The sequence below is a fragment of the Procambarus clarkii genome, chromosome 41 (assembly GCF_040958095.1).
Source record: "Procambarus clarkii isolate CNS0578487 chromosome 41, FALCON_Pclarkii_2.0, whole genome shotgun sequence".
NCBI lineage: Eukaryota > Metazoa > Arthropoda > Malacostraca > Decapoda > Cambaridae > Procambarus > Procambarus clarkii.
In genome coordinates, this window is record NC_091190.1 from 21,765,567 (window position 1) to 21,837,655 (window position 72,089).

The following is a 72,089-nucleotide window of genomic DNA, read 5'->3' on the forward strand; positions in this document are numbered from 1 at the left end:
CACACACACTCACTGTTGAGTGCAGAGGAATGCATTCATGTTGGGCACAATGCTGTTGTTATGAGAGGATAACCTAGAGACTGGCGGGGTCTGAGAGTTAAGAGACAACGCCACAACTTCCTGCCACTCCCTCTCCACCCCTTTCACCCCCCCTGCTACTCCCCCTCCACCCCCCTGCTACTCCCTTCAACTACATCCCTCTGCCAATTCTTGTAAAAAATTATTGTCATCTCTTCTACCTCCAATTTCCTTTGAACTTGTTGGCCATATCCCACCTCACCCTCCCAACTCTACCCCACCTAAACCTTCTCTCTTTCCCCTCACCCCCCTTACCCTACCTCCCTCGCCCACACCCCCCTCCTGCCACCCCCACCACAACCTACACTCTCTCGTCACCCGGGAAGTCTCACCTTTCCTACATTAGTGGGGACTAAGAAGGTCCTGTAGAATGCCTTTTCCCTTTTTTCTCTAATTTCAACCCCAGTGGTGTGTATTCATCTAGTTGTGTTTGCGGGGATTGAGCTTTGCTCTTTCGGCCCGCCTCTCAACTGTCAATCAACTCTTTACTAACTACTTTTTTTTCCACACCACACACACACACCCCAGGAAGCAGCCCGTGACAGCTGACTAACTCTCAGGTACCTATTTACTGCTAGGTAACAGGGGCATTCAGGGTGAAAGAAACTTTGCCCATTTGTTTCTGCCTCGTGCGGGAATCGAACCCGCGCCACAGAATTACGAGTCCTGCGCGTAATTCTGTGGCGCGGGTTCGATTCCTGCACGAGGCAGAATCAAATGGGCAAAGTTTCTCCTTGTGTGTACTCGCCTAGTTGTGCTTGCGGGGATTGAGCTTCGCCTCTTTGGTCACGCCTCTCAACTGGTGTACAGGTTCCTGAGCTCTGTCATATCTACATTTTAAGCTGTGTATAGAGTCAGCCTCCCACATCACTTCCTAATGTATTATATTTATTAACTAATGTCGCTGAAAAAGTTTTTTCTACTGTCTCTATGGCTCATTTGGGTATTCAGTTTTATCTGTGTCCCCCTTGTGCGAGTAACATCCGTTTTAAATAATCCGTCCTTATCTATTCAATACTTAGTTCATCTGAAAATTTTGTATGTGGTGATCATGTCTCCCCGAGCTCTTCTGTCATTCAGCGACCTGAGGTACAATTCATGTAGCCTTTCCTCATAACTCATGGGACTAGCCTAGTGGCATACCTTTGAACTTTCTCCAGCCTCGTCTTGTGCTTGAAAAGGCATGAACCCCATGCTGGAGCTGCATACTACAAGACTGATTTTACATATGAGGTATACAATGTTCTGAATGGTTCCTCACACAAATTTAGAAAGGCAGTTATGATGTTAGTCAGCCTTGCATACGCCGTTGATGATAATCTTTTGGTGTGGGCTGTAGGAGACAGGTTTGGCATAATATCAACTCCTAGATCTTTCTCTCTCTCCGTATCGTGGGGGACATCATTTCCCATTCGGTAGCCAGTGTCTGGCCTCTCTGTTCCCTCCGCCTAGTTTCATTACTTTACATTTACTTGGGTTGGGTTACATTACTTGTGTTGGTGTGTGTGTGTACTCATATAGTTGTGCTTGTGGGGGCTGAACTTTGGCTCTTTGGTTCCGCCTCACAACTGCTAGTCAACTGGTGTACAGATTCCTGAGCCTACTGGGCTCTATGAGCCTACATTTGAAACTGTGTATGGAGTCTGCCTCCACCACATCACTGCCTAATGCATTCCATCTGTTAACTCTGACATTGAAAAAGTTATTTCTAACGTCCCTGTGGTTCACTTGGGTACTAAGTTTCCATCTGTGTCCCCTTGTTCTCGTACCACCTGTGCTAAACAACTGATATTCATCTACCCTGTTAATTCCTCTGATAATTGTATAGTTAATGATCATGTCTATTTTAACTGTTCTGTCTTCCAGTGTTGTGAGGTTTCGTTCCAATAATCTTTCCTTGTAGCTCATTCCTCTCACCTCTGAGACTAGCTTGGTGGCATACCTCTGAATGCCTTCTGCTCCCTACGCCTATCTTCATCACTTTGCACTTGCTCGAGTTAAACTCTAGTAGCCATTTGTTGGACCATTCCTTCCGTCTGTCCAGGTGTCCAGGTGCACTTGCTCGAGTTAAACTCTAGTAGCCATTTGTTGGACCATTCCTTCCGTCTGTCCAGGTCATCCTGTAGCCTCTTGCTGTCCTCTGTTTTAATCCTTCTCATAATTTTAGCATCATCAGCAAACATTGAGAGAAATGAGTCTATACCTTCTGGAAGACCATTCACGTATATCAGAAACAAGATGGGACCGAGTACAGAATCCTGTGAGACACCGCTAGTGACATCACGCCAGTCTGAGATCTCACCCCTCACAGTAACTCTCTGCTTCCTGTTATTTATGTACTCTCTTATCCATTGGAGCACCTACCGCTTACTGCAGCTTGTTTCACCAACTTGTGCAACAGTCTCTAATGGGGAACTGTGTCAACAGCTTTCTGACAGTCCAAAAAATGCAGTCTCCTCATCCGTCTCTTTCATGTTTAATGCTTGTTGCTTTGTCATAGAATTTTATTAAACCTGTGAGACACGACTCGCCCTCCCTGAACCCATGCTTGTGGTGTTACAAAGTTCCTTCTCTCCAAATGTGCTACCAGCCTTTTTCTCCCAATCTTCTCCATCACTTTAGATTGTATACAAGTTAAGGACACCGGCCTGTAGTGTAGGGCCTCCTGCCTATCTTCGCTTTTGTATATTGGGACTACGTTGGCTGTCTTCCAACTCTCTGGTAGGTCTCCTGTTTCCAGTTATTTGTTACTGACCGAAGATAGTGGCAAGCAAAGGGCTTCTGCCCTCTCTTTCAGCATCCACGATGAGATTTTAGCATCCATCAGGTCCAACAGCCTTATAGTCAAGTCTAGATCGAGCAGATACCTCCGAACCTCATCTCTGGTCATTTCAATATCTTCCAAGTCTGCTTGTGTGTGTGTGTGTGTGTGTGTGTGTGTGTGTGTGTGTGTATGTGTTTTTGTGTGTGTGTGTGTGTGTGTGTGTGTGTGTGTGTGTGTGTGTGTGTGTGTGTGTGTGTGTGTGTGTGTGTGTGTGTGTGGGCGCGCATGTGCATGTCCTACGGTGTGATTACTGCCTCGTGCTTTTTGGCTTGTGCAAACAGTAGTATCCAGCAAGCTCTTGAGAGTTGTCTGTGTGTGTGTGTGTATGTGTGTTCCTTTTGTTGACACGTCTCATGTCATGATGAGTCTTTGTTTACTCTCTTCTTTCCTCGTTTATCTCCTTCCTCTATCCCTTACTTCTCCCCCACCCCCACATATTCTTCCTCTCTCTCTCTCTCTCTCTCTCTTTGAATAGTAATGGATAACATATGCGCGCTTTAGCAAGCAAAGGAAATCATAGTCAGAATTATATCATTGCAAAGGATGCTGTGTTATTGATAGCACTCTTCAAAGCATTCGTGATCTATCATCTGTAAGACTCATCCTGCTTTGCTATCATATTTCCCTTGACGGCTGAGAGAGTTAGGTCCGTGTCGAACAGTATGTGCGGATACTGACTTAGACGCAGTAAAGCATCTAAATTACTGGAAGCGTCTCAAAAACACTGGTTGTTAAGGGGGGGGGGGTCCCCCAATACGGGTATACAAGAAGTCGTTTCTGTAACCCCCAACACGGGTATACAAGGAGTCGTTCCAGTACCCCCCCAACACGGGTATACAAGGAGTCGTTCCTGTAACCCCCCCCCCAACACGGGTATACAAGGAGTCGTTCCAGTACCCCCCAACACGGGTATACAAGGAGTCGTTCCTGTAACCCCCCCCCCCCAACACGGGTATACAAGGAGTCGTTCCTGTAACCCCCCCCCCAACACGGGTATACAAGGAGTCGTTCCAGTACCCCCCAACACGGGTATACAAGGAGTCGTTCCTGTAACCCCCCCCCCAACACGGGTATACAAGGAGTCGTTCCTGTAACCCCCCCCCCAACACGGGTATACAAGGAGTCGTTCCTATAACCCCCCCCCCCAACACGGGTATACAAGGAGTCGTTCCTGTAACCCCCAACACGGGTATACAAGGAGTCGTTCTAGTAACCCCCCCCCCAACACGGTTGTACAAGGAGTTGTTCCTGTAACCCCCCCCCCCCCCCCCAACACGGGTATACAAGGAGTCGTTCCTGTAAACCCCCCCCCCCCAACGCGGGTATACAAGGAGTCGTTCCAGTAACCCCCAACACGGGTATACAAGGAGTCGTTCCTGTAACCCCCCCCCCCAACACGGGTATACACGGAGTCGTTCCTGTAACCCCCCCCCCCAACACGGATATACAAGGAGTCGTTCCTGTAACCCCCCCCCAACACGGGTATACAAGGAGTCGTTCCAGTAACCCCCCCCCCTAACACGGGTATACAAGGAGTCGTTCCTGTAACCCCCCCCCCCCAACACGGGTATACAAGGAGTCGTTCTAGTCTCACCAGTTTAAACCCCAAGCCTATTCAAGTGTAGTCGTGGCAGCTGACAATAAGAGACATGATAAGCTGACCCACACATGTGATGTGAAGTGAGGACTATTCGGTGCGCCCTGGACCCTTATAACACTGTGTCACGGCTTGATATAAGGGTTCAGGACGGACCCAAACCTGATCACTTTCACTTATTTTTATGTGTGTGCGTCAAGTTATTTGTTCCTGCTACGTTATTGTGGCTTGTTATTCTTTTTAAACACCCAGTGTCAGGATTCTTGTAGCATGTATGTGTGCAGCTATGAAACGGTAACAGCTTTCATCGGTCATGGCTGCTTAGTTTGTGTTAAAGAGTTTCGAGCTTCGAAATTTCATAACTCCAGGTAATTATTGCAATAATTTTGTTGCATTCCGGAGCTAATTAACTTTTTAATATATGCAGACTAAACTTCCATGATCGAGGAAAGAAGTACATGTTTCGTAAGTGGACGCGTAAATGCTTGATGAATTCTGGTCCTAGCAGATTTCCTGGTTCATAAAGTTAAAGGCATACAGAAGTTCAGATGAAAAGTTTCCAAACCTTTCCCAGTAACTTCTCGTATAATCTTATACTTTAGACTTATCTAGAAGTTTTTATGTCTGACGGTCAGACACTGGCACAGTGATTTACAATGGATCAGCCGGGTTGTAATGGATATGTGGGCATGCAGGCCGCTGCAAACAACAGCCTTGCATAGCAAGCTGTTACCAGGCGAACCTTGACTCTCGGCCGATCTTAGGGATTCTCAAAACTACTCCAGGTAATCTACAGGTAGCGCGTGTTTTGCTAATATCTACCGTGGCTGTGCATGGCAGATATGAGACACGGGTGGTGTGTTTGGATTCTTCCCTCAGGGCGATTCTCGTTTGGTTCTTGGCTTCTAGAGGACCCTGGGCTGTACAGCCCTGTTTTTGAAGTGGGGGAGGAGGGAGGGAAAGGTTATGGGCGCCCTTACTGCCCAGGCTGTAAGAACATGACCCCTACAGCATATGTAGTGGGATTGTGTACTGTCAAGGCCGCCACCTGGTAGTGGTAGAGAAAATGGGTATACAAGTGACCATGTGGCAAGGGTGAAGTCGTGTCAACTCGAGACCTCTAAGGACCATAGGAAGTGATGTAACGGCTTTGTCCTCTCTTTTGTTGACTCCATCGCAGGGGTATTCACAATTAAATGAAACATCTAGGTCCACGCCAAGACGTTATCCCACGGCGAGACATCATCCCACGCCAAGATGCCATCCCAGGCAGAAACACCATCCCATGCACGTAGAGACTCCATCCATCCAACGCCAAGATGCCATCCCACGCAGAGACGTCATCCCACACCGAGAGCTGACACCACTCCTTAAGGCACCTTCACTCATACAAACATCACCCTTTGAGTCCTGACGCAAAATTTCTAGACATGCCATTCCAGCAGTGGACGAGTGAGGACACACCGACTCGTCAATGGCCAATTAGAAGACACAAAGAGTCCGGCTGTTAATAGCCTCCCAGCTCTTCCCACTTCCCCTTGTGGCGGTTCTTAAGAATGTCGTCTCTAATGCACAGTCTGCTTCATAAAACCATATGACAAGCAGAGGAAAGCATGCTCACCCTCCGTAAGTTAAACTCGCCTAGTTGTGCTCATCCAGATGTGCTTTCAAGGTCTAGCATAAGCTCCTAGCAAGACTTGATTATTTTGTAGTTAATTGCAGTGGCTCAGTTTCGTTTTAGTTATCATATATTTAAAATTGTGTGTTCAGTAAACTTTAACCACTTCTTCGTTTAACCAGTTTCACTCATTTACAATTTTAACCGAAGAAACCATTTTTTAATCTCTTCAATCCATCAGTCTTTTTCATTTTGATTTGTGTCTTTCGTTCTGATATTCCTATCTATGACCATTGCTAATTTGCTCTCGTCGATCCGCCTTTGAATCTTATTGTTATCCTGTCACTCCTATTCTTCCCTTCATCCATTGAGTCGAGGTCCGGTCCCCTCAGTCTTTCTTCGTAGCTAAGACCTCTCCAGTTCACCTTTGGATCTTTCCTGCCCCGAAGGCTTTTAAGAACAAGACTATGCTAGTCTGTGTGTCGATGAGGCCCCAAGAGATCCCACACAAACACCCGCCAGCGCCACCGCTTAGTCTATTCTCCGACCTTTGAGAGCCTCACGCAAACACTTGGTGAATGCGAAGGTTTACCCTGACATCCTTGCCCTTAGAATTTACCCGTAGAGACGCCTGAAGTGTCTTCTGAGACGTCAGAGTTCCAAAAGTCCAAGAAAGCTCTTGAAAACACAACAGAGAACACTCAAGTTACCTCTAAACCCCAGCTTACTCTGCGAGACGCGAAGAGAGACTGGCTCTTAACCCCCTTTGTGCTCTAGAGAGCATTAGATACCTTCAATACTCGCACACACCCCCAGAGACCACTTGCCGCCTCCCACATCTCCACAGCCTTAAGAGTTGGCCCCCTCCTTTCCGTGTCCAGATGGGCGTAAACACGGCTGAAGGCATGGTGTTTTTTCTCACGGTTTATGCCGAGATTTTGTCCCCTAGAGGCCAGGGCTGTGTGTTGTTTTAAGGGGTGCATATAAATCTTAGGACTCGATAACGGAAGGCTGAGGAGAGTATAAGTCAAGGGGGGCAGCGGTGTTAGGAAGGAAAGGAGGGCCTTGGAGAGGGAAGTGCAGGGAAACATTGAGGAAGGAGAAAGGGGTCCTGGGAGAGAGAGTAGAGGACGTGAATACTGAGGAATGGAAGCGGAAAGGGGTGGAATATTAGAATATGATGATTCTGTGTATTGAGGAAGAGAGGAAGGAATGGAAAATTCACAGGATAGGTACAGTGGAAAAGGAAGATAGTTGATAAGGAGAAAGGGTAAGGCTGTAAAAGCTTAATGTTGAGATCGCTATTACATTTTCTCAATTAATTTCTTTATTATGCATCCCATACCCATCCCGTGGGCGGTGGTGGAAAGGGTTACAGAGGCGCACAAACAGATGAGATAATATTAAAGTACACCAGAAAGAGGACGGTGGAAGAGGAGGAGGAGGAGGAGAAGAAGAAGGAAGAGGAAAGGGGGAAAGAGATGGCAGGTGGCAAGTATAAAGGTCTGATATATATATATATATATATATATATATATATATATATATATATATATATATATATATATATATATATATATATATATATATATATAATCACACATACACACACATTTCAAGTTCCTGTTAGAGATACAGCTTATAGAAGGAACCTAAAACAATAGTGAATACTAAAGATTGGGGAGAATTGGATATGAAAGTTAGGACAAATGGAATAAAGGAAGGAGAGAGAGAGAGAGAGAGAGAGAGGGGGGGGGGAGGAAGAGCTCTCCTTCCCAGCAACCTCTCAATTCCTCTCCACTCCCCCCCCTCCTCTCCCTCCCGCTACCTCTATAAACACGGCCACTAATTCACAGCCTCCTGTTTACAGAGTGGCTCAGCACTTTTGAGCGGGTGTGGGTGTTCCCTGGCGCGGGGTGGGGAAAAAAAAAAAAGAGTTTTTTCTCTGGTGCGGCCAAGAAGAAAGGGGTGTTTTCTAGGGGGGTCGAGGACCGGGTCCTTTGTATGGAGTGGTATTTAGCGAGAATGGAAGGAATGGTTGGATAATCTTTGGTGCTGGGATCAAAGAGTCCGGGATATATATATATATATATATATATATATATATATATATATATATATATATATATATATATATATATATATATATATATGTCGTACCTAGTAGCCAGAACGCACTTCTCAGCCTACTATGCAAGGCCCGATTTGCCTAATAAGCCAAGTTTTCCTGAATTAATATATTTTCTCTAATTTTTTTCTTATGAAATGATAAAGCTGCCCATTTCATTATGTATGAGGTCAATTTTTTTTTATTGGAGTTAAAATTAACGTAATTATATGACCGAACCTAACCAACCCTACCTAACCTAACCTATCTTTATAGGTTAGGTTAGGTTAGGTAGCCGAAAAAGTTAGGTTAGGTTAGGTAGGTTAGGTAGTCGAAAAACAATTAATTCATGAAAACTTGGCTTATTAGGCAAATCGGGCCTTGCATAGTAGGCTGAGAAGTGCGTTCTGGCTACTAGGTACGACATATATATATATATATATATATATATATATATATATATATATATATATATATATATATATATATATATATATATATATATATATATATATGAGACACTCGGCGCCTGGGGTAAAAGTGCTACCAGTTTTCTACCAGTTTTTTGAAGGAACTGGGTTCTAGGCTCATTGAAACAACAAGGGACCCAAAAGCTGCAAGCTTTCTTTTCCAGCACCTCAGCGTGGCGATACAGAGGGGAAATGCGCACTGCATCCAGGGTTCCTGCCCGCCATCTGAGGAGCTGGAGGAACTCGACAACCTATGATAACCATCTTTGTAACCTATATGTAACTCCTTTTTTGTAACAAAGTTCAAATAAAGCAAATATATATTTGTACATAGAAAAGAATGGGGGTGGTAGGAGAAGATAATATTAGTGTTCAGTGAGAAACCACAAGGTCTCCTCTGAATACTTTTTATTTTCTTCTCCGAGGCTATGGGTCCCCACATTGGCACCAGAGGTGGTACCCTCACAAACTTTATATATATATATATATATATATATATATATATATATATATATATATATATATATATATATGATACCACCTCTGGTACAATTGTAGGGACCCACAGCCTCGAAGAAGGGAACACAGAGCATTCAGAGAAAAACTTGCCATTTAACTCTGAATACGTATGAGTGTTCACTTGTATCACCCCCTTTTTTTATGTTGTACACTTTATTATACAAGATTATACAGTTACATATCTGATTGTTTAAAAAAATGAACATTAAGAGGACATAAGGGGAAGTTTGTTTCCTAGAGGCTGTAGATTTCTTCGAACTCCTCCGACGCCGGGCAGGAACCAAGGACGCAGCGGGCATTCCCCCTCTGGATCGCGACACTGAGGCGCTGAAAGAGAAAACTTGCCGCTCTAAGGTCTCTTGTAGTGTCAATGAGCCTGAAATCAAGATCCTTAAGAAACCTTCTTGCACTCTCTCCCATTGGGTCTCATCGCCTATTGGAACGAAGTTGTACCGATGATCTAATTCCCTGTACTTGGTCGACTAGTATCTTACTGTGTGTGTCGCCGCGGCTCCTGCTGTGCCGGCAGAGAGGTTGATGTATGTGGTTGCCAGGGTGGATACGCAAGTATAGTCCCATGCCAACTGTCTGCCACCCTTTCACGGACGCAGTGTGATTCCGTCTAGTCGGCCGGCAACGCTAACAGATATATAGCTATATATATATATGTCATCATATATATTTTATTCGCCCTTTCATTGGCTTTTCTTAATGTCACCGTCTCATTGTTCTCTTCCACTTTTCCTTATCAATTATACCATTCCCATAGATAATTTTTTTTGGCAATCATTTTCATGCGTCTGGCCCCTATCATATTCCTTCTTTATTCCTACCATGCCTAGCATTCTTATTACTTCCTTCTTCCACTTCTCTGTATATCTCCTCCCCTCCTCTTCCACCGCTGCCTCCAATCCTGGTGTGACTCTTCCACTTATTGCTCCAGTTCCATTGTTATACACAAATACCACAAGGGGGAGGGCGGAGGAAATGGGAAGGAGAGAAAAATATGGAAAGGGGAGTGAGAAAAAGGAAAGGAGTGGGGATTGTTTGTGTGTGGCTGAAGGTGGAAGGATGGAAAGGGGGTGGCAGAGAGGGGTGTGGGAGGGAAGTGGACAAAAGCTAGCCCAACAGGACTCCTAAGGAAAGTTCTATTGGACTTAAGTTGTGTTTTGGTGTATGTCTGTTTACCCCAGTGGTGTGTGTGTGTGTGTGTGTGTGTGCGCTTGCTTGCTTGCTTGCTTGCTTGCTTGCTTGCTAGATCGAGCTCTTGGACCCCGCCTTTCCAAACCGCCGGTTGTCCAATGTAATGAGTTAGTGACCGGCCACAATTATATACCCCCCACAGGCATGACACAGTCCTCTACCTGCACATGGAGGTGGCTTCAACTAATACCTGTATGATCTGGTGCGTCCCTGTGATAATCACAGCCACGTTGAGTGATAAGTTGGGATTAGCTAATCGATTCATTCAAGTTTACCCAGTTTTCCTTGTGGAAAACATTGGTTTAGTATAGTGTTAAGTTCGTACCAATTTGGAAACGTTTTAAGAGAGTGTAAACACACTCTCTGAACAAAGATTTGTTCAGTATAAACGTTTCTGTCCATCCTGGACGACTTGAAAAGGGCTCAAAAGGGAGACTGAAACGTTGTCACTTTTCATTCATATGTGTGGGTTGGTTTAGTTAGTTCAACAGCCACGTTATTGTGAGTTTATTTTCTGACGTGATTTAAGTCTTCAGCGAACAGATAAATTTGCCTCTGTATTTGAATTCTTGAAAGGAGTCTGGTAGCCAGTATTGTGTGCAGTAAGGTGTTGCAAGCGGGCAAAGATTTGCTGCATGTTACTCCGTTTGTCAGTAGGTAGGATGTGAATCAGTAAAGTGAATCAGTAGGCAAGGAGTAAATGAGTATGTCGGTTGAGTCAATGCACTCCGTTAGTCCATTCTATGACACTTGCTAGAGATGCAGCGTTTATTTGGTTCCTAGTTAACTTGCTTGCTTGCTTCTTTCCATACTTCCATATTGGCTTGATTTCTCCTCTCTCTTTCTGTTTTCCTTATCTTCCTACCCCCCGTTCTTCCTTAAATTACTACGACTTTGCTTATTTCCTGGCACCCTTTCCGTGGACTGATTACTTTTCCTGTTGCTTAGATCCTTAGTATTAATTACAAAAACAATAATAACGTCACAGGGGCGACAATTACATTACCAATGTAATTGTGATGCTGAGAAAATAACTTTGGAGATACACAAATAAATAAGGGAATAACGTAATCTCTGTAACTGTTGGCTGTTTACAAAAAGTGGAGGTGATAAACGAGCCGTGGTCGTCTCAGGTGAGACGAAATCAACGTCGGCACCAAAATTAATCACTTAAGAAAATGGGACTTTAAATTTGACGAATGGTGCCCCGGAGGGTGGTTTTAAAGGTGTGTGGGGTGTGTGTGTGTGTGTGTGTGTGTGTGTAGGTGGGTGTGGGTGTGTGTGGGGGGGTGTCGGGTGTGTGTGTGTGTGTGGGTGTGTGTGTGTGTGTGTATGTGTGTGTGTGTGGGGAGGTGCGTGTGGGTGGGTTGGTGTGTGTGTGTGTGTGTGTGTACTTAGTTGTGCTTGCGGGGGTTGAGCTCTGGCTCTTTGATCCCGCCTCTCAACTGTCAGTCAACTAAAGGACAAACAACACACAATCAACTCTGTGTGTGTGTGTGTTTACTATCTGTGCCTGCAGGATTGAGCTGTTAGCTCTTGGGCCCCGGCTTTCTAACAGTTGGTTGCCTAATGTAACGACTCATGACCTGTATGTCAACATGCTTATATTATATACCTTCATTGTCCCGTATATGCCTTCACAACCCTACATATATATGCCCGTGTACTAGTATATGCACTCGCATAAACGTACATAACAGACATAAACTCACAAGAAATTACATATTCGTACACAAAAAGCAACGTACATAACAGACATAAACACACAGGAAATTACATATTCGTACACAAAAGCAAATACGCACAAGCACGTACGCAAGAGAGCCAAAAGTGTAACCCTTCGACCTTGTGAGGCGGAAGCCAGCAGGCCTTGGCGTCCGCTGCCAAGATGTATTTTAGCGTACCTCCCGTTCGTACGCACCTTACGCTTAAAAAAGGGGGTTGGGGTTCGAGCGTTAGTTTATCTTCCATTCGTACATAAGTCACGCTTGAGAGGTGTATCGGTGTATGTTGCGTGCTGTCCCGGCACTCTCTGGCCTTCTCTTTCCCCGTCTAAGATCACATCTCCTTGCATTTGCTTGTATTAAGGTCGAAGAGCCATTTTACAGACCATCTCCAGAACTTGGTCAGGTCTATTTGAAACATTTTGGGTAGAATCTTCGTCTGTTCTGCCTCTTTGTGCAACGCTAACGATGCAGTATTTCGCCAAAGTGTATATGGTGGATACTGCATCATGTGTTACTGCAGGCGTGATGCAGCTGGCGTGGGGCGAGGCGTGGGCCGAGGCGTGGGGCGAGGCGTGGGGCGAGGCGTGGGCCGAGGCGTGGGCCGAGGCGTGGGCCGAGGCGTGGGGCGAGGCGTGGGCTGAGGCGTGGGCCGAGGCGTGGGCCGAGGCGTGGGCCGAGGCGTGGGCCGAGGCGTGGGCCGAGGCGTGGGCCGAGGCGTGGGGCGAGGCGTGGGGCGAGGCGTGGGCTGAGGCGTGGGGCGAGGCGTGGGCCGAGGCGTGGGCCGAGGCGTGGGCCGAGGCGTGGGCCGAGGCGTGGGGCGAGGCGTGGGCTGAGGCGTGGGGCGAGGCGTGGGCCGAGGCGCAGGGCGAGGCGCGGAATAAAAACACGCTTCTTCACACAACTGGCACATCAGGGGGCTGGTCTTGATGGGCTTAATGAATGGGAATTGTACAGGAGGGGGGAGGGGGGAGGAGGGTCCAAATGAGAAAGCGAGACAGACAGCCACACACACACGAAGACACAGACACAGACAGAGACAGACACACAGCCAGCCAGACACACATGAAGACACAGACAGAGAGAGACACAGCCAGCCACACACACACACACGAAGACACAGACAGAGACAGACACACAGCCAGCCAGACACATCCAGACAGTCAGGCTAGAGAGCACACTCTTCATCCAGGCAATAACCTGGACTTCGAAGTACGTATTATCTTTTGACCTGAAAGCTGCCCTCCCCTTCACTCTCAGGGTGTCGTCGCCTCTAAACTCCACAGCTCAGCGTCCCATACACCTTCCCAGTGATCTGGACTCACTGGAGATAACCCACCTGACCTATCACTTTCCTCCGCCACCACCGATATCTATGTCCGCTTAACGTGACTTTCACCTCTAAAAGATGTGCCACTGATAGCCTTCGACGAGCCATAGCCCTAACCTACCCTGGAACTGAAGCCTCCTTTTTTGTTTTTTGTTTTCATATAATACACTACTACGTCTAATTTTGTTGTAGGGATAAGAAGCTTATAATTCCTTCTACAGTCAGTCATTAATACAGCCGTGTGTTGGAAATTCTTACCCGACTTAGCTCGTTCCTGAGCTGAGCGGACTGATCTACAAGGAACGGTGCACAGCACAGGAGAAAGTTGAAGGTAACTCGTTACACACCTTCAAAAGCTAAAGATGCTTTTTTGTTTCTTAATATTCTCCTTCCTTCCTTCCTTGCTTCCTTGCTTCCTTGCTTCCTTGCTTCCTTCCTTCCTTCCTTCCTTCCTTCCTTCCTTCCTTCCTTCCTTCCTTCCCTCCCTCCCTCCCTCCCTCCCTCCCTCCCTCCCTCCCTAGTCTTGGACACCTGCAGGACTCAACGTGAAAGTGTACGAGTTTCCGTCACTTGTGGCATGAATATGTGAGGACCACAAGTTGTGGAGCTTTAGAGAGAGAGAGAGAGAGAGAGAGAGAGGTCGACCACGCCTCGTACATCATCCCATTCCTCCGCCTCCTCTCCCTTGGCTCCCTCTTTTCCTCTGTCTTCGCCTCTCCCTTTTAATGCTACTGTGTCTGCCTCCCGTCTTTTCCTCTCCATCGTCTTTCCCATTTCTCTGTTATTCCCTGTTCGGTCGTAATCGCCTTTTCCCTAATCTGTCGGACTCTCCAGCGGCCCCCTACTGCGTCTATACCTCTCGGGAGGAGAATAAATGCGTGCACACATGCCAGGTAAGTTACGGGGCTCACCATAGCCCGTGATACTTGGAGCTTGTTGAGTAGCTGCGTGCACAATTAATGTTATTTGTAGCTGCTTTAGAGCGGTAGCCAACCACCGCTCCCCAATAGACGGCGTGCCTGTAGTTAGATTTAGATTTAGATTTTTTTTATTCAGGTAAAGGTACATACATTGAGTTACAGGCATAATGCTAGATTTAAAGATAGAGATAGTACATACAATACCTAAAGCCACTAGTACGCATAGCGTTTCAGGCAAATCTCTTCGGGCAAGCACGTTTTAAAGTATCTCTCTCTCTCTCTCTCTCTCTCTCTCTCTCTCTCTCTCTCTCTCTCTCTCTCTCTCTCTCTCTCTCTCTCGGATTTATAATAACACAAGCTCCGAGAAAATACATTTTAAGGCGGTTGATCTAGTATTCCCTTCTGTATCCGAGAGAGGGGAAAGGGCGGGTGAGGGGGAGTGAGAGGAGAGAGTCGGGAGAGGGGGGGGGGGAAGTACCAAGGGAAGATGATTTAGCTTCATCCCGACGCAAGAATCGAACCAACAATTTTCCGGATGACTTGTGGGAAAAGTTTCTCAACCTTGGAAGCGAAACTGAATAACATTTTCCCAGCTAAGTGATGGCCGATTTTAAAAATGAATTGCAAGGGAATATACATTTGACGGCGTGGGTGATATAGGCGTTGGGGTGGGAAGGAAGAGGGTGGAGGACCCCCCCCCCTCTCCTCCACCCCCCTTTCTGTTGATATGGGGGGGGGGAAGTGATTAGGGTTTAGTTTGTAGTACGGTAGTTTCAGTGGACAGCTGAACATCGGTCAGTCACTTGACCGACTGATTTTCAGCTGAACTAGGCAAGAAAGGACGGAGTTATGGTTGACACCATAACTCTATTGTCACTGAAGAAATCCACAAGGGGCCGTGATGAGGGTTCGAACCCATGTGGATTTGTTCATTTGATATATCAAGCTGTTGTGATTTCTGTGTGTGTATCAATTGTCACTATCTCCTAGTCCGACTTGGTCAGTCCAACCTGAGTAAGCTCCGAGCTCCGATGACATTAAAGACAGGCAAGTATGGGTTGTTCAAAGTGAGGAATAGAAGAACGAGGGATCTTTGATGGAGTATAGAGACAAATCAGTCGCAGAAAACTTTGTAAGAACTTCTTCAGTGTAAAGGTTATCAAGAATAAATTGAATATGTTGGAAGAAAAATGTACTGCGATACGCAGTTTGTTATGTAAAGATAAAGGAAAATGAGGTAAGTGATTGTGAATTACTAATGATTTGGAAAACGAGAAAATTCTTGAAAGTAGGTAATTACATCTGTGTGTGTGTGTGTGTGTGTGTGTGTGTGTGTGTGTGTGTGTATGTGTGTGTGTGTGTGTGTGTGTGTGTGTGTGTGTGTGTGTGTGTGTGTGTGTGTGTGTACTCACCTATTTGTGCTTGCGGGGGGGTTGAGCTTTGGCTCTTTGGTCCTGCCTCTCAACTGTCAATCAACTGGTGTACAGATTCCTGAGCCTACCGGGCTCTATCATGTGTGTATGTGTGTGTGTGCGCGCGCGCATACGGGCGTAGACTAATATTTAATCGTCGGAATGTTTTAGAAATTATAATTTTTTTTTATTATTATTCTTGCTTTTTGGTAAACATATTCCCCATTAATCAGACGGTGGAGGCCGGAGGTCCTCGGTTGATGGGTTTACCGTCATCCATTATGGTTAGGTTACTCACCTACTCATGTTATGCTCATGTCTCCCGCCACTCATCACCCGCCACTCATCACCCGCCACTCATCACCCGCCATTCATCACCCGCCACTCATCACATACGCAGTAGTTACCACGACGTGTTTTAATTGGCTGGAGTGACTTTGCCGTTAAAGAAACTACATGGCCCTTAACCATATAGCTGCACCTGCTATATGATTTGAATATAAGGTTTGAATCTCGGTAAATACCATATATAGTTGTCAAAGTACTGCAGGAATACATACATAGTGTGTGTATACTTGATTTCGGTGTATATACTCTTGAAAGTGTACTAAAGTATACTTAGTGGTTGCTCAATAAAGCATTAACATGGCGTTAATAGCCCTCCAGGGGGGTTGATAGGCCTTAAAAGCCCAACATCAAACCAGACATTAGTAACAGCCAGGACGATCCCAGTTACCTCGTAACTAGACACAATAGATATTTCCGTCGTCAGTGTTTTATTTTTGAGGCCACACTAAGAAGGTCGCAGAGTCTGCGTCCCGAAGTGAGTGAATTAACTGGCTTGAGTGGGATTTGTGTGTGTGTGTGTGTGTGTGTGTGTGTGTGTGTGTGTGTGTGTGTGTGTGTGTGTGTGTGTGTGTGTATACTCACCTATTTGTGCTTGCGGGGTTGAGCTTTGGCTCTTTGGTCCCGCTTCTCATCCGTCAATCAACAGGTGTACAGATTCCTGAGCCTACTGGGCTCTATCATATCTACATTTGAAACTGTGTATGGAGTCAGCCTCCACCACATCACTGCCTAATGCATTCTATCCGTTAACTACTCTGACAAGAAGTGTGTATGTGTGTGTGTGTGTGTGTGTGTGGGCTAGGCGTCCGCTGACGGTGATGACAGCAGTCCACTTCGATGTCCCTCTTTCAACGCCAGAATCATTGCTTGGATCGCTGTGAGTGCCATTGGATATACATGTAACCTTGCTAGAACTGGGCGCATCGGATCCCTCGATCGTCGTCGCCCTAAATCACCAACAACCACCACCTTGCTGGAAGTCCATGTATACCTTCCAATATACATATAATAACCTAACACAACCCTCCCCCCCCCCCCCCCCCCGGTTGTTAGACCAGCGGGCTCTGTACACGACTCATCAGAGCAAGAACCTCGTCCCCTCCCGCAACCTGCATGTCTGAGACTTGGCATTCAGACTGTCAAGTCTTCCTGAATGGGATATTTATAACTGGCCTCCAAGGGGGGGCCGTGGGGAGGGCGTGGCTGGGCGTGGGGGGGGGGGCGGATGAAGGAATGGGAGAGGGTGTGAGGGTGTAGTAAGGGAGGCGAGGAATGAACGGAGTGAGGGAGCGAATAGACCTCGGTGTGGATTCGTGGAAAAGAAAATGGGGCGTTGATGGGGAGAGAAGACTTGCCGTACTGTGGTCAAGTAAAGGAAGGAAGGAGAGAGAGAGAGAGAGAGACAGAGAGTAGTAAATGGTAGTAAAGATTATTTTAATGATGATATAAAGAAGGCCAACAGCATTAAGTGCTGAAAACGGCTATTTATACCCCTTACGTGTAGAGGGAGAATGTTGATAAGTCTTGGGCTCTTGATAGAATTCTTTCAGCGTCCCTATTGCACCTCTGATTTGTTTTGAGATGGCATGATCAACCTTTAGACTAAAACATCTCCCGCAAGCAGCAATTTAAGCAAGTCCCAGCTGTGTCTGGGTACAAGTGACAGGATGAACAACCCAGCGGGTTTTCTTCCTATTGGGGAGTGTTGTACGTGCTGCTATGGCGGTGTGTCCACTCACAGGACGACTGGCTCTGCCCAGTGAACTCGCCCCTCAGGGCAAAATAAATTTTTGGGGAGGTTATAGAGTAAGGGAAAAGGGAGGTGTAAGAGACATGCTTTCATCGCCTGAAAAAGAGGAATCACATTGCAGATGTTCGGCTGACCTGAAGCACCGTACAACTAGATCAGTTCACACACTATCTGGCTTGAAATCTTCCCTCTCACGTGGGCCACCCGACCCCACAGTGCATATATATAACAAATCCCTAACCCTGTCCATGGTTAGCATTGTAAATATGTGGCCACGCCTTTGGTACAAGAAAAAATATGCCGTACTGTTGTTCAATTTCTAAGAGTTTTCTTCTTTCATGATCATTCAATAGATGGCATTACTAGTTTTGGTTCAGGGCTGAAAGTTGTGTGGACTTAATGGTGTTTGTTTTAAGTATAGTGGTATATGGGTCGAGGTTTGTTTGGAATGTAACCAGAATTCACGTTAAGAGTAGCCTACATGCGCCAAGGTTTCTGTCGAGGGCATTAGATAGTGGTATGTGTTGGCGTACACACCCGGGTTTGAATGCGGGTGTATGGCCAAGGATCGAGTGGGCCTACACGTTTCCTATATAATATTAACATCTTTATTGACAAAATTAATTACAATTTTGCCTAATCTGAGGATTTTGATAGTCTTATTAAAGTGAGGATAATGCTGTTATTCACTGTCATACACAAGACAATAGGTCTAAACTGTAGGCTGAAGTACATATATATCATGGTTACAATCAATGTTTTAATGTATGGATATGTGAAAATAACTTTCTACTGTGCACTGCCACACAAGGGCAGGGATGGGTTCATAAGTGACACGTTTCCGAGTTGGTGCGGGGGTGTAGGAGGCGAGATTAGTGTCGATTAGTGAGATTAGTGATGAATGTTGCCGAGGCATGCGATGCGCTCCTCTAAACTCTGCGAGTAGTGGCCTTGACAAGGAAAGTTGTGAGGGGAAGTTGAAAGTGAATAGGGGATGGAATACTTGAGGATAGAAAAAGAAGTATCAAGCCAGGCCTCGGACCGGGCTTGGGGCGAGTAGAAGAACTCCCAAAACCCCCCATCAAGCAGGTAAGTTGCACGGTACATTCACTTCTTACAAAAATCAAGAATCTTACAAGAATCTTGCCAAAATGCTGTGACGCATTCTGGCAACATTCTTTCCATAAATCACGGAACATACATGTCATTCAGCAAAATAATTTGCAACCAATGAGCCCGAGCCGCAGTGCCACTTGCGACACTTGATACCCTTATGACATGACAGTGTGGCAGGTGTCACGCATGACAGGGTGACAGGTGTCACGCATGGCAGGGTGACAGCTGTCACGCATGGCAGGGTGACAGGTGTCACGCATGGAAGGGTGACAGGTGTCACGCATGGAAGGGTGACAGGTGTCACGCATGGCAGGGTGACAGGTGTCACGCATGGCAGGGTGACAGGTATCACGCATGGCAGGGTGACAGGTGTCACGCATTGAAGGGTGACAGGTGTCACGCATGGCAGGGTGACAGGTGTCACGCATGGAAGGGTGACAGGTGTCACGCATGCCAGGGTGACAGGTGTTACGTATACACCGTGAAGCATGCGTCATGGGGCAATATCCACACACTACCAGAGATAAACTGGATTTGTCGTGCACAAACAGGGGACGCGGACTCCACATGAATAGGGTATTTATGTATATCATAAACACTTACACGCAAACAGGCACACTGTTACACACTTGGATTTACATACACATTCATGCATACATATATGACTGTATATATACATAGTATGCATACACATTCCATGTACGTGTATTAGTGTAAAATCACATGCCATTCAGTTTAGAATGGCATCTAAATAACACCATATAGGGAATATACACCTTGAGTCTAATGTTGATACATACAAAAGAATATCGAATCCCTTTCCTGAAGTCCACATCAACCGGATATCATCAGCTGCACATGCAACCCTGGTCAACATTAGGACTGCCTTCAGAAATATGAACAACGTCATTTATCACACTAATTCTGGCGCATGCAAGACCAGTGTAGAGGCCATACTTTATCACAGTAAATGTGGGGGTAATATCTTACAGGTATGCCAGACTAGTCTCAGAACCAAGAGAGATTCCGGGAAGCATGATCACGACATACAAAATACTCAAGGAAATTGACAGTCTAGATAATGATTTACTAAATATATATCAGTGGGACAGGAACAAGAGGACGGAGGTAGAAACTTAAGTTCCCAAATCAGTCACAGGGATATTAGAACACAATAATACAGGAACATGTAGAAAGCCTATCGGCTTATGGGAGGCAGTTCTTATATATTATATATTCAGTAACTCGCTTGTTCATGTCCAAGCTATGCATTCAACTTTTGATTGAGTTTGCTGGCAGAATTATTATCTGGTAATTTTCCCCACAGATCTACATTGCTATTCTCTAACCATTATTTAATTATTTCTATCGTAAATCTAATTTTTGTTAAATTTAAATCCATAGTTTTCTTTTCTAAATTTGGTTGTTACTCAAACCAATTTATAAACGTCATACTAAGGCCTTTCATTAATTTGTAAACTTTACAAATTTCTTTGGTAATGTAAATTGTTTTCTTATTCTCTCTCTTCATAAGGGCGGTCACAATTGCCACGGATACATCTCTGTATACTCTCAAAAAAAGTTTACATTTATTCTTCAGTACTGTGCTCAAAACTGTAGTATCCGCGTGATATCTCTCACGTTAACAGCAAAAAGCTGATCTAAACTAAACATTAGAGATTTGATTACTCTTTGAAAATACTCTTTACTGGGTCTGGGCAGGTTCTTGGAAAATACCCTGGCAGGAATAATGATTATTTCCTCTGCCTTGGAGGCCTAAGCAGTCAGAAAATAACATTTTCCCGGAGTAGGCGACATATCGGTCCGTCTTAGATCACTTTAGATGTGTGAGTTGGGCGTCAGCTCCTCAGCCACGTGATGGTGACACATCGTCCGCATAATATAGTTCTGCTACATAGTTTGACCAGACCACACACTAGAAGGTGAAGGGACGACGACGTTTCGGTCCGTCCTGGACCATTCTCAAGTCGATTCTCAAGTCCCCTCCTCTGCTACATAGTGATTCACACCTGCCAACTCCTCTTCAAGGCAGAAAGGTCACATATGACAGGGATTCATCACTTGGTTCTCATTGTTGCAACCCTACTTTTTTTCCAGCAACCATTGCACTGGGGTAGATAATAATAGGTTAGTTCCTATTACCAATCAGAATGGTGTCCATTCTGTGGAGTACTTTGTCAGTCATTATTCACAGTGAAGGACAGCAGCATTTTATTGGTATCATTCCTCATTACAAACTCTCCCCTCTGTCTATGTACCTAAGCTGGGAGTTGACAGAAATAAAAGGAGTTTACAATCAAAAGGAGTTTACTTTTAGTGTCGGTTGTTCGTCCTTGGTCCGTGTTGGTCCTTCCTTGGTCTTTGTTTATTATACACTAATCGCATGGCTTCCCTTCGTCTTTATATCCTTATATATGTCTCACTTAAATTTGCACTTATTCACACCTTGAAACAACACCATCTGCCTACTCTGACTTGCACCTAACAGAATTAACTCACCACCCAATTCTTCTAGTAAGAAAAAAGTAAAGTAAATTATTTTTTGATGTACCTCCATCATCTTTTTAGTAAAGATGATGGAGGTACAGGAGAAGGAAAAGTTGTTGCCCAAACGCTTTCATCTTCCCTTCCCTGCCTCCTCCATAATTCCCCAACACTCCCACCGCACGCTCGCGTCCCCAAAATCACATATGTGATTTTCCTCACATATGTGAGGAAATATGAAACAATTTTCACAGGAATGAGGAAAATCTCCATTGTGACCTGTTTAGCTTGTCGCAGGATAATTGCTGGTATTGCTGTAACAACATCAAAGAGGCAGAGGAGAGCTTTGAAAGGCCTCGAGCCTCGTATTTATCACAATGCCTATACGCAAAAAAAGGTCTTTTGTATCTGTTCTTATTTTTAACTTCATTTTTATTCACTGTTAAAGGCTTTTAGGTTCATGGTGAGAATCTGTGTTTCTCTCTCGTGGCTCCTGGTTATAGAACTTAAGTTCTTTTTATGTACGATTAAAAATGGTTAAATGTGAATTTATTTGGTTAAAGGTGTGTGTGTGTGTGTGTGTGTGTGTGTGTGTGTGTGTGTGTGTGTGTGTGTATGTGTGTGTGTGTGTGTGTGTGTGTGTGTGTACTCAACTAATTGTACTTGCAGGAGTTGAGCTTCGGCTCTTTGGTCTCGCCTCTCAACTGTCAATCAACTGGTGTACAGATTCTTGAGCCTACTGGGCTCTATCAAATCTGTATTTGAAACTGTGTATGGAGTCAGCCTTCACCACATCACTGCCTAAAGCATTCCATTTGTTAACTACTCTGACATTAAAAAAATTCTTTCTAATGTCTCTGTGGTTCATTTGGCTACTAAGTTTCCATTTGTGTACCCTTGTTCATGTTCCACCCGTGTTAAAGAGTTTGTCTGTCTTTGTCCACCCTGTCAATTCCCCTGAGAATTTTGTAGCTTGTTATCATGTCTCCCCTTACTCTTCTGTTTTCCAAGTACGTGAGGCTTAGCTCCCTTAGCCTTTCCTCGTAGCTCATACCTCTCAATTATGGGACTAGTCTGGTGGCATACCTCTGAATCTTCTCTACTTTGTCTTGTGTTTAACTAGGTATAGACTCTAGACTAGAGCTGTATATTTCACGATTGGTCTGACGTAAGTGTCATACAAGGTCCTGAAGGTCCTGAACGATTCCTTACTCAAGTTTCTGAAGGCAGTTCTTATGTTGGCCAAATCTAACATATCCCGCTGATGATATCCTTTTGGTGTAGGCTTCTGGTGTGATATCAATCCCCAGATCTTTCTCTCTATTTGATTCTTGAAGGATTTCACCTCCCAGATGGTACCTTGTGTTCAGCCTTCTGTGTACTCACCTATTTGTACTCACCTATTTGTGCTCGCGGGGGTTGAGCTTTTGACTCTGGTCCCGCCTCTCAACTGTCAATCAACTGGTGTACAGATTCCTACGCCTACTGGGCTCAGGAATGTGTGTGTGTACTCACCTAATTGTGCTTGCGGGGGTTGAGCTCTGGCTCTTTGGTCCCGCCTCTCAACCGTCAATCAACTGGTGTACAGATTCCTGAGCCTATTGGGCTCTATCATATCTACATTTGAAACTGTGTATGGAGTCAGCCTCCACCACATCACTTCCTAATGCATTCCATTTACTAATTACTCTGACACTGAAAAAGTTCTTTCTAACGTCTCTGTGGCTCATTTGGGTACTCAGCTTCCACCTGTGTCCCCTTGTTCGCGTCCCACCAGTGTTGAATAGTTCATCCTTGTTTACCCGGTCGATTCCCCTGAGGATTTTGTAAGTTGTGATCATGTCCCCCCTTACTCTTCTGTCTTCCAGTGTCGTGAGGTGCATTTCCCGCAGCCTTTCCTCATTACTCATGCCTCTTAGTTCTGGGACTAGTCTAGTAGCATACCTTTGGACTTTTTCCAGCTTCGTCTTGTGCTTGACAAGGTACGGGCTCCATGCTGGGGCCGCATACTCCAGGATTGGTCTTACATATGTGGTGTACAAGATTCTGAATGATTCCTTACACAGGTTCCTGAACGCCGTTCTGATGTTAGCCAGCCTCGCATATGCCGCAGACGTTATTCTCTTTATGTGGGCTTCAGGAGACAGGTTTGGTGTGATATCAACTCCTAGATCTTTCTCTCTGTCTGTTTCATTAAGTACTTCATCTCCTATTCTGTATCCTGTGCCTGGCCTCCTGTTTCCACTGCCTAGTTTCATTACTTTGCATTTACTCGGGTTGAACTTCAACAGCCATTTGTTGGACCATTCACTCAGTCTATCCAGGTCATCTTGTAGCCTCCTACTATCATCCTCTGTTTCAATCCTCCTCATAATTTTTGCATCGTCGGCAAACATTGAGAGGAACGAATCTATACCCTCTGGGAGATCATTTACATATACCAGAAACAGTATAGGTCCAAGGACTGACCCCTGCGGGACTCCACTTGTGACGTCTCGCCAATCTGAGGCCTCACCCCTCACACAGACTCGTTGTTTCCTGTTGCTTAGGTATTCCTCTATCCACCGGAGTACCTTCCCTCTCACTCCAGCCTGCATCTCCAACTTTCGCACTAGCCTCTTGTGTGGTACTGTATCAAAGGCTTTCTGACAATCCAAAAATATGCAGTCTGCCCACCCTTCTCTTTCTTGCCTTATTTTTGTTGCCTGGTCGTAGAATTCAAGTAACCCTGTGAGGCAGGACCTGCCATCCCTGAACCCATGTTGATGCTGTGTTACAAAGTTCCTTCGCTCCAGATGCTCCACTAGTTTTTTTCGCACAATCTTCTCCATCAGCTTGCATGGTATGCAGGTTAGGGACACTGGCCTGTAGTTCAGTGCCTCCTGTCTATCCCCTTTCTTGTATATCGGGACTACGTTAGCTGCTTTCCAAATATCTGGCAGTTCCCCTGTTGCCAGTGATTTGTTATACACTATGGAGAGTGGTAGGCTCAGTTCTCTTGCTCCTTCCTTTAGAACCCAAGGGGAGATTCCATCTGGGCCTATAGCCTTCGTCACGTCCAACTCTAGTAAACACTTCCTTACTTCCCCACTGGTAATCTCAAACTCTTCCAGTGGTTCCTGGTTAGCTATTCCCTCACTTACCTCTGGAATTTCTCCTTGTTCTAAGGTGAAGACCTCCTGGAATTTCTTATTCAATTCCTCACACACTTCCTTGTCATTTGTAGTGAATCCTTCCGCCCCTATCCTTAATCTCATAACCTGTTCCTTTACTGTTGTTTTTCTCCTAATGTGGCTATGCAACAATTTAGGCTGAGTCTTTGCCTTGCTTGCGATGTCATTTTCGTATTGTCTTTCTGCCTCTCTTCTCATCCTGACATATTCATTCCTGGCATTCTGGTATCTTTCTCTGCTCTCCAGTGTCCTGTTATTCCTATAGTTTCTCCATGCCCTTTTACTTTGCTGCTTAGCTAGCCTACATCTTTGATTAAACCATGGGTTTCTCATCTTCATTTCTCTGTTTTCCTTTTGGACTGGGACAAACTTGTTTGCTGCGTCCTTGCACTTCTGCGTGATGTAATCCATCATATCTTGGGCCGTCTTTCCCCTGAGCTCTGTTTCCCATGCTATATCTGTTAGGAATTTTCTTATCCCCTCATAGTTTCCCTTTCGGTATGCTAACCTTTTGGTTTCGGTATCCCTCCTCGAGTTCAATAACCCTTCTTCAATCAAGTACTCAAACACCAGTACACTGTGGTCGCTCATTCCTACTGGGTCCTCAAAACCGATTTCTCTTATGTCGGAGTCGTTCAGAGTGAAGACTAGGTCGAGTCTTGCTGGTTCGTCATTTCCTCTCATCCTTGTGGGTTCTCCGACATGCTGGGTTAAAAAGTTGCTTGTCACTACCTCCAATAGTTTGGCTCTCCACGTATCCTCGCCTCCATGCGGTTCCTTGTTCTCCCAGTCAATCTTTCCGTGATTGAAGTCGCCCATGATGAGCAGGTGGGATCTATTTCTACAGGCAGCAGAGGCTGCCCTCTCAATTATAGTGTTAACTGTATTGTCATTTGGTGGAGGGTTGTATATTACTGCTACTACTATTCTTGGTCCTCCCATTGTTATGGTGCCTGCTATGTAGTCTCTGAACTCCTCACAGCCCGGGATGGCCATCTCCTTAAAACTCCATTCCCTTCTCATGAGTAGGGCCACTCCGCCTCCTCCTCTACCTTCCCTCTCTTTCCTTATTACTGTATACTCCTGGGGAAACACGGCATTCGTTATGATTCCAGAGAGTTTTGTTTCAGTGAGTCCGATTACATCTGGGTTAACTTCTTGTGCTCTTTCCCTTAGTTCACTTGTCTTGCTTGTGATCCCATCTATGTTCGAGTACATCACCCTGAAACTGACTCTCTTCTGCTTCTTTTCTGGGGGGGACCTTTGGGATCTGGGGTGAGTGGGAGCTGGGGGGACCTGGCACGGGGGGATTGGTGGAGGAGGGAGGGCTTGGGGTGGTGGGGGAGAGGGGGAGGGTACAGGGGGTGGATAAGAGGGGGAGGGTACAGGGGGTGGATAAGAGGGGGAGGGTACAGGGGGTGGATAAGAGGGGGAGGGTACAGGGGGTGGGTAAGAGAGGGAGGGTTGGGGAAGCATGGGGGGAGGAGAGGCTGTGGGGGATAGGGGAGATGGGGGGGCTTGGGGGGAGAGAAAAGGGTGGAGGGCTTGGGGGGCATGGGGGAAAAGGGAGGGCTGAGGTGGGTGAGGAAGAGGGGAGGGTTTAGGGGAGTGGGGGAGAGGGGAAGACTTAGGTGGGGTGGGGGAGAGTGGGGGGCTTAGGGGGGAGGGGGAGAAGGGAGGGCATGGGGGTGGGAGAGACGGGAAGGCATGTGGGAGAAGGAGGGCATGGAGGATGGGGGGGAAGGGAGGTCCTGGGGAGAGGGGTGAGGGGGAGAAGGGGGGTGAGTGGGGGGAGGGGGGTGGGTGGGGGGAGGGTGCCCTAGGTGGGTACTTAGTGGGGGGCTGACAGGGGATGGGGCAGGTTGGGTGTCTGTTGGGTAGAATTTGGGGGTGGTGCCCCAATCCCTGTGGCTGTTGCACTGTTTGAGGAGGGTTCTCCACTTCCCTCTGGAATTGTAGGGTTCTGGGTTGTGGTACTCTGATTTCCTTCTCTCTCCCTGCGCTCCTTCCTCGCGTCTGCTGTCCGTATTCTCTCTTCCCTTGTCATATCCCTCTGCAGGAATATTTTCTTGAACTTCTCTACACCTTTTAGACAACACTTCCTTGCTAGCAGTTCCTCTTTCGCGATTTCGCTCATGAAAACCACCTTTATCATTCGGTCTCTGTCCTTGTTGTACTTTCCAAGCCTGAAAACCTTTTCAACATTTCGCTCAGCTCCCTCCATCCTTACCTCTTTAAGGATCTCTTTAATCATGTTTTTGTCCTTGTCTCTCCTTGTTGTCTCTTGTCTCTCCTTGTTGTCTCTTGTCCTTGTGTGTGTGTGTGTGTGTGTGTGTGTGTGTGTGTGTGTGTGTGTGTGTGTGTGTGTGTGTTTTCTATTTATACTTACTATTTGTGCCTGTAGAATCGAGCTGTTAGCTCTTGGGCCCCGCCTTTTTTGGTGGACTAATGTACCGACTCCCGACCTAATTTTCTCTTTATCATATTTACTCCGTGTATTTCTAACACACACACACACGCACGTATATTCCCAGGAAGCAGCCCAGAGCAGCTGTCTTAATCCCCCAGGTACCTATTTACTGCTCGGTGAACAGAAGCATCATGCGAAAGAAACTGCCCTTTGTTTCTACCTCGGCCTGTTTATGACCTATTGGGTAAAGGGTCGAAGTTATGTAAAACAAATTGAAGTTGATCAAGAAATGTTACTTTTTCGCGGAAAATGGTCAAAAGTTGAATAAAAAACTGTGAAAATGTAATGCAATGTTAAGAGTTGCACACAAGCAGTGCAAGTTGCCGCTGTTTGGCTTGCAGTGTTACCTTACCTTGAGGTTACCTTGAGGTGCTTCCGGGGCTTAGCGTCCCCGCGGCCCGGTCGTCGACCAGGCCTCCTGGTTGCCAGACTGATCAACCAGGCTGTTGGACGCGGCTGCTCGCAGCCTGACGTATGAGTCACAGCCTGGTTGATCAGGTATCCTTTGAAGGTGCTTATCCAGTTGTGTTGTGCAAACTAGTAATGCGCATTTTTGTTAAACCCTTCTAATCTCACGATTTTAAATTCTATTAGATTTTAATTGGAAGAGTAAATGAGTGATATCCATTTTGTTTAGCCGAATTATAATAGTCGAATAGGGAAATAATAATTAAAATAGTAGTTACATCTGAAGTATTAATATCAATAACACTGACAATAGTATTGGCAATGGAAGTGACATTAATAGGAAATCAATAAAGTGGTCTAAATACTGAGTATTCACAGAATCAGTAAAGTGGTCTAAATACTGAGCATTCACAGAATCAGTAAAGTGGTCTAAATACTGAACATTCACAGAATCAGTAAAGTTGTCTAAATACTGAGCATTCACAGAATCAGTAAAGTGGTCTAAATACTGAACATTCACAGAATCAATAAAGTGGTCTAAATACTGAGCATTCACAGAATCAGTAAAGTGGTCTAAATACTGAGCATTCACAGAATCAGTAAAGTGGTCTAAATACTGAGCATTCACAGAATCAGTAAAGTTGTCTAAATACTGAGCATTCACAGAATCAGTAAAGTGGTCTAAATACTGAACATTCACAGAATCAATAAAGTGGTCTAAATACTGAGCATTCACAGAATCAGTAAAGTGGTCTAAATACTGAGCATTCACAGAATCAGTAAAGTGGTCTAAATACTGAGCATTCACAGAATCAGTAAAGTGGTCTAAATACTGAGCATTCACAGAATCAGTAAAGTGGTCTAAATACTGAGCATTTACATAATCAGTAAAGTGTCTAAATATTGAGGATTTACTTAACCAGTAAAATGTCTAAATATTGGATGTTGTTGTTTAAGATTCGCTACCTGGAACAATAAGTTCCAAGTAGCACGGGCTATGGTGAGCCCGTAGTGGACGTTTCCAATTATGGTGTTGTGAAGAAATAAACTAAACAACTCCAGTGTCTTAAGACACTGTATATGTAACTACTGTACTTAATTGTATGGCTGTATTTAACTACTGTATTTAACTACAAATACGTAGTTTCTCAATATAACTGAGTTAATGACAAGATGGTACCCTAAGTATTACTCCTGCACATGTACATTTATTTTTATCAGTTAGTTTAATTACCTCTATTGAGGAAAATAAATTTACGGGTGTACATGTGCATTTGTGTGCTCCGTAACAGATTTGTACTAATCACTGTACATATGTATATGTATGTACATATATGTATGTATGTACATGTACATTTATGCATGTATACACTGTATAGGATGTACTATGTATACTGTATTAGGATATTTCCGGAAGTGTTCATAAATACGTCTTGTCTATATTATTTTGTACAGTTAGTGAATTCGACACATTTACACGATTTTTGAATCAATAAATGATCTTGCGATGATTTCGGGGCTTAGCGTCCCCGCGGCCCGGTCATTGACCAGGCCTCCTCGTTGCTGATCTGGTCAACCAGGCTGTTGGACGCAGCTGCTCGCAGCCTGACGTATGAATCACAGCCTGTTAGATCAAATTGATCTCATGCACAATTCAATCTCAAAATTGTGATGAATTTTTGAGGAAATGAGGCAGTTCAATGGGATCGAACTTGCGTCCCTGAATTTCCCAGGCACACTATTGACCGATATACTTCCTGGTTATCTTCTTGAGGTTATCTTGAGATGATTTCGGGGCTTTCAGTGTCCCCGCGGCCCGGTCCTCGACCAGGCCTCCACCCCCAGGAAACAGCCCGTGACAGCTGACTAACACCCAGGTACCTATTTTACTGCTAGGTAACAGGGGCATAGGGTGAAAGAAACTCTGCCCTTTGTGTCTCGCCGGCGCCCGGGATCGAACCCAGGACCACAGGATCACAAGTCCAGCGTGCTGTCCGCTCGGCCGACCGGCTCCCCGGTTGAGTCGAGATCCTTTCTAGCTCATCGTGGTTCAGTCGGTAGTGCCTCTGCGTGGTGAATCAAGGATACGGGTACGATCCCATTGCACTGACTCAATATATTCACAATGATCTCAGTATGCTGTCCTGCTTTAAGTCAAAATGCTAGTAGCTCAACCATATTTTTTAGGCATTATTTATTCAATCATTTTTTTCGGTTTATCCGATTAACTGATTCCATTGTGATCCCATAATGGAATTCTTATCGCTTTTAGCACACGAGGCCGCTGTAGCCGCTGTATTTTGGATTCGAGTTTGATCTGTATGTGGAAGTGATTAAGTTCGTATATATTGCTTCATCGTGTGATTGTTTGGGGTTTTGATATATATATATATATATATATATATATATATATATATATATATATATATATATATATATATATATATATTGTACCTAGTAGCCAGAATGTCGTACTTGGCCTACTATGCAAGGCCCGATTTGCCTAATAAGCCAAGTTTTCACGAATTTATGTATTTAATTTTTTTCTTATGAAATGATAAATCTGTCCATTTAATTATGTACAAGTTAATTTGTTTAAATTTGAGTTAAAACTAACGTAGATATATGACCGAACCTAACCAACCCTACCTAACCTAACCTAACTTAACCTAACACAACTAATTCAAGAAATTATGGTCATAAATAATATAATAATAATTCAAATTAATTGGAAACAATTTATTGAAAATAAATAAAATCACTCAGCCTATTAGGCAAATCGGGCCTATAATATATATATATATATATATATATATATATATATATATATATATATATATTAGTATATTTTGGTAGCAGTCTTTCCTGTAGACATATTTTATTAAATATGACCGAAAAAGTAAGATTAATAATTCTAACACGAATTTTCTCAATCTTTCGTACATTATGCTTCACTGTTGGAGGTAAATCAAAAATCACTTCTCCAAAATTCATTTTTATTTCTAGTCTGACGCGACACGGGCGCGTTTCGTAAAACTTATTACATTTTCAAAGACTTCACAAATACACAACTGATTAGAACTTGCATTTCCCTGATTTTATATCTACATTTGAGTGAGGTGGGAAGGGTGATGTGGCATTACATTTGAGTGAGGTGGGAAGGATGATGTGGCATTAGAGGATATTAATAGGGTATTAAAAGTATCAACACAAGACAGAACACGAAACAATGGATATTGAATAGAAGTGTTTGTAGAAAGCCTATTGGTCCATATTTCTTGATGCTTCTATATTGGAGCGGAGTCTTGAGGTGGGTAGAATATAGTTGTGCAATAATTGGCTGTTGATTGCTGGTGTTGACTTCTTGATGTGTAGTGCCTCGCAAACGTCAAGCCGCCTGCTATCGCTGTATCTATCGATGATTTCTGTGTTGTTTACTAGGATTTCTCTGGCGATGGTTTGGTTATGGGAAGAGATTATATGTTCCTTAATGGAGCCCTGTTGTTTATGCATCGTTAAACGCCTAGAAAGAGATGTTGTTGTCTTGCCTATATACTGGGTTTTTTGGAGCTTACAGTCCCCAAGTGGGCATTTGAAGGCATAGACGACGTTAGTCTCTTTTAAAGCGTTCTGTTTCGTGTCTGGAGAGTTTCTCATGAGTAGGCTGGCCGTTTTTCTGGTTTTATAGTAAATCGTCAGTTGTATCCTCTGATTTTTGTCTGTAGGGATAACGTTTCTATTAACAATATCTTTCAGGACCCTTTCCTCTGTTTTATGAGCTGTGGAAAAGAAGTTCCTGTAAAATAGTCTAATAGGGGGTATAGGTGTTGTGTTAGTTGTCTCTTCGGAGGTTGCATGGCTTTTCACTTTCCTTCTTATGATGTCTTCGATGAAACCATTGGAGAAGCCGTTATTGACTAGAACCTGCCTTACCCTACAGAGTTCTTCGTCGACTTGCTTCCATTCTGAGCTGTGGCTGAGAGCACGGTCGACATATGCGTTAACAACACTCCTCTTGTACCTGTCAGGGCAGTCGCTGTTGGCATTTAGGCACATTCCTATGTTTGTTTCCTTTGTGTAGACTGCAGTGTGGAAACCTCCGCCCTTTTCCATGACTGTTACATCTAGAAAAGGCAGCTTCCCATCCTTTTCCGTCTCGTAAGTGAAACGCAGCACGGAACTCTGCTCAAATGCCTCCTTCAGCTCCTGCAGATGTCTGACATCAGGTACCTGTGTAAAAATGTCGTCAACATACCTGCAGTATATGGCCGGTTTCATGGCAGTATATGGAGGACCTATGGCAATTCCACGACCAAGAGATGGCTTCCTGAACCTTGCAGGAATTAACCTCACTGAGGACCAAGTCACTCTCCTAAATCTGGGCATAAACTGTCATGTTATGTCCAGACCGAGTGAAATGGCCCGGAAAGTGGAGTTGGAAATTCTGTTGGACGACATATTCGACCTCGAGACACAAAAGAAGGTCACTACCAAAGATACCTTACAAGCAGAACTTATTGCAGAAGGAGGAAAGAATCGAGGCAACTACAGAAGCACCATACTGTCCCCCGAGCGTAGAGCGGCAGCTAAAAGCCTTCGTGAGAACAAGGAGATAGTTGTCAGGAGAGGTGACAAGTCGCCAATATATGTCATTCTTAAAAAAGACGAATATCTGGCGAAAATGAACATCATACTCTCTGACCAAACTAAGTTCCAAAGGGTAACGAAGGACACTACAGCCGAATTAAAAGCAAAGGTCAACAAACTGATCGAAACTGTGAACGCCAAGAAATCCGGACTCCACCTGCCAAAGATCATTGGGGAATATAAACCTGGATATGCGTATGGAAATGTCAAGACGCACAAGCCTGGAAACCCACTTCGGCCAATCATTAGCCAGATACCCACACCCACGTACAGATTGGCAAAGCGACTCAACGGCCTGCTGACTCCTTATGTTCCTTGCGCCTTCAGCCTGAAGTCTCCAAAGGAATTTGTGGACTTACTGCGGGGCGCACGGGCCACAGGGATAAGAGCCTCGTTGGACGTAGAATCGCTGTTTACCAACGTACCTGTGGACGAGACAATCGGAATGATAGCCGACAGAGTGTATCGTGATCCAGCCTGTACTCCTCTTGACATGCCAGAAAGTATTCTGAGGAAACTACTCCAAGCTTGTACTAAAGAGGCACCCTTCTTGAGCCCGGATGGGCATATGTATAAGCAAGTAGATGGGGTCGCTATGGGTTCTCCTCTAGGTGTCCTGTTTGCAAACTTCTACATGGGTACCATCGAGCAAAAAGTCTTAGTCGACATGAACTTGAAACCGGCCATATACTGCAGGTATGTTGACGACATTTTTACACAGGTACCTGATGTCAGACATCTGCAGGAGCTGAAGGAGGCATTTGAGCAGAGTTCCGTGCTGCGTTTCACTTACGAGACGGAAAAGGATGGGAAGCTGCCTTTTCTAGATGTAACAGTCATGGAAAAGGGCGGAGGTTTCCACACTGCAGTCTACACAAAGGAAACAAACATAGGAATGTGCCTAAATGCCAACAGCGACTGCCCTGACAGGTACAAGAGGAGTGTTGTTAACGCATATGTCGACCGTGCTCTCAGCCACAGCTCAGAATGGAAGCAAGTCGACGAAGAACTCTGTAGGGTAAGGCAGGTTCTAGTCAATAACGGCTTCTCCAATGGTTTCATCGAAGACATCATAAGAAGGAAAGTGAAAAGCCATGCAACCTCCGAAGAGACAACTAACACAACACCTATACCCCCTATTAGACTATTTTACAGGAACTTCTTTTCCACAGCTCATAAAACAGAGGAAAGGGTCCTGAAAGACATTGTTAATAGAAACGTTATCCCTACAGACAAAAATCAGAGGATACAACTGACGATTTACTATAAAACCAGAAAAACGGCCAGCCTACTCATGAGAAACTCTCCAGACACGAAACAGAACGCTTTAAAAGAGACTAACGTCGTCTATGCCTTCAAATGCCCACTTGGGGACTGTAAGCTCCAAAAAACCCAGTATATAGGCAAGACAACAACATCTCTTTCTAGGCGTTTAACGATGCATAAACAACAGGGCTCCATTAAGGAACATATAATCTCTTCCCATAACCAAACCATCGCCAGAGAAATCCTAGTAAACAACACAGAAATCATCGATAGATACAGCGATAGCAGGCGGCTTGACGTTTGCGAGGCACTACACATCAAGAAGTCAACACCAGCAATCAACAGCCAATTATTGCACAACTATATTCTACCCACCTCAAGACTCCGCTCCAATATAGAAGCATCAAGAAATATGGACCAATAGGCTTTCTACAAACACTTCTATTCAATATCCATTGTTTCGTGTTCTGTCTTGTGTTGATACTTTTAATACCCTATTAATATCCTCTAATGCCACATCATCCTTCCCACCTCACTCAAATGTAATGCCACATCACCCTTCCCACCTCACTCAAATGTAGATATAAAATCAGGGAAATGCAAGTTCTAATCAGTTGTGTATTTGTGAAGTCTTTGAAAATGTAATAAGTTTTACGAAACGCGCCCGTGTCGCGTCAGACTAGAAATAAAAATGAATTTTGGAGAAGTGATTTTTGATTTACCTCCAACAGTGAAGCATAATGTACGAAAGATTGAGAAAATTCGTGTTAGAATTATTAATCTTACTTTTTCGGTCATATTTAATAAAATATATATATATATATATATATATATATATATATATATATATATATATATATATATATATATATATATATATATATATATATGCGAGCAAGCTTGAATGGTTCCCAAAACAATATGCAACTGAAAACTCCACACCCCAGAAGGATTCGAACTCAAACAGCCAGGAGCACTATGCACCTTGGCGTACTTGGTACCGTAACCACTAGACCACACTTGACTGTACAAAAAATCGTGGTAGTCGTGAGACTATTTATCCAAGATCCGACAGCGCTCGGTGTTTGGCGCTTGCTTCACGCATGTTGCGTCAGCCTGAGGGGACCGTACTAATGAATACGTTCCAGTATGGCTTCGTAGCCATGGTTTAACTTTTAAGGGTTACGAAGTGCTTTAAAAGTTAAACAACTATTTGGTGAAAAGTGTTGCATGAACCTTGGCGAGACTTATAGTCACGATTTTAACATTCTAGCCAATGAAATAATGTCTCGTATAAATTATTCGGGGATTTTATGAATTTATAATGAAACCACCTGACATTTCACAGGTCCTTGTACATTGACCCATATTGATTGTTGAGAATACATTAATGTGGTACACCTACACACGCTGTACCATGCAATTCACACAGGCGCATTATCGAACCGGGTTGAAGTGAAGCCAAGCAGTCAGGAGGGAATATTTATGTTACTCAAGAGAGGGGAAGTTGTAGAACATGTCGATGGAAGAGTTGTAATGTTTCAAACACATTCTCAATGTTATGTGTGACTGCTGCATGTGCTTAAAGTTGTTTTGCATATATGCTAGAAATCAATTATTTATGTATGGGTTTTTCATATAATACATAATTTTTCATAGATATTTTATGGTGTTACAGATCTGTGTCATAGATTTAAGGGAGCATGTCGGCCGAGCGGACAGCACGCTGGACTTGTGATCCTGTGGTCCTGGGTTCGATCCCAGGCGCCGGCGAGAAACAATAGGCAGAGTTTCTTTCACCCTATGCCCCTGTTACCTAGCAGTAAAATAGGTACCTGGGTGTTAGACAGCTGTCACGGGCTGCTTCCTGGGGGTGGAGGCCTGGTCGAGGACCGGGCCGCGAGGACACTAAAAAAAAAGCCCCGAAATCATCTCAAGATAACCTCAAGATAGAGCCTGGAGATATATGTGCATGTTGCTCTGATGTTTGGTAGAGAGCGTGAATGAGTAGTGAGAGGCTGGTGTCGAAATTGCATTAATGAGAAACAGCAAAACCTTGTACTCACCTAGTTGTGCTTGCGGGGGGTTGAGCTCTGGCTCTTTGGTCCCGCCTCTCAACCGTCAATCAACAGGTGCACAGGTGTAGTGGAACACTTGTGCGAGACTTGAGGAAGTCGTTGCCCGGTTTATAACCCGTGTTGAGTGTGACTTACAATACAGTTCCATGCTTGCGTGAGTGTAGGGAGACGAACAATTTGGCTAAAAAAAATGTATTTTGTCATGGTGTCAAAACGTTGAGGACACAACAATACACTAGAAAGAAATTTGGTTTAACAAGAAGTTTATTCTGATTTATTCTGATTGATGAAATCACAGCGCCTATATAACCCTAGTAACCCGTTCTCGCAAATTTAATAAGTCAATATTGACTTATTAAATATGTGCATAGGTGACATACTTAACATAATAGATACCCTTAAAAAGATTCATAGAAAATACCGACCTTACCTAACCTTGTTAGTATCTTAAGATAAGCATCTTATTGCTTCGTAATTACAATTATTACCTAACCTATAATAGGTATAGGTTAAGTAATAATTGTAATTACGAAGCAATAAGATGCTTATCTTAAGATACTAACAAGGTTAGGTAAGGTCGGTGTTTTGTATGAATCTTTTTAAGGGTATCTATTATGTTTAGTATATCACCTATGCACGTAGTTAATAAGTCAATATTGACTTTACGAATTTGCGAGAACGGGTTGAACCCTAGATAACATGGGTTCAGAACAGGGCGCTCCTGCCTCTTACAATTAATAGACCACTATGACATTGCCTTACCTGCCATGGAAGACAAGCAAAATGCAGTTGTCATATACATAGATTTCGCGAAAGCTTTCGACAAGTGTTATTGCACACAAAATGCGATCTCGGATTATCCAGCGTACAAAGTTCAATCCCCAGGGTATTCCAGTACTTTCCTCATCCCCATATCGGACACAGACAAGGTTAAACTATAGTACCTTATCATCCATTGCAGATGACACTAGGATTTGTATGAACGTAGACAATATAATGGATACAACAAATCTCCAAATTGATGTAAATCAGGTCTTTCAATGGGCCACATGGAAAAAAGGTAAATGTAAAAACGAAAACTACATATAAAAAGCAATCAAAACACACATTAGAACGGAAAAGCAATATACAAGATCTGGGAGTAATCATGTCGGAAGACCTTACCTTCAAAGAACACAATAAAGTAGCCGTCACAACTGTAAGAATAAAATGAGAGGTTGGATAACAAGAACCTTTCAAGCAAGCGATGCCATACCAGTGATGATACTTTTCAAAAAAACCCTAGTGCTCTCTAGGGTGGAATAGTGTTGCACACTAACAACGCCATTCAAAGCTGGAGAAATTGCTGGCCTGGAGAACGTGCACAGAGCTTTTAGTGACCAAATCTCCTCAATAATACATGTAAATTATTTGGGCTGCTCAACTTTTAAATCTGTGTTGCCTAGAGCACAAGCAGGAGAAGCTCAGTGGATGGTGATCAAGCAGAGATTTTTATTGTTTACCCTTCTCTAGATGATGGTGACCAAGGTCAGGGTGATGGTGACTAAGGTCAAATAGAAAGCCTAAGAACCCAGAGCGGAAATCTTGACATTTGAGCTGCAGTGGGAGTGTTTTTGTTGCACCACAGCTGGCAACACTGCGCACAACGCGTTTGGTGTGTGTGTGTGTGTGTTCTCACCTAGATGTACTTGCCTAGGTGTGCTTGTAGGATCGAGCTGGGCTCCTAGCCCCGCCCTCCGAACGTCCTTAGATTAATGCAATAACACATTTCTTAGACTTTTATCATATTTACATTAAACACTCTGAATCGTATGAGCTTCAACAGCTTCTGCGTCTAACCTTTTCCACATATTGACAGCTCTGACACTGTAAAAGTTCTTTTTGACGTCCGTAAGACACTTTTGCGTTTCTAATTCCCATCTACGACCAGTCGTTCTGCTGTTTCTACCTTTAAACAATGTTGCTTTGTCTACTGTATCTATTTCCCTTAGATATTTATATGTTGTTATCACATTTCCCACTATTTCTCCTTTCCTCCAATACGGTTAGGTACAGTTTCCTCAGTCGTTCCCCCATAGCTCAATCCCTTCAGCTCAGGAACGAATCTAATTGCTTATCTTTGGACGTTGCCCTTTGTCAGGTAAGGGTTTCGTGCTGAGGAAGCATATTCACGAATGGATTTCACCTTCGGTGTATATAGGGCCGGAAAGTCCATTTGTTCAAGTTTCTGAAGGATACACGTACGTTGGCCAGTATGCCGTATATGCAGCCCATGTTATTCTGGCATCAAATTTGGGGTTATGTCCACTCTCTGGTCTTTCTCCCTTTTTTGACTGAAGAATCTGTCTTCCCTTCATCCTATTCTGCTCTACTGGTCTTCGCACTCCGGTTCTAGTCGTCATAGGTTTGCATGTGGTTGGGTTAAATTCTAGCAGCCATTTTTAGACAACTTCTCGAATGTGTCCAAATCCGCTTGCAATGCCTCACAGCCTATCTCTTTGTCTGACTCTTGTCACCATCCAAGGAAATTATTCCCACAATGCAGCCCATGTAGTTGTTCGCCACGACCAAACAAACTCCGTTAAGGATCCAGTTCCTCTTTTACCAGCAGTGCCACACCACCTCCTTATCCGCTCTGAAGTCTTCTCATTATCTGGTGTGTGTGTGTGTGTGTGTGTGTGTGTGTGTGTGTGTGTGTGTGTGTGTGTGTGTGTGTGTGTGTGTGTGTGTGTGTAGTGTGTGCGCGTGCAGTGTGTAGTGTGTAGTGTATGTGTTCGCCTGCGCTTTTGTGTGTACATTGAAATGGTGTAGTTTGGATGAGGAGAAAGTATGCATGCATGTGTGTGTGTGTGTGTGGGTGTAGTGTGGGGGGAGTGAACCATGAGCGAGTAGTGTGGGAGTATTGCCCGGGCCACCTATTATGACACTGATATGTGGATTGCATGTCTGACCATGCCAGCCAGTGCCACCAGCCTTGGCAATTTCTCCACCTCTCATAGTCCTCTTGACCGCGCACTCTCCCTCCCCACACACACACACACACACACACCCACACACACACACACACACACACACACACACACACACACACACACACACCCACCCACACCCACACACACACACACACACACACACACACACACACACACACACACACACACACCCTCCCACCATCACCAACTCCTAGGGATATGCAGCACACTGGACATATCTCCTGAAGTTCAAACCAACCGGATATGAACTATTTATGAACGGCTGGGCTAACATAACGCCCGCCTTCAGAATGCTGAACAAGGAGTCGTTCGGGACCACGTGCACCACATACATCAGACCAGTTCTGGAATGTGTGGCGCCGGCATGGAGTTCAAGGATTCAGTGAAGTATACATTACGTCAAGGGATGCAGAGATGAACTGGATATACATAATCAACACACACAACATACATAGCAGGGTTGATAGGTGGGGTAGATACGTATACATAGGTATTCATGGTAATAGACCATACACACACACAGCATACCTGCAAAATATATATATATATATATATATATATATATATATATATATATATATATATATATATATATATATATATATATATATATAATGTCGTACCTAGTAGCCAGAACGCACTTCTCAGCCTACTATGCAAGGCCCGATTTGCCTAATAAGCCAAGTTTTCATGAATTAATTGTTTTTCGACGACCTAACCTACCTAACCTAACCTAACCTAACTTTTTCGGCTACCTAACCTAACCTAACCTATAAAGATAGGTTAGGTTAGGTAGGGTTGGTTAGGTTCGGTCATATATCTACGTTATTTATAACTACAATAAAAAAATATTGACCTCATACATAATGAAATGGGTAGCTTTATCTTTTCATAAGAAAAAAATTTGAGAAAATATATTAATTCAGGAAAACTTGGCTTATTAGGCAAATTTGGTCTTGCATAGTAGGCTGACAAGTTCGTTCTGGCTACTAGGTACGACATATATATATATATATATATATATATATATATATATATATATATATATATATATATATATATATATATATATATATATATATATATAATATTCCTGAGACTCAGAAAAGTATTCTCCCTAGTGGCGGTGCTTAGCAGGTTGTTCCACCCGCCAACAACGTCATCCTGAACCTGTTTCATACCTGTTGTGTACCTGTTGTCTTTCCAAATTAAAATGTGTCCAAAACTGAATACCTTAAACTTCTAGTTTATTATCCCCCTTCACTTACACACTCATTCCCTTGTGCACCTCTTCATACATCCTACGGGCTGCATCCTGGTGTGTGTGTGTGTGTGTGTGTGTGTGTGTGTGTGTGTGTGTGTGTGTGTGTGTGTGTGTGTGTGTGTGTGTGTGTATTTAGTATTTGTATTTGTTATTTGTGTCTGCAGAATCGAGCTATTAGCTCTTTTACCCCGCCTTTCTAACCATTTTTTTCCTCTATATGTCTCTATTTCTTCTATATATGTATTCACCTAGTTGTGCTTGCGGGGGTTGAGCTCTGGCTCTTTGGTCTCGCCTCTCAACTGTCAACTTCCCCCCCCCCCCTCCCACACACACACACACACACACAGGAAGCAGCCCATAGCACCTAACTCACAGGTACCTATTTACTGCTAGGTGAACAGAGGGCATCGAGGTGAAAGAAACTCTGCCCCATTTGTTTTCGCCTCCGCCGGGGATCGAACCCGGAACATTAGGACTTCGAATCCCGAGCGCTGTCCACTCAGCCTTCAGGCCGCGCCAATGACGTGGTTGCAGTGATGATATGGTTACTACACGACTCCCCATCGAACCTCTCCCCTCCTCGTTATCGGCCACGATATTGGGACTTATTCTCTACATAAAAAATAGTGAATTTCCTCTTCCACGGCTATACCCGGCTTCTCCCATTCCTTCCCTATTCCTATTCCATCTTACCCCCCTCCCCTTTTTAACCCCCCCCCTCCCTCACACTTCCCCTCCCCCCCTCCCCCAAGGATGCTGCTCTCCCCCCCCCCCTGATCGTTATGGCATTCCTCGGAACATAAGACAGAAGCTCACAAGCACATCGAACTCTGACATATTGCGTTTCCACATGACCGACTCTCGGATTGAAATATATTTTTATCCATTTCCCCGATTTTAATTTATTTTCCGTTCCTTATTTTTTTATATTGAGGTATTTCGAAATGTTCTAGACTGAGTTATCTCTCTCTCTTTATCTCTCTCTCTCTCTTTATCTCTCTCTCTCTCTCTCTCTCTCTCTCTCTCTCTCCCAATCGTATGTAAAATTTATAGCAAGGAATAAACGTAAATAATTGGGTGCTGTGCCTTGATTTCTCGTCCTTCGTTTACCTGTCGGTTTTGGTCCCTTGTGCGTCGTTCCTCGACACTTGTGCGTCGTTCCTCGACACTTGTGCGTCGTTCCTCGACACTTGTGCGTCGTTCCTCGACACTTGTGCGTCGTTCCTCGACATTTGTGCGTCGTTCCTCGACACTTGTGCGTCGTTCCTCGACACTTGTGCGTCGTTCCTCGACACTTGTGCGTCGTTCCTCGACACTTGTGCGTCGTTCATTGTCCCTTACGCGTCGTTCTTCGTGCCCTTATGCGTCATTCCTCGTCCATTGTGCGTCGTTCTTCGTCCATTGTGCGTCGTTCTTCGTACATTGTGCGTCGTTCCTCGTTCCTTACGCGTCGTTCCTCGTCCCTTACGCGTCGTTCCTCGTCCATTATGCGTCGTTCCTCGTCCTTTATGCGTCGTTCCTCGTCCATTATGCGTCGTCCCTCGTCCATTATGCGTCGTTCCTCGTTCTTTATGCGTCGTTCCTCGTCCATTATGCGTCGTCCCTCGTCCATTATGCGTCGTTCCTAGTTCTTTATGCGTCGTTCTTCGTCCATTACGCGTCGTTCCCCCAACCCTTGTGCGTCGTATACCGTTCACTCACTATACGTCGTGTGTCCTGAGGCAATTCACCCATATCCCGCTGAGCGTTGTTACTATAGCCGGCCAGGCAACGTCTGACGTGCGTTGATGTACATCGTTAGTCGCCATGCTTGCGTCTTTTACAGTACGTCATCAGTGAGTGAGTACTGACGTCATCAGTACGTCAGCTCATCCTAAACAGTTACATTTGTATCTGAAACTCCATTAAAATGTATCCTGGTAGTGGCCTCATCCTGCTATCCTCCCCTTCCTTAGCCGTGATACCTAAGGCGTCTTAGATATCCTTAGCAACCAAGAGTGAAAAAAAATCCCATTTTCGACTTGTGAACCAGTGAGCTGGGTGGCTGATGCGAAAGTTGTCTCTTGTGATGGCTGGTGTGTGGGGGCAGCAACTGAGCCGATTGACAGAGGATGCTGTGGAGGGGTTTGCTGTTCTAGGAACGATGCTGTTCGTGATGGTCATGGAATGCTGTGCAGGGGTATAATTGTCATTAGGGATGTTGTTCAGCGAGGATGTTGCCCGATTGGGATGATTAGTAAGCTTCTTGTTCAGCGAGTAAGCTTTTCAGGGGGATTCTGATCAGTGGGAGACTGTCAAATAATGATGATGGTGAGGATAATCGCACCGTTAGAAATGGTGATGGTAGGATAATGGTGAGAGATGATAATGATGCTGATGATGATGCCTAACAATCGGTTAAAATAACTTTCAGTAACTCGGTCTAACAGGCCCCCGTTGGACCAAGCCTGTTGGTTCAAACTCCAATAGGCTTGGAGTGGCTCGCAGGCTCACTACTACCCGTTTGGTACGGTATTTCTTGTAGGATATAATGCCTTGTACACCTGCCTGTGTTTACCAAGTGGCCTGGTTGAACTTAATTGTATTTTAAAGTTGTATAATGAAGTTGAACGCTGGTCTTCCTGCGATTATTTCAGCACTCAAGTTGTTAAAGATATTTGTTACTGCCTAAGACAAGTTCTTGAGACTCATTAAGACGTGGTAAGCCAATTATTGAATCTTCCAGTTCGTGTAAAATTAAGTACCTTGATGCATTGATGACTTTCTATCTTGTTTGGTGCCCGAAATTCTATTATTAAGTTTTGAGATGCCATTGTTTGAAAGAGTCCAGCAGCCCTCTGCTGATCCTGGTGTGTATGGGAGTTAGGTTAGTGTACACCGGGTTGCTTCCCATTGGTGTCAAAGGCTGAGGATGTGCTGTGCATGTTTGAGGATGTGGTGTGTATGCTTGAGGATGTGGTGTGCATGTTTGAGGATGTGGTGTGCAGGCTTGAGGATGTGGTGTGCAGGCTTGAGGATGTGGTGTGCAGGCTTGAGGATGTGGTGTGCAGGCTTGAGGATGTGGTGTGCAGGCTTGAGGATGTGGTGTGCAGGCTTGAGGATGTGGTGTGTATGCTGGACCGTCCGAGGAACGGACGGGCCAGGTAGGCACTAGGAACTACTCCGGTGATCTTGTTCATCTGTTCTAATCAATCTGTTTTCCTTTCAGGTATGTCCTGCGGGGGTCGCCATGGTGATGTGTGAACGCTTTCTTCACGCGTTTGGGATTTTCATTTGGCGTGTTTTTTTTCTGGCAAATGGTAAGTGTCTATAAAACATGTTTTTTTCAGAATTTTTTCAACATTTTTTTATTACTATTTATTTCAAAAAGTGCTATATTAGGCATCCATGGCGCAGGATATCTTAGAATTTTGCTTTCTAGATTTTTCTGACCCGATTTCCAAGCGATAGTACTACAAAAGGAAGATTTGCACACAGAAATCACCCTAACGTGATAATTCAAATGAACAAATCCACAAGGGCCGTGACGAGGATTCGTCCGGGCGTCTGGGATGCTCCCGGACGCAGGTTCGAATCCTCGTCACGGCCCTTGTGGATTTGTATAAAAGGAAGCTTTTTTTTATCAGAGTTAATCAGTGTATCTTCCTTGTGGCCATTTTGAGAAAAAAAAAGTCATTTTTGTTATCGGATTTCTGTGTTGACATTATGTTGTAAGTAGTTACATTATGTAGTATACATACACAGTATACACAGTATACAGTAGTATACATTAGTAGTAGGTAAGTAGTTACATAGTATGTTACATTATGTTGTGGTGCCGTGAACAAATAAGCGAAACCTCATCAAATTTATAACGCACAGTACATGTTAGATTACACCTGATAACTCTGTTCACCTAGGAGTATATAGCTAACGGCGAGTTAAGCAACTGTTGGGAGTTGCATCCCGGAAAAGGTCAGTTGCTGACTTAGGTGAGCCCTCAGTAAGTCTAAAAAAAAAAAGGCTTAATGTCCTCGACTATAGGAAACCATACTCACCCTTCCCTTATATGCCATCACCCTTCGTCCACCCCTTATACCCCCTTCGTCCACCCCTTATACCCCCTTCGTCCACCCCTTATACCCCCTTCGTCCACCCCTTATACCCCCTTCGTCCACCCCATATACCCCCTTCGTCCACCCCTTATATTCCCTTCGTCCACCCCTTATACCCCCTTCCTCCACCCTTATACCCCCTTCCTCCACCCTTATACCCCCTTCATCCACCCTTATACCCCCCTCATCCACCCTTATACCCCCCTCATCCACCCTTATACCCCCTTCATCCACCCTTATACCCCCTTCCTCCACCCTTATGCCCCCTTCGTCCACCCCTTATATTCCCTTCCTCCACCCTTATACCCCCTTCGTCTACCATACCCATTTCACCATCACGTCATCACACACCCTTTGTTTAGCTCGTCAATAAGGGGTGCCACGCAGGTGCCTTAACCAAAGTGAAGACCGAGGCTAAGATGACAGTCACAACACTAGATATCATCTTAGTTACTCAAGAGGAAGTAAACACTTGAGGGACCTAGATGTAACGAAGGCAGTCGGACCAGACCAGATATCACCATGGCTGTTGCAGGGAGCCTTTAGGGAACATTTTTTTTTATTTTATTTTATTATTTTCTACCACAGACGTGGCCACACATTTACAATGCTAACCAGCATATATACATTTTCTTCTGTCCTCCATGGACAGGGTTAGAGAAGTGTTAAACATATAGTTCAAGGGTTTATTGAACACTCAACCACAGAAGGTGATTCGGTGCTTTTAAAATGCCAAGCTAACCTAGGGAACGTTTGTCATCCGCTAACTAGGATCTTCAATAGAACGTTAGAGGCTGAGAACTCTAGGAATCTTAGAAAAGGCACATGAAGAACCAGACAGAGATGGGACAATTAGGAAACCCGGAATTATAGAACCAGTCTCGCTAACAGGCATTCCGTACACACATGAATCACAATAGCGTGATGGATCAAATGAACAAATCCACGAGGGTTCGAATCTACGTCCGACAAACCATGTCGAAGTTCAGTCGATTAAGGCGGCGTCTGGGATCCTCTCGAACGTAGGTTCGAACCCTCATCACGGCCCTTGTGGATTTGTTCATGCATTCGTACAACGCACTGGAGAAATACCCGAAGAGAGAGAGTATTGAAACACCTGCTAAGTGCAGACTTTATATCGGAAGGATCAGATGGTTTTAGGAGCAGAAAGTCATGTCTGACAAACTTTATGGAGATCTACGACAGGAAGGAGAGAGATGACGGGGGGAAAGGGCGGACGTGGTGCCAGGGTGGCTGTTGATCCTCGGAACCACGGCAAGATAACCCACTAAGGTAAGATTACCATCTTACCTTAGGTTATCGACTTGAGAATGGTCCAGGACGGAGCGAAACGTCGCCGTCCCTTCACTTTCTAGTGTGTGGTCTGGTCGAGATAACCATGACATGCAAAGTTATATAAAGACTGTAGGATATTGCAGCAAGACTTGTAGAAGCTGCAGGAATCAGCCAATCCCCCCCCCCTCTCTCTCTCTCTCCCCCCCTCTCTCTCCCACATACCCAGCCCACCCATGTAAACCACACCCAGCTATCCCTCCCCCTCTCTCCCTCCCTCCCACCATCAGAGCCACAAGCAGTGGCTTGTGTTCTCGGTCAGAGCTCGGCCCGTGAAGAGGCAATTGAGAACGTAACTGAAACCTGTTCTGGTGCACCCCCCCCCCCTTCCCCTCTACCTCCCCTCCCGTGACCTTCATCTCCCATGTATTGACCCTTCACCCCTTCCCCCCCATGTCCACCACCCACGCTACAGTCTCCCATGTCCTACCGATCTCACTGGTGTTTTATATACTGTACTGTATGTCACAACGTGGGTGACGCCACTGCTCACAGCGTGGGTGACGCCACTGCTCACAACGTGGGTGACGCCACTGCTCACAGCGTGGGTGACGCCACTGCTCACAGCGTGGGTGACGCCACTGCTCACAACGTGGGTGACGCCACTGCTCACAGCGTGGGTGACGCCACTGCTCACAGCGTGGGTGACGCCACTGCTCACAGCGTGGGTGTCGCCACTGCTCACAGCGTGGGTGACGCCACTGCTCACAGCGTGGGTGACGCCACTGCTCACAGCGTGGGTGACGCCACTGCTCACAGCGTGGGTGACGCCACTGCTCACAGCGTGGGTGACGCCACTGCTCACAGCGTGGGTGACGCCACTGCTCACAGCGTGGGTGACGCCACTGCTCACAGCGTGGGTGACGCCACTGCTCACAGCGTGGGTGACGCCACTGCTCACAGCGTGGGTGACGCCACTGCTCACAGCGTGGGTGACGCCACTGCTCACAGCGTGGGTGACGCCACTGCTCACAGCGTGGGTGACGCCACTGCTCACAGCGTGGGTGACGCCACTGCTCACAGCGTGGGTGACGCCACTGCTCACAGCGTGGGTGACGCCACTGCTCACAGCGTGGGTGACGCCACTGCTCACTCCGTGGGTGACGCCACTGCTCACTCCGTGGGTGACGCCACTGCGTCGTCACAGGCCTTCCGATTAAGTTAGGTTAACTTAAGGTGTTGGGCATCAAGCCTATCAACTGTAGCTGGATCATTAAGGCGGTGACAATAGTTTACTGTCCAACGAGCAAGTACACTTGATTCTTGAGTTTACCTTAGCCCTGGACTATGTTCAAAATTGAAGTGAACTCCACGTGAACACCGAAGAATTAGGTATATACATCCTGTATACATCTCTCAGTGTATATTCATCCTGTCAGTCTCATATTGTCCGTCAAAGAGACAATTAGGCGAACGGCAGTCTAATGTGAATATAAATGTATATATATATGCATATATAAGTGTATATGTATATATAATTGTACACATGCGTAATCAAACTCTCGGTATACTGATTAGGCTTTGATTGGTAGGCTGCATTACACACCGACTCGTCCTCCTCCTAATTAACTCCATTACCGTTTAAAATCAACGGGAGGCGGGGGCTTAACAGAACAACGGCATGGTCAGCATAGCAGTTTAATTACACATAATAATTATGCCATTTATAAAAATACAATGAAAATAATTTTTTTTAGTATATATATATTTTGGGACATAAATGATGATTCAGCTGTCAGGGAATCCCGCTCTGAACGACATCAATCATCATATTAACAATGATAATATAATGAATGTAGTTAACATAATACATTTAAATTATACATTCACGAGTGGTACCATAGTAAGGTTAACATTTAACATTAACGTCAATAATCTTCTCTCACATAAATTATCAATTATTGTACATATATATCTGTCATTCGCTACTAGACACTTGTCATCCCGCATACATCACCATATGTGTTCTTTATTGTTATCTCACACAAGTGGCATATTCTTATCTTAGTGTTCTTACCTTGACGTTCTTCTTAGGCCTACCTGCATAGACACGAAAGCAATCATGAGGACATACAGGAACAGTGCCATGCTCCCACATCAATCATGAGGACATATAGGAACAGTGCCATGCTCCCACATCAATCATGAGGACATATAGGAACAGTGTCATGCTCCCACATCAATCATGAGGACATATAGGAACAGTGCCATGCTCCCACATCAATCATGAGGACATATAAGAACAGTGCCATGCTCCCACATCAATCATGAGGATATATAGGAACAGTGTCATGCTCCCACATCAATCATGAGGACATATAAGAACAGTGCCATGCTCCCACATCAATCATGAGGACATATAGGAACAGTGTCATGCTCCCACATCAATCATGAGGACATATAGGAACAGTGTCATGCTCCCACATCAATCATGAGGACATATAGGAACAGTGCCATGTACCCTCATCAATCTCACATCAATCACTCATATCCCACATGTGTTCCAACCACTGAGTTAAAGCACAGTATTTAATATTTCGACAATTCCTTATGTGATTTCTCCAATTGCTAAGTGCCATTATTCATTTATTTTTTTCTACATTTATCACTAGCTAGCAGAGAAAATATTTCATCCATTCAATCATCGCAGAACACACCTTGTTGATCACTGATTAGTTGCTCATGCAATGACGCTTGTGCAATACGCTTTGCCTGCTTCATTACGTAGACTTATGCCATTATTCTCACACGTAATGCTTTCACCATTTATTATTGAACAAATGTACAATTACAGTTGTTTTTTGTACCCCCAGTCATCTGATACAGTAATATTTTCCCATGCTTTCTGCCGTTTGAAACCCATTCCATTCTCTCCTCTCGTCTCTGCTGCAATCAATCATTTTTATGCAGACCTCGTCAATACCTGCAGGGTTGTCACAAGTCTGCACAACACCTCACAACACACGCAGGGTTCGACGCTACAGCTGCTGCGCCGCGGTACTAATCCCACAGTGGGATTGGAATCCCACAATCCCAATCCCACTGAGGTCTGGTCGGGGACATTAATTCCCAGAAATAGCACAAGGTACACAAGTACGACCTTGCTTTGTAGACATGGAAATGCCAACATTTATGCATGAAAACGTTGACAAAGAAAATGTGAGTGTAGAGACTCCATTCTGAGGTATACCAAGTTTATTCTGAGGTATACCAAGTTTATTCGGAGGTATACCAAGTTCATTCTGAAGTATACCTCCATAATAAGGTATACCAAGTTTATTCTGAGGTATACCAAGTCTTTCTCTGGGGAAGAAAGGCATACACGTTAGGTAAGGTAATTATGAGGAGAAAGCGCAAAGCTAATATGACTATTACTTACAAGGGATATGAGGTGCCCAACCACTTGAACCATCGGGGATTGAACGCCGGCCTGCAAGAAGCGAGGCCTCGGCTGTGCCGACCAGTCCAAGTAGTTGGGCACCATAGAGGTTAGCTTTTAGCTGATTTCGAAAATTTAAGCCCTCAACCTGCCGAGAATAGTTCTCTCAGAGAACTTTGCATATACACCATGCCACTTAAATGGGTCGGAATTTAAGAGAGCTTAGCTGGTGTGGGTCCTATGAGTTCCCGTGTCCGGAGGTTTAAGACAAAATGCCGGCAGGTATGTTATATAAATGGGGATAGCAGAGGGTATATAGCTGCTATATATAGATATATAATAGAGGGATATTAATGGGCTGGTCAGACAATAGTCTCATAGTACCGTGGGCTCGAATATTATCTCCAGGAGAGGGGAGGATAGTACAGTCCTTAATTTCAATGGGGGAGTAAAATCTTAGTTTTCATAGGCACTTTAGAATATGCACTGGGCATAGTCAATGGTTACTCCCCTTTTTTTTAGAGTAAAGAGGATGGAGATGCATAGGTGAAGGGAAGTATAGAAGTGGGACTACGCCTTCAAGCCGTCAGATTGTCATGAGATTATCCCCTACCCCCGACACCCACCATCCCCCATCACAACCACCATTCTCCACCACAACCAGGAACTCACACCCACTACAACCATCCCTCATCACCGTTCCTCCAGCTGTTATGGGGAAGATAAAGACTAATGTGCCCCCCCCCCCCCACCCATCACAAGTGTGTCCTCTGCTGCTCACATGTGGAAAATGATCTTGTGTGGGGGGGGGAGGGGGATTTTTTGGTTGGTTGGTTAGTGTGTGTGTGTGTGTGTGTGTGTGTGTGTGTGTGTGTGTGTGTGTGGGTGGGGGTGGGGGGGTGGTGTACTCAAGAAGTATTGTTTACAGGGTTGAGCAATGACTTTTATTTCAACTGTTCCTCGTTCTAATCTTTGTAAAGCTGTTTATTGGATTTGCCTGAACTATCTCTTCTTGAAGCCATTACGACTATGACGCTGATGGAGTTTTTTTCCAGTCTGTCCTCCTAAGATTTCCCAACGTCAACAAAACGGTCAATTTTAGAGTGTCCTGACCCTAACCTACCAGAGGACCCAAAACAGAAAACGGGACAGTACGTCACTTTCGCGAGCCGCTTCCATTTTCTAGTACGACCATTTTTGGCCTTATGTGACGCATACGAGCGAAAAAAAAAGAGACATTCTTCGTAGGAGAACAAGTTGGTTTTTCCTGGTGTCTCGAGATGCCTTTAATGTCTTAACGTTTCTCATCTTGAACATTTGCCCCCTCTATCTACTCTCTCAATTCCCCTTAGTATCTTACACGTTATCATCATATCCCTCGCTGATTCGTCTTAGTGTCGGAGTGGAGGGTGTGTTTAAGAGTCCAAAGAAAGCTGGGTCTTAGATGTTTACTTGTTTAACATATTATGGGCATTCTTTACAAAAAAAAGGAGGAAGTATGCTGGAAATGTATTCCAAAGAGCCGAGGATAGCTAACCTGGCGTCACTTCCCTTCAAAACAACCCTCGTTATTTAATGTCAGCCTTTACAGAGTCTCCAGTACCGTCTGGTTCTATCTACCAGTTCCTCCTTCCAGTCCCAGCTACCAGTTCTACTTCCAGTCCCAGCTACCAGTTCTACTTCCAGTCCCAGCTACCAGTTCTACTTCCAGTCCCAGCTACCAGTTCTACTTCCAGTTCCAGCTACCAGTTCTACTTCCAGTCCCAGCTACCAGTTCCTCCTTCCAGTCCCAGCTACCAGTTCTACTTCCAGTCCCAGCTACCAGTTCTACTTCCAGTCCCAGCTACCAGTTCTACTTCCAGTCCCAGCTACCAGTTCTACTTCCAGTAACAGCTACCAGTTCTACTTCCAGTTCCAGCTACCAGTTCCTCCTTCCAGTCCCAGCTACCAGTTCTACTTCCAGTCCCAGCTACCAGTTCTACTTCCAGTCCCAGCTACCAGTTCTACTTCCAGTCCCAGCTACCAGTTCTACTTCCAGTCCCAGCTACCAGTTCCTCCTTCCAGTCCCAGCTACCAGTTCCTCCTTCCAGTCCCAGCTACCAGTTCCTCCTTCCAGTCCCAGCTACCAGTTCTACTTCCAGTCCCAGCTACCAGTTCTACTTCCAGTCCCAGCTACCAGTTCTACTTCCAGTCCCAGCTACCAGTTCTACTTCCAGTCCCAGCTACCAGTTCTACTTCCAGTCCCAGCTACCAGTTCTACTTCCAGTCCCAGCTACCAGTTCTACTTCCAGTCCCAGCTACCAGTTCTACTTCCAGTCCCAGCTACCAGTTCTACTTCCAGTCCCAGCTACCAGTTCTACTTCCAGTCCCAGCTACCAGTTCTACTTCCAGTTCCAGCTACTAGTTCCTCCTTCCAGTCCCAGCTACCAGTTCTACTTCCAGTCCCAGCTACCAGTTCTACTTCCAGTCCCAGCTACCAGTTCTACTTCCAGTCCCAGCTACCAGTTCTACTTCCAGTCCCAGCTACCAGTTCTACTTCCAGTCCCAGCTACCAGTTCTACTTCCAGTCCCAGCTACCAGTTCTACTTCCAGTTCCAGCTACCAGTTCCTCCTTCCAGTCCCAGCTACCAGTTCTACTTCCAGTCCCAGCTACCAGTTCTACTTCCAGTCCCAGCTACCAGTTCCTCCTTCCAGTCCCAGCTACCAGTTCCTCCTTCCAGTCCCAGCTACCAGTTCTACTTCCAGTCCCAGCTACCAGTTCTACTTCCAGTCCCAGCTACCAGTTCTACTTCCAGTCGGAGCTACCAGTTCTAGCAGCCAGTTGCTAGCCCTGCTAGTGCAGACTGGGTTCTCCCTACTAGACATGGGTATAACGTACACAGGAGCACCTGAATTAAATCCTTGGCTATTAGGCTGGCATAGAGGCGACCGTCTGCAGCATATTGCAACACTTAGTCGTGTCCCTGTGTTGAAGTGTGCAGCTCGCCAGTACACCAGAGCTGGCCACCGCTGCTGCTGCTGAGTGTACTGCTGCTGCTGCTGAGTGTACTGCTGCTGCTGCTGAGTGTACTGCTGCTGCTGCTGCTGAGTGTACTGCTGCTGCTGCTGCTGAGTGTACTGCTGCTGCTGCTGCTGAGTGTACTGCTGCTGCTGCTGCTGAGTGTACTGCTGCTGCTGCTGAGTGTACTGCTGCTGCTGCTGCTGTACTGCTGCTGCTGCTGAGTGTACTGCTGCTGCTGCTGTGTGCTGATGGTTGCAGAATGACAAGCTTAACTTCTTCATCTCGAGAAACTGCTGCTGCTGGTATGAGACCAACACCCTGTTCAGTTTTCCTGTTGTACAGCTAAATCTGCTCTCTCTCTCTCTCTCTCTCTCTCTCTCTCTCTCTCTCTCTCTCTCTTACTGCTGTTGTTTACACAGTGCTGTTGCTACAGCTGCTGCTGACGCTATACCCTTTGCAACCACTCATGTTACTGCTGTTCTGCTGCCTCTACTGCTGCTCCGGAACAGCAGGCGCTGAGGTTTAGGATTAATGAGGTACATGGAATCGCTACACTCCCTGTCCTGGGATTACGGTACAACAGCCCACTGTAGTGTACACCAGCCTGAGCTTGTGAACAATACACTCGTCTGGGCTTGTGCATTATACACCCGCCTGTGCTTCGTAAGTATACATGTGCCTGGGATTTTGAAATATACACCTGACATTGCTCTTGAAGTATGTACACAAGCCAGTACTGAAGAATACACCCATCGTAGCTACACTCCCCCCACTACAGCTGGCTTACTCTATGTGCTTGGGAGAGTTGTACTCATCATCAATCTTTATTCTACACCTGACACTACACGCGACACTACACCTGACAGTGGGAGTCACATACACGCACCACACTGCCGCTGTTCGGAGGCTTGCGAGTAATTGCATGCATGAAGGGCCTCGGGAACCTGCTGTATTTGCTCATTTGTATCGAACGAGCGCCCGCGTGCCCGCACCTCGCACGCTTGAGCTTACTTACAGATCATGCAAGCACTCGGAAAGGCCTACAGGCACCCAGGAAGGCCTACAGGCACCCAGAAAGGCCTACAGGCACCCAGAAAGGCCTACAGGCACCCAGAAAGGCCTACAGGCACCCAGAAAGGCCTACAGGCACCCAGAAAGGCCTACAGGCACCCAGAAAGGCCTACAGGCACCCAGAAAGGCCTACAGGCACCTAGAAAGGCCTACAGGCACCCAGAAAGGCCCACAGGCACCCAGAAAGGCCCACAGGCACCCAGAAAGGCCCACAGGCACCCAGAAAGGCCTACAGGCACCCAGAAAGGCCTACAGGCACCCAGAAAGGCCTACAGGCACCCAGAAAGGCCTACAGGCACCCAGAAAGGCCTACAGGCACCCAGGATGGCCTATAGGCACCCAGGAAGGCCTACAGGCACCCAGAAAGGCCTACAGGCACCCAAAAAGGCCTACAGGCACCCAGGATGGCCTATAGGCACCCAGGAAGGCCTACAGGCACCCAGAAAGGCCTACAAGCACCCCAGAACGGCCTACAGGTACCCAGGAAGGCGTACAACACTTTGAAAAGTGCTGTAGTGCCTTTTAGCATTCACGTCTGTATGGTAAAAAGAATTGGACCAGATAGTAAGGCAAAGAACGAATGGATGGGTGTGAAAGGGGGTATTAATGGGGTCTTCCGCAGTTACTTATATGTGATATGCCTGAAGTGGATGACTAAGGGGATACCAATAGGATATTTATTCAACATTAGAAAAAGACTTGGGTAAATACAGATGTGAGCATTATGCTTTTTTCCTTGCTTCTTATGTATAGGCCTTCTGCGTTTCATTTCATAGTGACAGTTAATGACTGGTTCAACATGGGTGGAAATAAATAGGAGATACTGAATCGTCCTAATTGGTCTTCTGCAGTTTCATTCTTGTGTTTAATATGCAATCATTTAACTAGAAATATTCAGTCTTTGAAAATGGAAATAAATATGAAGATGGGATCAAATGTGCAATCATTAAAGACCTTTTATGCCCTCTGTAATGCTTTTTGCGCTACCGCTCGCAGGATGGGTATGGGGTGCACAATAAACTAGCCGCCTCCGGCGGCAACAATCAAATCATTGAAAATGGGATTTAAATAAATAATCATGGAAAACGGACCGTATGAGGAAAGCTGAAGAATATAGCTAGTTGATGACATCACTGAACATTAAAGATAACAGGAACCGTGCTTCTCCGAGGTAACTAAATTTAGGGATGACGGAAGGGGCCCTTTAATCTCATTGGGAAAATATCAGGAGACGGGAGACAATCTTCGCTCTCGGTGACGTGCGATGGAAGCCGACCCATAGCGAGGTTGCTGAACTTACCTACGGGGGAAATAAATAAATGGAAACTAGAAGCAATAGTTTATCTTGCCTATGGAGGAATAAAATTTAAGGACACGACGCTACGACCTTGTGTGTTGCTGTTTTACTGAAAAAAAATCATGATACAATGACCGTGCGTCGGTGTTTCATGGTAAAAATTCACGACACAATGACCATGCGTCGCTGTTTCATGGTGAAAATTCACGATACAATGACCATGCGTCGCTGTTTCATGGTGAAAATTCACGACACAGTGACCATGCGTCGGGAAAAGCATGGTCATTGTGTCGTCTCCCACTACTCACAAGCACCCAGAAAAGGCGTGTAGGCCAGACATACAGGTCAACGCACTAGGCATGTCTTGGTGTGCGTGTACTACTCAGTGAGTGCACGCACACGGGAGCAAAGTCCACTTAGAATATTCCCATGCGTACACCCATCTTGCAAGGTATAAACTAGCGCCAGACACGGACGCACGGGATCTCCTGAGAATATGCTGACATGTATTGATGTATAGGATAATCGTACATTAACGACAGCATGCGACACACGCATACACACACACACACACACACACACATGGGGGGCCTCGTAGCCTGGTGGATAGCGCGCAGGACTCGTAATTCTGTGGCGCGGGTTCGATTCCCGCATGAGGCAGAAACAAATGGGCAAAGTTTCTTTCACCCTAAGTGCCCCTGTTACCTAGCAGTAAATAGGTACCTGGGAGTTAGTCAGCTGTCACGGGCTGCTTCATGGGGTGTGTGTGTGGTGTGGGGAAAAAAAAAAGTAGTTAGTAAACAGTTGATTGACAGTTGAGAGGCGGGCCGAAAGAGCAAAGCTCAACCCCCGCAAAAACACAACTAGTAAACACAACTAGTAAACACACACACACACACACACACACACACACACACACACACACACACACACACACACCTCTGAAGAGAAGGTACTTCTAAAACTTCCCCCTGTAGTATAATTCCTCAAAACTTACCACTGGAACCCGTGGAGTTGCAATAGTACATTCATGGCCACCCTGAGTAGTAGTCCCCGTGTCACTGAGGACTGTAGTTAATAGGAAAATAAATGAGAACGATTATAAGCTGAGGATTACTGATAAAAGTTAATGTGCGAGTTCTAATGTTATTTGAACTCGCAACTCGAATTCAACCCCTGAAAACGCAAAGTATTGGAGATAGGGACAAGGGGAAAGGAGATCAAGGAACTGCTCAGCTTGAAAGAGATGCAGTTCCTGTATTTGGGAAGGAATAACGGCCTTGTGGTTGTCATTACACTCAATGCCGAGACACTATCTCACCCAAAGGCAAATGTAAACTGGATAACATCAGCAACATACGCAGAGAAATATAACAAAATAAATCCACAAGGACCGTGATGAGGTTCGAACCTAGGTCCGGGATGATCCCAGACGAACACTCATCACGGCCCTTGTGGATTTGTTCATTTGATGTATAACGCTATTGTGATTTCTGTGTGTATAAAAAAATTACTTCAGGCACTTGTATGAGAAGTCGTAGAGAATGCAGGATCAGCATGGTACCCGCTCTGGAAGGTGTAAAAGAAATTCGTGAGAGCTGGTTCCAAACTCAAGAGACATGGTATGCTGATATACCTTATATTATAGGAGAAATAAAAGCAAAAGGAGACCTGATCGAAGCATACATGATACTCAGTGGTAGAGAGAACAGATGCAGACAAGTGGAAGCTGGAAGTTTCTAAAAATTAGAGGAATGTAGGGAAGTGTTTTTTCACTGTACGGTGGTGAACAAATATATTGAATTAGATGAACAGATAGTAATGATTAGCTTCATTTAAACTTAGGTTTAGACAAAGTCTGGAATCAATAATGACGAAACTACCCATCAGAAAATGAAGAAACTACAACATTTCGGTCCATCTTGGACCATTATCAAGTCGTGTAATAAAACAGAGGAAGGGACAGGCAAATAAATGAGGTAATAGAGTGAGATCAGAGGCGAAGAGCAGGTAAGAATAAGATAAAGGTAAGACTACCTTTAATCTTATTCTTAGAATAGGATGAGCGACATTCATCCCATTCATAGAAGGGTAAGGTAAAAGGTGATGAAGGTAAGAAATAAGAGGAAAGGTAAGAATAAGAGGAAAGGTGAGAATAAGAAAAAGGGGTAAGACTAAAAGACAGGGGCAAAGCTTAACTCGGATCACGTTTGTTAAGAAGGTTGGAACATTTATGTACTCTGAAAGGGAAGAGTCAACACCAGCAAAGTCCCCCAAGTTTGGGCATGTCTGCAGGTAGAATCAAAGTGCCAAAAAAATGCAAAGAGATGGGTCCCAGGAGCTCCAATTCGATCCCCCGTAAGCACAACTACAAGAGTACGGATAGGCGAGTTAACACACGTGTTACCGCTTTTGTACCGCTTTCCCAGTCCACACCCCTCCCTTACCTGGCCTCCCCTCCTGTGCCAAATTTCCCCACCTCGCCCATCCCCCTTCCCCCAATCCCCTCCTCACCATTTCCCCACCTTACCCATCACCTCCACCTCACTATCGCTGGTCTGAGAGTCTCTCCCTGTTTTCATTACGGTGAACGCTGTACATAAACAACATGTTAGGCAGAGGGACTCCTGACAATCTAGTGACAGCGTTTCAACTTCCAGGTATCAACGTTGTTTCCAATACCAATGACAAATCCCTGCTCATGGGCACACGGATCCCTTCACACAGTGCAGAGGACAGCAGTATAGAGGTCTGACTCCTTCCTCCAACTCCAGAAAGTGTGTGTGTATTCCTGTATATGTAAATCTCTTTATGTATGTGTACATGAAAGGTTAAAAAAAAATGAGAACCAAAGAACCCATCGATTTGTAGAATCCACTTCCCCTGTTCACTTAAGATATTTATATTTTAAGATGCGGCTGCATATCTGACTCCATAACCTGGTGATAGATGTGAGTAGCACTGACACGACATCTGATCCTTTTATGAACTCCTGATTGGGAATATGGTCAGTTCAGTAAGAATTATTAAATCTTTTGCCACTTTTTAGACAAATGTGTATCGTGTTGATTCTGGTGCCTGAGGTGGAGGTTGGGATTTATGGCTCAGGTGCGCAGGCTCGGACACCTAAGAAGTGAAGTTTCCCGGTGTAAGAATCCAACAGAATTACTAGACAGTTCGGCTTTCTAGCCACCTGCTACTTCCAACAACCCCCACACAATCACTAACCATATACAACGATTGTCACAGGCTGCGACCCACCCGACTACACTCCACACTGAAGCAGCTCTCTGTAACCATGGGGGGGACAGACGACAGTGTATGAAAATACTCGTTAGTGCAGTATACAGGTCAGGCCACGTCTGTGGTAGAAAATATACTAAACAAAAATTTAAAACAGACTCTCGCCCAGATTAAACAGTTACACACACACTCCCTCCCAACCTATAGCTACCATTCCGACGCACCAAGCACTTTCTAATCTAATTTTCTCTATATTCCCTGTACCCATCCACTACATATTTTTCCCACTCAATAACCACATAGTACCCAGCCACCCTCCCTACCCATTACCTAAAGAGTGGCTCGAGATTACCAGCGGCGTCCCTCAATGGTCAATATTAGGTGCAATTCGGTTCTAAGTCTCAGTGAATGATGTAACATTCGGGAAAACTGTATATTCTATCCTCCCTTTTTTTTTTTACCGACCATTCCTCTGCTAAATATCACGACATATTGATATCGGATGTTGCAAATCTGTATTCACGCCTCGATGGAGTACTCACAGTAGCTATCAAGCAAGTGGCATAATTTTGGGGCACTCGGTCTCACAAATTTGGTCCGATTTAACAAAGGGGAATCGAGACACCAGATACAATTTGCGATACCTTCATCTTGCGGATTTTTAGTTCTGCGACGAAGAATCGACCTAGTAGGTTTGTGGGGAGGGGGGGAAGAGTCCGTCGACAGCTGGAATGGCTCTGATCATTTTGATAACGACTGGATAGTATAATTTCGTAGTAAAGGATTGTTACGTGTGCAGTTGGGAAGGGATTGTGTAAAGACGTCATGAAGCCATCTGGCCATCTTGAAGTGTCTGGCTTCCAACCTTAGATATTCCTTATTATTACTATTATTGACATCTTTATTGACAAAATTCATTACAATTTTGCCTAATCTGAGGATTTCGATTAAGTCTTATTAAAGTGAAAATAATGCTGGTATTCACTGTCACGCAGGACAGAGGGTCATAAGACAATAGGTCTAAACTGTAGACGGAAGTACATATATATCATGGTTACAATCAATGTTTTAACGTATGGATATGTGAAAACAACTTCTTTACTGTGCACTGCCACACAAGGGCAGGGATAGACATATAGATACATTAGTACATTTTGTATTAGTCTCTCTTGTAGACGTTTTACTCTATATGGTCGGGAGGTTTGATTAGTGGTTCTAGCATGACGCTTCCCTCTATTTCTTATGTTCTACTTCACTTGGGAAGGAAGTCTAAAAATTAAATGTAACGTTCATCTTAAAAGTATATAGACCTGACGATAAGAGATAAAGTTTCGTTGAACCTGTCAGCATCATCAGTGGCAGAGGGTAACTGGGTACAAGTTAGCTAAAGCTACAGGAGTGAAGTTAAGCGTTGATTGAGTCGATAAATATACAGGGCAGACTGTGCACGAACAAAGGAACACAAATGTAAACTAAGTACCAAAATAAGCCACAGAGACAAAGTTTTCCATGTTAGAATAGCAAGTAAATTAAAGGTGATAAGACGTCACGTAGAGGAAGGAAGGAAGGAATTATCAGGGGAAAACGCCAAGCCATTACGACTATATAGCACTTGGAATGGATCAGGATAAGGATTTGGGATGGGACGGGGAAAGGAATGGTGCCCAACCACTGGGACGGTCGCGAATTGAACGCCGACCTGCATGAAGCGAGACCGTTGCTCTACCGTCCAGCTCAAGTGGAATGGGGGTAACGTAGAGGAAGCCAACTCTATGCAGAGCTTCAGAAGTAGACATGACAGAACCCAGTAGACTCTGGAACCTATATGCCAGTCAATTATGAATTGAGAGGCGAGACTTAAGAGCCGTAGCTCACAAGGCGAGCACAACTAGGTGACATCTTGGCTCCCTCGCCACGCCCCACCTGACCTTAAGAAGAGCAGAAGTTCGCGTGTGTGTGTTCACCACTGGCCACACGCAAGCGTTACACCTGGCCACACGCGAGTGTCACACCTGGTACACTTCTTCCTATTCCATACCCCTTACTTTCCCCTCACCCTCTCCATATCTCCCCTTCTCCATCCCAGCCCCCATTACTCTCTCCCCTCTCCAATCTTACCCTTTCCCTACATGTTTCCATTGCTAGACCAATGAGTGTTCCGATGACCCGGAAGGCCGTTGAAGTTAACTTCTGGAGAACAGGAAACGAATTTAAGTATTTCTTCCAATAGGAATATTATGTGAGCATGGTGGGCCTCAAAGCTCTGTCCTCCACTTCGGTTTACTCCTGGCGGAAAGTCAAGCTTTGGTGGTAAACTTAACCCAAAGGCAGAGCAGCTAAAAGGATTTCATCGTAGGGCTGCAAGAGTGAGGATGACTGTGAGACCCGGGATCTAAGGGCCATGTGTGTGGCTAGCAAATGTCTCGAGGTAAAGACTGTGATTGGTAAATTGATCACGTTAATATAGTTGTTTAATCGTGTTTATGTGCGGCCAACTCATTGTCAGCATCAGTGGGATTTATTCATAATCAGGTATGTCAAGCCTGGCCCCCGGCTCGGCTTGGAGTTAAACTCACAGTATACACACACCAGATATACTCCCACCAGGTATACTCCCACCAGGTATACTCCGGGTATACTCTACTTCCTTGCGGGCTATTTTCTCATTTGCTACTCCACAACGATGCCTCCGGAACTGCTAACGCAGGCATTAGCACATTCATAGTAGTGAATACTGGCAATATTACTGGAGGTATCAGTGGAGCAAATGTTATTGACCTTCACAGCCTGACTAACGCTAAGCGTCACAGCTTGTGATTAACGTTATCGGCCCTTATATTACCACTTGATCTAGCTCACTACTGGCCCTTGGCACTAATATTGGCACTCATCACGAAGCGCTGGCTGCCACAGATGCTAATATCGTTCCTTGCGGTTTCAAATACCAGAATTCTACTATGACATTTCGACTCTCGCTAATACCTTGTTACACATCAATCATTGGCACTGGAAATGGCTACTCTTGCCGGATTTGGCTCTCATTCTCAAATCGATACCGACACTGGCGGCAGTGATCAGACTGGCACTCGTTACCACGGGGGATGAGCCTTTCAATGTGGCACTTCGGGTATTGCTATCATTCTAATCACCTTGACAGCTGTAGACGAATGACAAGAAAGCAAATGTTGATGTTTTCCTTGTGAGGACTTTGTGTACAAGCTCTTCTCGAGGCGCAGTGAAGAAAGCGTCATTGATTACGGGCATCTCTATGACAGCCAAATTGATCAGCGTTTTCAATTGCCTGGAATTGGGAATTAATTCGTTTCAAAGTGTATAGTTATGTCAGGTGACAGACTGTCATGGTAGTTTAAGAAGGCCAAGGTAGGTTAAAACCATCATTAGACGGTAAAGAAAGGTTGGGGAATAATAATGCAGGCAAAGGGTGGTGACAGCAGGTCGTAACAGACTTGACAAATCATGACAGATAATGGTAGTTGGTCACGGTCAACCATGCCACTGTTGTGAAGGGGTCACAGAAGCACCATAACGAAACACGTTAAACGTTCGTAGATCTCGTAGCTCAGAATTTGATCACTTAGTTTCAGGTGTTTTCCACCAGTCCATAGCCATCAACCTTTAACGCCTCTGTCAAGAACGTTTTTCACAATTGCAGAGAATAGCGTGACTGAAACAAAGAAACCAACCCACACACATGAGTGTGACGAGGTTTCAGTCCGGCCTGAGCAAGTCGTGACGCAGCGAAAGTGGTTGATTGCTTGATTGACGAAGATTAAGCCACCCACCTGGTGGCACGGGCGTGAATAGCCCGCAAGTGGTAGATATTTCTTTTTTTTTTTTTTTTGAGTGGATGTGATCTTTGGTCGTGGCGCAGCGAAGTAGTTAAGGGAGTCGATCTAAAGCAAATAGGGAGCATGAAGTGAAAGGAGACGAGGGGCATCTGGAGAACTAAAGCATCTTTAGCTAGGGTTTTATGCATTAATAGATTAATACACATGTACACTACCCGAGAGTGCGTAGCGCATCACTTAAGGTTCAGCTGGTCGCTACAAACACCCACGGCAGTTCGTACATGATGGCAAGTCACAAATTGCAAAGATAAACAAGTTGCCCTCTCAACAATGCACTGGAGGATATATATATATATATATATATTATATATATTTTATGTTCAAAAATATATATCCTGATGATAGTTCTTGAAAGGCATGATATCTGAGGTGTTATGGGGGGATAACGGTGTCACTGCTCATTCCACAGTATGACTGTAGAATAGACAAAATAATACAAATCCACAAGGGCAGTGATGAGGGTTCGAACCTCATCACGGTTCGGCCCTTGTGGATTTGTTCATTTGATGCATCACGCTATTGTGGTTCCTGTGTGTAAAATAATAGTCCATTTGTGGACACAGAGTGGCATGACTTACAGAACACTACTACCAGAGAGCTGTTTATCGAAATCATAAACGATCGGATCAGTCCAATCACTTGGCTTGGCCTGTAGATCGATGACCTTGCAGGGTCGGCGTTCGATCCCCGATGGTCCAAGTGGTTAGGCTACTAAGTGGTATGTAGTCATACTGATTTAGTGTTTTCGCTAGATAATTACCGTACCTTAATACCCAACAGACTCGGGCCCATTTAGAGACAGTGACACTTGGAAGATTCTATAAACGCTTCGAATCAAATGTAACATATATTATCTTCGAAAGATAAAAAGCATTGCATATATTAACGTGTTTTTTTAGCCGAGAGTGCCAGACCCTGATCGGTGCCCATTCCCAGTGGATACCCAATACCCCAACACCACTCCCACACCCACTCCCACACCCACTCCCACACCTACACTCACACCTACACCCACTCCCACACCCACTCCCACAGCTACACCCACAGCTACACCCACACCCACACCCAGAGCTACACCCACACCCACACCCAGAGCTACACCCACACCCACACCTACACTCACACCTACACCCACTCCCACACCCACTCCCACAGCTACACCCAGAGCTACACCCACACCCAGAGCTACACCCACACCCACACCCAGAGCTACACCCACACCCACATCTACACTCACACCCACTCCCACAGCTACACCCACACCCAGAGCTACACCCACACCCAGAGCTACACCCACACCCACAGCTACACCCACACCCAGAGCTACACCCACACCCACAGCTACACCCACACCCACAGCTACACCCACACCCAGAGCTACACCCACACCCAGAGCTACACCCACACCCACAGCTACACCCACACCCAGAGCTACACCCACACCCAGAGCTACACCCACACCCACAGCTACACCCACACCCAAGCCATACTCACTTGAGCGCCCTTAACTTACCCACGCTAACAGTCTCCACCGTTCAGTTTTCCACCCGGGCCGCCAACGCCCACAAAATCATGTGGAGCGATGATTCTCGCCTCGCTCATCCACTCGTCCTTATTGTTAGAGCAAACATTCGTATTTGCAACCGGGACGAATTAAAACAGAAAAATAGCTCCAGAACGAGACCCAACGCTTTAGATAAAGGGAACGTTTCATTAATACATTCTTTGTCCAACTGAGACTATCTCTGCTGAGTGGAAGGGGGGGGGGGGGGTGAGATGTGGAAGGCGTAGGGGACAGAGTGGGAAAGATGAGGAAAGGTGGAGGGAGAATAGCAATATCTGGTCAGAGGTCTATTTCCTCCACTGCAGCGGGTGGAAGTGTGGTAGGAGGTGGAGAAGAACTAGATGGAGAGTGGAGACTACGTCTGTATAACTCCCTCTTTTCCTCCACTCCCGGCCCCCCCCCCCACCCTTCCCCTCCCCCATTCCATCCTCCGTTGCTTCTTCCTCTCCTCCCTTCCCCTTTTTAATACCTCTCCTCCCTTTTTAATACTGGCGGTAATGGCGGCTTCTTGCTACCTGTGAGGCACTTCCATCTCTCACAGCTTATCCCTCCTTACCTTATTCTCTTGCATCCTTCCTCCTCCCTCCATGCCCTCCTTACACCGTACACCCACTCACCTCTTACACCCTACTCTCTCCTCACACCCTACACCCACCTCTCGTACCCAGCAGAAACTCCACAGTAGCTTATTAAGACCACTGATCTCACCTTTGTTCTGCCGTGAGAGGTGTTGCTCGGGCTGCTCTTGCGGCGCTCTGTACCTCTCAGAGACCTCTACAAGTATTACTGAAATGCTGTATTCTCAAGCTAAAATATGTTAACTTATCTCAAGACAAGAACAATAGCTGGAGCTTGTATTCTACACCCCCCCTTCACAACACCCACCTCCCCTTCACTACACCCACCTCTCCCTTCACTACACCCCCCCCCCTCACTACACCCACCTCCCCCCTTCACAACACCCCCCTCCCCTCACGACACCCACCTCCCCCTCCCCTAACTACACCCACCTCCCCCCTTCACAACACCCCCTCCCCCCCCTCACTACACCCCCCCTCCCTCACCGTCGTCCCATGCGGTACTCAACACCCGGGCCTTGCAGTATGACTCATTCGCTAATGCCTTGGCAACGTCGCACCTATTGGCTCATCGGAGATTGCTTCTGGTCGAGTTTATGCTGCCTCCCTCGCCGGGGCTTGGTCGTGTTGACGCTGGTGGGGCGGGGTGGTGGTGTTGACGCTGGTGGGGGGGTGGTGGTGTTGACGCTGGTGGGGCGGGGTGGTGGTGTTGACGCTGGTGGGGGGGTGGTGGTGTTGACGCTGGTGGGGGGGTGGTGGTTGTGTTGACGCTGGTGGGGGGAGGGTGTCGACGCTGGTGGGGTGGGGGTGGTTTTGACGCTGGTGGGGGGAGGGTGTCGACGCTGGTGGGGTGGGGGTGGTTTTGACGCTGGTGGGGGGGTGGTGTTGACGCTGGTGGGGTAGGGGTGGTGTTGACGCTGGTGGGGGGGGGGGGGATGGTGTTCTGTACCAGGTACAGAACACCATCCAGGTACTTGGCACCTTCAGTGCCAAGTTCACTGGTAGTTGACCCATCAAGAACACAGGCTGCGTCTACGTTATCCTTATCCTTGGGAAGTTAGGAGAAGAACCAGAGAAGAATCTGTAAATATTGCGGACGAAACTGGTCACCGAGGATTATTGTCATCAGTTTCTCGACTAATGAGTTCCAGGCAGGTAAGGAACCTCTTATAAAAGGAGCTTTATCACTGGCAGACGCCACCAACACTCCGCTAAAGATGGCTTAGCCCTCACTTGCACGAGTTATCAATGGAACGCATGGACGTGTGAACAAAGGTGAAAAATACAAATATGTTGTATTTTTTGAGGTACAGAAAGACAAGTGCCGCCGTCATTATGGTCCACGTATGCTCCTTTGCTCCCTGCCATCTCCTTCACCCCTTCCCTTGCACCACTCTCCTACAACCCCATCCTATCCTTTGCACTTCCCCCCTTAGCGACTTTGTAATATCCTGCACATTTTATGGTGCTACAATGTCCCCATGGCTTGGCGCCTTTGATAATTATTTACCCATTCCTTCCCCCCTCGTCCCATCCCTGATCCTTATCCTGAACCCCTTCCAAGTGCTATATACTCCTTTCTCCTGATAGTTCCCCCTTCCCTGCACTCTACTGGTAAACAGTTCCCATTGCACCTGCAGCCCCACAACCTCGAAATCTGCTCCCGCTTCTGGAACAATTTAATCACGCTCGAGTATTGGAAAAAAATATATCATGGGAGTTTAAAAAACGTATTAATAGGTTTTACAGAAGGGCAGTCAAGTGAATTAAACTACAGGCAGAAAAAGTTGTTCCTCTTCCTCCCTGCCCCCCCCCCTCTTTCATCCTCCCCTTCCCTTGCACTCACCCCCCTACCCACTCCCCCACTCCCCGTTGTAGAATTGGTCCCACTATGTCTTCTACCTACACGCGCCAATCTAGCCGGCTATTGGATAATTAACGCATTCGTTTCGTTGTTATTGCGATTGATTTCTTTGTGGAATTTAGTTTCTGGGTGAGTGAGAATAACCTTTCTGAGCCCCTGGAGTGGTGCGCCACAGTGGTAGTTCCCGTGTGGTGGGGAGTGGTTGGTAGGGTATGGTAGGCCCTGTGTGGTGGTGGTGGTCGCTGCTGGTGTGGTAGGAAGGGAACGGAACTATCAGGGGAAAGCGTTGTTGTTTGTTGTTTTAGATTCAGCTACTTGGAACAAGAAGTTCTAGTAGCACGGGCTATGGTGAGCCCGTAAGGGAGAGTGCCAAGCCATTACGACTATATAGCACTTGGAAGGGGTGTCAGGATAAGGATTTGGGATGGGACGGGTGGGAAGGGAAGGAACGACACGTGTTCCTGTGTGGTGTGGTAGTGGTGGTCTTGTGGTGGTGTGTTGAGTGGTGTAAGCTTCGTGATAACAGGTCTCACTTGACGCGTGCTGGTGCTTGCAGGATCGAGCTGGACAAATTGAGGGAATGGTCCAGCAAGTGGGTACTTGAGTTTAACTCAAGTAAATGTAAAGTAATAAAGCAAGGGGAAGGGAGCAGGAGATCGGACACAAGGTGCCAAATAGTAGATAAAGAATTTCGAAAATCACATAGATTCAAGGGTTGATATCGTACAGAACTTGTTTCCTGAAACTAAAATCAAAAGAACTCTATCACCGGAATACATAAGAACTCCCTGTTAGAATACACACAATCACAATAATGTGATAGATCAAATGAACAAATCCACAGCGGCCGTGATGAGGGTTCGAACCTACGTCCGAGATAATCCCAGACGCGCCCTAGTCGACTGCGCCACGACATGGTCAAAAGAATTGCAACCGGGACTGCTACTGTGAGGTGGGAGAGAGAGAAATCGAAATTTGTCTATATTCACTTATAGAATATAACAAATTTGTAATTGATGAAGGAAAACTTAAACTAATAAATATTATCATTAAGGAGTAACTGGGGTATATAGCTATCCAAACTGTTCCTGTTTGGATAGCTATACAGAAGGGCATAACCTCCCACGAGGTTAAAATTCGCCACCTGGATTATGCAGGGAATATTTTACATCTTTAAACTAACCACGCCAAACTATATAGAATTTTTCGATTTTAACAAAGCCTCAGGTCTCCTCGACTATATTCAAGATACAATCCCGACTCGACACCTGACCCCTAACAGCTGTCAAGAGAGATTGAAAGTGAGGTAACAAGCATTAGTCTCCACTAATATAACAATGATTAATATAATTATAAAGATATGAAGGACTTACTTTTTTTATAGTCGCCAATGGCAGACATCCGTAGAGGGGATCGAGGTGTGCATGAGGTTAGGATACCTGATCAACCAGGCTGTGATTCGTATGTCAGGCTGCGAGCAGCCGCGTCCAACAGCCTGGTTGATCAGTCCAGCAACCAGGAGGCCTGGTCGACGACCGGGCCGCGGGGACGCTAAGCCCCGGATGGATACTTGCCTCTCACCTCTCGAATGAAGTGCGGTAAGTGAACCCGGATCCGTTCGCTTGGTGGAGTAGTTAGGATGACACTTCGAGTCCGTTCTTGTCCAGTAAATTACGTCACAGGATCACAGATGAATGACCGGTGGTAAGTAAATTGGGTCTGCGGTGACTGCTGGAATTTCCTGCGTGATTTCTTCTAGATATTGAAGTAGCATGCCGATGTACTCCTAGGAAGGTCCTCGTGCGGTCGGGACCACCACCACCACACCAGGCTGGTGGTGGTGGTACCACCATCACCACCACTGGCTACCAACACACTGCGCCGCTCCAATGTAAACAAATGCGGATCAAAACAGCAATTAGTGCCGTCGTAACGAGTCAGTTGAAGATTAGGCGAAGTTAAGGAGTTATAAATACCAAGCGCAGTTATATTTTAATATATATTTTAATTTAGTTATATTTAAATTTACTAATACCGTACATCTCCGTCTCATCTTCACTCATATGCAAGGGGAAAATGTACACTGTGACTATGTACAACGAGTGACAGAGATGTCAGAACTTTTTCACTTTTAAAAATCGTAAATACGTAGAACAGACTAGATAGGGAAGTTATACTAGTCAATTTGATACACAGTTTTGTTTAAATATGATGAGGTAAACGAGTGAAGTAGCTGTATTGAACTATTAATAGTCGAAAGGCGAGGCTTAAAATCACATTGCTTGACCGTGCAAGTTCTACTACGTGTAACCCACAACCCGTCCTCAGTCAGGTCCATTCCATCCAGCGGTCGACCCCAAAGACGCATTCATCAATTTTAACATTCTGTTTATTCAAAACAGAACTTTTCTCAACTATAAATTAATAATATTTAATAGTACATTGTGCATATTTTGGCACTTGTTAGGTTAGGTGTTTAGGTTCTGTTGGCGATTATTTGTATTTACGGTACGTGGGTGAAGCATTTACAGCAACCCGTCCTCGTCTCAAGTCCATTACATCCAGCGGTCGACCCCACAGACGCATTCATGAATTTTAATATGCATTCCATTCAAAACAGGAATTTTCTTAAATATAAATTAACATTTTAATATATTAGCATATTGTGCATATATAGGCATAGGTTAGGTTAGGTGTTTAGGTTCTGTTGGCGATTATTTGTACGTGGGATATTATGGTACGTGGGTGAAGCATTTACAGCGTTGTGGTTCGAACAAAATTCATCATTGAAGCACTTGTTCCGGAAGTGTTCGAACGAAATCAGTTATGAGTCCAGCCCGTCCTCCAAACAAAGATCCAAAAGTGATTCCATGCACCCGCCAAACCCCCTGTTTATGAATGAAAAGTGGTTTACACACGACTCACAACTGCTGACGTTCGAACATATCCGGAACAAGTGCTTCACTGACGAATTTTGTTCGAACCACAACGCTGTAAATGCTTCACCCACGTACTACAAATACAAATAATCGCCAACACAACCTGAACACCTAACCTAACCTATCCTATGCCTATTTATACACAATATGCTAATATATTATAATATTAATTTATACTTGAGAAAATTCCCGTTTTGAATGAACAGCATGTTAAAATTTATGAATGCGTCTGTGGGGTTGACCGCTGGATGTAATGGACTTGAGTCGAGGATGGGTTGCACTCTCACTCTCTCACTCTCTCTCTCTCTCTCTCTCTCTCTCTCTCTCTCTCTCTCTCTCTCTCTCTCTCTCTCTCTCTCTCTCTCTCTCTCTCTCTCTCTCTCTCTCTCTCTCTCCCTCCCCTCCTCCTGTAACAGGATAATATAGAGAGACAATACTCCCCTCTCCCTTCCCAGGCTAGGGCAAGAGCTTTTCATTTTCCAGCTGGGAGCGGCTGAAAGGAAGATATTGATTCAATTTTCACATTTGAAAACCACTATTGTTTTATCTCCCGTCGCTGTAATGTGTACCCAGCGACTGTAATGTTCACCTCAGCGACTGTAATGTTCACCCAGTGACTATAATGTTCACCCCAGCGACTGTAATGTTCACCCAGCGACTGTAATGTTCACCCCAGCGACTGTAATGTTCACCCAGCGACTGTAATGTTCACCTCAGCGTCTGTAATGTTCACCCCAGCGACTGTAATGTTCACCCAGCGACTGTAATGTTCACCCCAGCGACTGTAATGTTCACCCAGCGACTGTAATGTTCACCCAGCGACTGTAATGTTCACCCAGCGACTGTAATGTTCACCCCAGCGACTGTAATGTTCACCCAGCGACTGTAATGTTCACCTCAGCGACAGTAATGTTCACCCAGCGACTGTAATGTTCACCCAGTGACTGTAATGTTCACCTCAGCGACTGTAATGTTCACCCAGCGACTGTAATGTTCACCCAGCGACTGTAATGTTCACCCAGCGACTGTAATGTTCACCCCAGCGACTGTAATGTTCACCTCAGCGTCTGTAATGTTCACCCCAGCGACTGTAATGTTCACCCGGCGACTGTAATGTTCACCTCAGCGACTGTAATGTTCACCTCAGCGACTGTAATGTTCACCCAGCGACTGTAATGTTCACCCCAGCGACTGTAATGTTCACCTCAGCGTCTGTAATGTTCACCCCAGCGACTGTAATGTTCACCCCAGCGACTGTAATGTTCACCCCAGCGACTGTAATGTTCACCCAGCGACTGTAATGTTCACCTCAGCGTCTGTAATGTTCACCCCAGCGACTGTAATGTTCACCCAGCGACTGTAATGTTCACCCCAGCGACTGTAATGTTCACCCAGCGACTGTAATGTTCACCCAGCGACTGTAATGTTTACCCAGCGACTGTAATGTTCACCCCAGCGACTGTAATGTTCACCCAGCGACTGTAATGTTCACCCAGCGACTGTAATGTTCACCCAGCGACTGTAATGTTCACCCCAGCGACTGTAATGTTCACCCAGCGACTGTAATGTTCACCCAGCGACTGTAATGTTCACCCAGCGACTGTAATGTTCACCCCAGCTACTGTAATGTTCACCCAGCGACTGTAATGTTCACCCAGCGACTGTAATGTTCACCCAGCGACTGTAATGTTCACCCCAGCGACTGTAATGTTCACCCAGCGACTGTAATGTTCACCCAGCGACTATAATGTTCACCCCAGCGACTGTAATGTTCACCCAGCGACTGTAATGTTCACGGAGCATCTGTCCTGCTAAGTGCACTAATTATCTTAATTATCCTTAAAGTCTGATAGTACATGATTTTTTTTAAGTAACATTATGAAGCAAGAATTGGGTGGATGCGAGCCGTAATGAGATTATCTTCAATACCTGGCATTGATATTAGCCATAAAGTGGATTGCTATTTAAAGAAAGTAGGTTTATAGTGTGTGTGTACTCTGAGAGTCAAATCTCTCTCTCTCTCTCTCTCTCTCTCTCTCTCTCTCTCTCTCTCTCTCTCTCTCTCTCTCTCTCTCTCTCTCTCTCTCTCTCTCTCTCTCTCCAAAATGGAAAAGATCCCGTGATGTTCCAGTCAACTATATATTCCTGACAGGATACAGATATAACACGTTTTTCCTCACAGCATCACAGACATTATCCACAGGATCACAGATACCTCCTCATAACAGATACCCTCCACAGCATCATATATATCCCACACATCATCACAGATACCCCTCATGTCGTAGATAGTCTTCTCAGCATCAGAGATACTTCACTCAACCACTTGGGCTGGACGGTAGAGCGAGGGTCTCGCTTCATGCAGGTAGGCGTTCAATCCCCGACCGTCCAAGTGGTTGGGCACCATTCCTTACCCATTGTCTCATCCCAAATCCTTATCCTGACTCCTTCCAAGTGCTATATAGTCGTAATGTCTTAGCGCTTTCTCCTTATAGTTCTCTTCCCTTCTATGAACATTCAGTTATGTACCAGACACGCATGATATAACATCAATAACATCATCCCACACGTCTTCAGTAGTTTCCTGAACACCTTTGTTCACCCTTCCAGCCACCTGTGTGTTCTCCCACCCACCTGTGAGTTCTCTTAGCCACCTGTGTGTTCTCCCACTCCCAGCTCCCCAAGCCTGGCCTCAGGCCGGGCTTGAGGAGTAGAAGAAATCCCAGAACCCTATCAAGCAGGTACCTGTGAGTTCTCTTAGCCACCTGTGAGTTCTCTTAGCCACCTGTGAGTTCTCTTAGCCACCTGTGAGTTCTCTTAGCCACCTGTGAGTTCTCTTAGCCACCTGTGAGTTCTCTTAGCCACCTGTGAGTTCTCCCAGCCACCTGTGAGTTCTCCCAGCCACCTGTGAGTTCTCTTAGCCACCTGTGAGTTCTCTTAGCCACCTGTGAGTTCTCTTAGCCACCTGTGAGTTCTCCCAGCCACCTGTGAGTTCTCTTAGCCACCTGTGAGTTCTTCCAGCCATCTGTGAGTTCTCTTAGCCACCTGTGAGTTCTCCCAGCCACCTGTGAGTTCTCTTAGCCACCTGTGAGTTCTTCCAGCCATCTGTGAGTTCTCCCAGCCACCTGTGAGTTCTCTTAGCCACCTGTGAGTTCTCCCAGCCACCTGTGAGTTCTCCCACCCACCTGTGAGTTCTCTTAGCCACCTGTGTATTCTCCCTCCCATATCTTACATTGAAATACATTGCGATACGAATGTTATTTATATTTATCATACACGTCCCTAGAGGTCCTATGTAGGTTCCTATCTGTCATACAAGCGAGTCATGGTGCAGAGTCCAGCCCGTTCTCTTAATTTCCCCACTCTGTAAATATGCAACTATTTTTTCCCCTAACCAGAAACTTATGAACCCCAGCAATATGCCACTACTGTCGAGGCCGATGCAAAGAAAACGAAAATTTCTCGGTGCTTCATGATTCGCTATTACGTCTCATTTGTAACGTACTGGTCGATTCCGTTGTAAATCCGACGTATTCGGGGAGAGGACGGGGAGATTCTGTGTCGAAGAGCTCAAGAGCTCGAACTCTTGTGGTTCCTGCTTGAAGGGGCAGGTCTAACAACCCGTGAACCACCTGGATGGTTATCTACGTATTTGTGATGGTCTGAAAGCATATTACGGTTCCAATAATAGTCTACTTGTAACTTGACAAGTGAACCTTTGTCCTAAACAGAGAATATTATTATGTTAAAACTTTATTGTATTATAAAACAATGGTTTAAAATGTTAAAAGTCTATGCATAACATGTTTTCTTTGAAACTGTCTGAAGAAATTGGTTTTCTCGAAATGAAATTCTAGGGAATACTCAAATAGTTTTTAATGTCATATTTCACGTGTCTGAAAATAATATCCCTTAATAAATGTAACGATATATAAATATATACATTATATATATATATGTCGTACCTAGTAGCCAGAACTCACTTCTCAGCCTACTATGCGAGGCCCGATTTGCCTA

General features: G+C 45.3%; 2 protein-coding genes across 2 annotated transcripts; one reads left to right on the forward strand and one right to left on the reverse strand.

The window, feature by feature from the left end:
• Positions 1–42,053: 42,053 nt before the first annotated feature.
• Positions 42,054–47,355, reverse strand: LOC138373168 (keratin, type I cytoskeletal 9-like). Its single transcript, XM_069339191.1, has 3 exons — positions 47,285–47,355; positions 45,761–46,400; positions 42,054–42,206 (listed from the first exon to the last, which is right to left on the reverse strand). The coding sequence occupies exons 1-3, from the start codon at positions 47,353–47,355 to the stop codon at positions 42,054–42,056; spliced, it is 864 nt and encodes a 287-aa protein (XP_069195292.1).
• A 1,563-nt stretch (positions 47,356–48,918) lies between these two features.
• LOC138373169 (uncharacterized) lies at positions 48,919–51,474 on the forward strand. The gene is made up of 2 exons (XM_069339192.1): positions 48,919–48,928; positions 50,270–51,474. Exons 1-2 carry the CDS (start codon positions 48,919–48,921, stop codon positions 51,472–51,474), a joined length of 1,215 nt encoding a protein of 404 aa, XP_069195293.1.
• The last annotated feature ends 20,615 nt before the right edge of the window (positions 51,475–72,089 follow it).

Coding starts and splice junctions, on each gene's coding strand:
- LOC138373168 (XM_069339191.1), bottom strand. CDS start 47,355: ATGGCACTGTTCCTGTATGTCCTCATGATTGCTTTCGTGTCTATGCAG. Junction 46,401..47,284: donor GGCCTAAGAAGAACGTCAAG/GTAAGAACACTA, acceptor GTGACGACGCAG/TGGCGTCACCCACGGAGTGA. Junction 42,207..45,760: donor GCAGTGGCGTCACCCACGCT/GTGAGCAGTGGC, acceptor ACCGATTGTTAG/GCATCATCATCAGCATCATT.